At 44.8% G+C, this 72,089-nt stretch overlaps 1 protein-coding gene across 1 annotated transcript; it reads left to right on the top strand.

The window, feature by feature from the left end:
• Nucleotides 1-15,591: 15,591 nt before the first annotated feature.
• Nucleotides 15,592-58,438, top strand: LOC309362387 (uncharacterized protein; the record flags this gene model as incomplete). The annotated part of the gene is made up of 16 exons (XM_081931736.1): nucleotides 15,592-15,653; nucleotides 19,312-19,603; nucleotides 21,351-21,578; nucleotides 22,923-23,049; nucleotides 24,264-24,963; nucleotides 31,273-31,370; nucleotides 36,876-37,162; nucleotides 45,668-45,794; nucleotides 47,669-48,368; nucleotides 50,324-50,437; nucleotides 51,828-52,119; nucleotides 52,585-53,445; nucleotides 54,222-54,449; nucleotides 56,343-56,469; nucleotides 57,071-58,262; nucleotides 58,295-58,438. 15 exons carry the CDS (start codon nucleotides 15,592-15,594, stop codon nucleotides 57,970-57,972), a joined length of 5,145 nt encoding a protein of 1,714 aa, XP_081787862.1. The 3' UTR covers nucleotides 57,973-58,262; nucleotides 58,295-58,438.
• Between the last annotated feature and the right edge of the window lie 13,651 nt (nucleotides 58,439-72,089).

The raw sequence follows: 72,089 nt of genomic DNA, 5'->3' as shown, positions 1-72,089 counted from the left end.
CCACTGGAGCTTCAAACCATGGCCCCTCACAGGTTACTAAAGGAAACAACAATTGCTTCTTGTATGCAGCTGCTGGGCAGGAGGATGGTTGTATTAATTTCAGTGGGTCTACTCTGCATACAACTCCGTATATAACCCTTTATTTTTCAAAGAAAAAGAAGAAGATTGCAACACTGCTGTTTTAATTGCACAGTATTGTTTACATTGTATAGCAAGGAATATAACCCAAAATCTATGATATCACAGCATCTATGACTCTCAGATTAAATGATGGTGACTGTGAATGTGGGGATCAAGCTTTCCTGTAAAGTAAAACCATCCATCCATAGTGGGAAAGGAAATACAGAGGGAGCATGAGGATCAAGCATGAGATCAGGTGACAAACATGAGATCAAGTGATGAGAAAGCAGAAGAGGCAGAAGACAGAAGCCTCAAGTTGAGGAATAAAGCAACATAGAAGATGATGCCATGATCACAATATAAAGAGAAGAAAATGTATTTTTAACCTTTATACTTGGAAAAAGTCATATGCAAATATTTTCCGAGCATGCCATGGTTTGTGTAGTGCATAGAGAAATGTACACTATGAAGGAGAGAGTGATTTCCTTACTAAAGTTCATCTGTAAACTTTGTGTTTGGGTGGTCATGGAAATCTATTTCTTCAGAAAAATAGCCAAAACTATTAACAATTCCTCCAATGATTAGGTCCCCTCTCTGATAATACTGGTATGGAAGCTGGAAAGGATCCGTCATGGTGCATCTCTCAGAGTCTTCCTTGCACTCGGTTGGAGGCACCTGCAGCCACAGGAAGAGAAGGAGCAGCAGCAGAAATGTTCCTGCCATCTTGACCAACAGTTATGCAGAAAGACAGATTTCTCTCTCATCCACCATGAATTGCATTAGGCTTAATGGCACTGGATTATTTTGATAAAGGGGATGTGCCAAAATCTGATCTATGAAAACCTGTGTGTTCAGAATTTCTCACTGGGGCTCTGAATGACACAAGGTTTATTTTATATACACTGTGTTTATGGTCTCATAGAATGTATGTGGGATTTGGCAAGATGATGAAACCCGCATGTCGAAATAATTACTTGTTCCAAAGTGATCTCCTTAGAGTATTGTGCTCTGTTAGGGAAAACAGTAAGAGCAAAATAATCATATGCATTTGTTATTGAATGGTGCCCTGGTAATTGTGAGTGTCGCATGCAAGCATGCTGCCCCCAGCTGAGTGATCTTAGGCTGGATCTAGAAGTGTCAAAGAAGCAATTCAGTTAAATGCGCTGTAAACTCATACAGGGAAAACCGGTAGGAATGACCGCTCCCCGCTTAAAATGGGGGGCGCCCTTTGCGTGGACGCGTGCAGCCCCTAGACCTGGAGCGGCTCCAACAGCACAGGCTAGGCTATGCCTTCCCTCAGGTGGGATACCTGGAGGTCTCCGCCTACCTCAGTCAGTTGTCCAATCCCACCTGGGGGAAAGAGTTGCCAAGGAGACCAGGCCAGGTAGGGGAGGGATTACCTGCCCACACAAAGGAGGGAGGATCTTACCTGGGAATTCTCACTTGGCTCCAGAGCTTCTCCCACCCTACCCACCCTCAGTCAATGTCTTATGTTGCGGGTTAATTTTCCTCACATGTTTTGCAAGTTAATTTTCTTCACAGGTATGCGGGCGCTGCTACGTTAAGGTCGCTGTTAAAGGGCCGGAAAGGAATTTCCCTGCATTGGCAGGTTTCGCCTTTCCTGTAGCAAAACGTCACAACTTTGGCAGTATCAGGCCTTGGGCGGAATCCTTTTGTCCATCTTCCTCTTTGCAGCGGCGATACCAGGGTTCCCCGTTAAAGGGGTTTCTGAAGGGAGGCTTTGACCGTACGCCGGAAGGTCGTCATTGCTCTCCCCTGCGGCGGCGGCGTTACGGGGGCGGCTATCTCTGCTTGGACATATGTTCTCCAGAGCTGGCCCATCCCCCCCCCACACTAGATAACCCTGATGCTCCCTAGGTCCCCGGCTGGGGACTGGGGAGGGAGAACGCCCAATGCCTGAGCCAAGGTCTACCCACATTTGAAATTTAATAAAGTTGTGGCCAATTTAATCCCATAGCACGTTGTCTTGAGTCATTATTCCACATGACGGGGGGACCGCGCAGGATCTGGGGACTCCGCCTGTCCACGCAAAAGGAGGGACTCCACATGTTTTTGGTTTGGCTTTCAGCCTTTCAATTATCATTTTTTCTTAAATCAGAAGTTGGGTTGCAACTGGCAGATATATAACCTAGGGTTGCCGCATTTCAAGAAGTAAAAATCTGGACATTTGTTGAGCCCCAAAATTGTTGAGCTTCTTTTCAGCGGTTGCCCACTCCCCCCCCCACCAAACCTGAACCACCCACAGCCGTGCCAGACCCCCAAGCCCAAACCTGGACCCAAGTCACGCCTTCCTCCAAACCCAAACTTTTGGTTAAAAATGGCTGCCCAAAAGAGAGCATGTTTGGGAGGAGCTGTGCACAGCCAGAGAGCACAAATACTGGTTCGAACTGAGCAGAAACCAGGAAGAACAAAGCTTGCAAGATATTTCCCCACTGTCTGGATACTGTCAGCAGCTCTGGGCTGGTTGCCCAGGAAAGTATAAAGACAAGGAAAAGTTTCTTACAGTCTTTTTTATTTCAGACTTTAAAGAGAGAGGCTATGGAACCCATCCTCTTGGATAATGGCGTTGTCCAGAGCAAATCTCCACCCTCTGTCTCTCCCACTTCCTCACTGGTCATCATCATCATCACCTCCTCTACGGGTGCTGCTATGTGCCCTCTGTCTTTGAACTCTTTGCTCCCCTACTTTTAAAGATCATCGGGTTCTGGGAGATGGAGGGTCTGCTATGCTTTCTAGTGACAGCATGTCAGCCAGCTGCTTCTCTGGCTCTCCCATTATTTCCCAACTTTCCCCCTCATCTGCCTCTGAGCTGTGACCTCCCACAACCCCCTGTTGTAAATCTATACTGTTTCCTCTTCCTTTCTCCCTGGAACGGTCAGGATGGGCAGGCGGTCTCCACCACTTCTTTTACCCAGTCCCTGACACCCACTCATTTCCTCACCCTGGATCCTGGTTTGGTGGCCATGAAGGCCAGAACCACCGTGAAGGTTTTGGCCAAGACACAAGACACCGCAATGGAGAAGATGATGCCAAAGGCTGTTTGTCGTAAAGAGCAGCTCACTGGGTGAGGCTGGCCAATGAAGAGCAAGGAGCAGAGGAAGCAGAGCAAGAGGGCAAGGAGCAGAGTGTAGGTGAGGTCCCAGTTGTTGGCTTTGACAATGGAAGTGTCCCCGTTCTTAGAGAAGACGCCAAGGACCAAGGCTGTGACCAGAGCGAAGAAGAGAGCTTCATTGAAACTGCCTGACAACTCCTAATTATTATCAATAGTTTTTAATGTTTAATGTTTTACTGTGGTTTTATAATATGTTGGGGCTAAATAATCCTGGTAAGGAAAGCCGCAATAGATCTGGCAATGGTCAAAAGTCCCAAGCCCCCTAGACCCAATAAATCATTATAAGACACCATTCATTGCATTCCACTATTATTTCTTCTGCTCAAGTGCGCATGGCAAAGCTTGGAAGTGGAGGAGCAATAAAGAGCCATATAGCACAAAGAATGACTCTTATGAAGGAACAGCCAAGAAGAATAGAGTTGGTCAGTCTTTCCCCCACCCATTTCCTCATCCTGGATCCTGGTTTCGTGGCCATGAAAGCCAGAACCACCATTATCGTTATTGCTCTTATCCATGAAACCACCACCAAGAAGATTATTCCAAATGCAGTTTGTCCTGTTTAGTAGGTTACTATGTAAGGCCAGCCAAGGAACAGCAAGGAGCAGAGAAAGCAGAGCATCAGGGAGGAAGAGCAGAATGTAGGTGAGGTCCCAATTCTGGCTTTGACAATGGGAGCATTCCAGTGCTTAGGGAAGACTCCAGCACCAAAGCCAAACTCAAAGAAACAGGCAGAGCCAAAAAATATCAAGTGACCCCCATAGGTTCTGAGAATGAGAGAAAATTGGGTTCTTGGGAATGCATTGAACTCAATCCTTGTTTGGAAATTGATCTGGGCATTTGAAGCAATGGTCCATGTCTGAAAAAATGAAGTGATACATTAACTTCCAGATTACTTTGAATATTTATTATCCTGGGCATAATGAGGTGAATGTATTAATATTATGTCATTGAAATATTCCTTTTTTTCAGATGCATAAATCTGATCCATTAGATGAGGAGAAACTAATAGAAATATATAGTGAAATACCACAGATGTATACATGAGACCCATGAGAGCAGCAAAATAACCGTACTGTACAACTGTGATGGGATAGAATCAAGCCAAATCTTGATTGACAGCAGCAGGCAGGTTAAGGGATGGCATGGCATTGAGTCCTAGGATCAGTCCCTCATTCCACAAACATCATGTTGATGGAATGGATCCGTCGGGTTTGGACCACCCCAAACCTGTTCTATGGGGGTCAGCCAGTGTTGAACCTTCCCACGGTTCAAGCCAAGCAAATAAGGTCTCACTGGGCAACCAGGGTGCAGATTCCAACCAGGCAGATACCCCAACCCAAGTTTGGGAGTGCTGTGGTCAACCCCCCCCCCAAGCCCTTTATAGATCCCCCTTTACTCTATTGATCTCCCCCATACTATGTTGATCCATTGCCAATTCTGCCACAAGGCAGGACCTACTGTGGTCTGACTCTCGCCAACCTGCCCCCAGAACCAATCCAAAAGGCCTGAACAAAAATCTTCCAAAAAATGTCACTTTCTAACAGGTGAACTCCATATGGGTGAAACAAGTCTGCAAGCCCAACTTGATCAGGGGGTGACAGATTACCGGCCCCCATGTGCCATTACAACGCGTGCCACTGCCTTGGTGAGTCGCCATTGTCCCATATCCACCTTCTGTGAGGTCCAAGTTCCCCTCCAAAGGCATTGTTGCAACCAATATGACCATGTGACACACACTTTCATGTGGCTGTCAGACAATCGAACAACGTCTTTATAAATGACCAACTCTGAGTCAATAGTCTTCCATGTACACAGATAGAACTTGCTCAGCTGAATGACTAGCAGCTTAGCCCAAAGAGCTGGATGCAGAGCTGGTGAGACCACAGCTTCAACCCTGTGTGTCGTTCTGCCCAGTACACTACACTGTGCCCAATTCCGCTTCCACACCTGTTTAAAGCCTGAAAAAGAAGTGGAATTACTGGCAGCATGGTGCCCCTAGGGAGGGTAGGACCAAGCTTTGGAATGCACCCAATTGCCAATGGACCACAGCCACTATCTGCTCATCACTAAGCCCCCAGGAAGCAGCAGAAGTAGCAACGCCAATTTGAAAAGAGTGAGCCCCATACTCCTTAGTGGGCTGCCCCAAGACCCCCAGCGCTACTCCGAGTACCCCAGCCACCTGAAACCTGGTTAACCCTGGTCCATTCTGGTGATTGAACAGCTGGCTGCCAACAGTGGGCTGCAAGTTCAAAAACCCACGCATGTCCCAGAGAGGACATGGGCCACAACAGGACAGAGTCAGAGCAAGATGCTAGTGGCCCTGCCTCATTGATCAGTCTTTGAACATTTAGGAACCCTGATAACTCTGAGTCATATTCCGGCATTGCAGGGGGTTGGACCAGATGGCCAATGAGGCCCCTTCCAACTCTTAATTCTATGAATCTGTGAATCTGTACAGCTGACATCACGGAGGCATAAGGCTGCATCGGAAGCATCAGTTTTGAAGTGGCAGCATAGTCACTCTCCCTGAGGGTGCCAAACAAAGGCCAGTATGAATGCCAAGGTTGAGGTAAGCTCCAAACTCCTATTCCAAGCATTCCCTGATAATCTTGGGACAGTGGCCTTTGTGTGCCAAAAGTTCAAATTCTTCTTCATGGCTTCCTCCTCTTAGGAAGAAGACTCACTTGAACTTCCATCAGTGCCAGAGTCTGATGGCACAGCAGCAGCAGGGGCATAGGAAGGAGGGGGCAGTGGGGGCAGGCCACCCTGGGTGTCATCCCAGAGGGGTGTGACAAAATCCCCCCTGGCGGATCATTGCCACACCACAATTGGCCCCATGGGTAGGTCACCCTGCCCCCGGGTGTATGGTATGTGCGCCACCCCGCTGCTGCCTGGTGGAGGATGAAGACTCGATCCCACTTTCCCCACCCCTTTCCAAGGGCTCATGGGACAGCTTTTATCCCATCAGCCCATCACATGGACAAGATATTGGGCAAAGCTTTGCCCAGCATTTTACTGCAATCTATGGGTCCCAGTACCGCCAGGCAAAGGCGTCCCACACTTACTGGGTGTGGAATAAGGTTTATGGGCAACTTTGTTTTTGCAGTTCCAGTTTAGTAATAAAGTTTGGGATGCTTCCAGGCAGATTCCAACAGAGGTGCTGCCATTTTGATGACATATTTGACATGACCACCACCAGCAGTAGTTGTTGTTTATTAAATAATAATATTAATATTAATAATAATAATAATAATAATAATAATAATAATAATAATTATTATTATTATTATTATTATTATTATTATTATTATTATTATTATTATTATTATTATTTATTATTATTTGTACCCCGCCCATCTGGCTGGGTTTCCCCAGCCACTCTGGGCGGCTTCCATAGAAACCAGAAAACACTAAAATATCATACATTAAAAATTTCCCTGAACAGGGCTGCCTTAAGATGTCTTCTGAATGTCAGGTAGTTGTTTATCGTTTTGACATCTGATGGGAGGGCGTTCCACAGGGTGGGCGCCACTACCGAAAAGGCCCTCTGCCTGGTTCCCTGTAGCTTTGCTTCTCGCAATGAGGGAACCGCCAGAAGGCCCTCGGCGCTGGACCTCAGCGTCCAGGCAGAACGATGGGGGTGGAGACGCTCCTTCAGGTATACTGGGCCGAGGCCGTTTAGGGCTTTAAAGGTCAACACCAACACTTTGAATTGTGCTCGGAAACGTACTGGGAGCCAATGTAGGTCTTTCAGGACCAGTGATATGTGGTCTCGGCAGCCGCCCCCAGTCACCAGTCTAGCTGCCACATTTTGGATTAGCTGTAGTTTCCGAGTCACCTTCAAAGGTAGCCCCACGTAGAGCGCATTGCAGTAGTCCAAGCGGGAGATAACTAGAGCCTGCACCACTCTGGCGAGACAGTCTGCGGGCAGGTAGGGTCTCAGCCTGCGTACCAGGTGGAGTTGGTAGACAGCTGCCCTGGATACAGAATTGACCTGCGCCTCCATGGACAGCTGTGAGTCCAAAATGACTCCCAGGCTACGCACCTGGTCCTTCAGGGGCACAGTTACCCTATTCAGGACCAGGGAGTCCTCCACACCAGCCCGCCCCCTGTCCCCCAAAAACAGTACTTCTGTCTTGTCAGGATTCAGCTTCAATCCATTAGCTGCCATCCATCCTCCAACCGCCTCCAGGCACTCACACAGGACCTTCACCGCCTTCACTGGTTCTGATTTGAAAGAGAGGTAGAGCTGGGTATCATCTGCATATTGATGGACACCCAGTCCAAACCGCCTGATGATCTCTCCCAGCGGCTTCATATAGATGTTAAAAAGCATGGGGGAGAGGACGGAGCCCTGAGGTACCCCACAAGTGAGGGCCCAAGGGTCTGAACACTCATCCCCCACCACCACTTTCTGAACACGGCCCAGGAGGAAGGAGCGAAACCACTGTATAACAGTGCCCCCAGCTCCCAACCCCTCTAGACGGTCTAGAAGGATGTTATGGTCGATTGTATCAAAGGCTGCTGAGAGATCCAGCAGAACTAGGAAACAACTCTCACCTTTGTCCCTAGCTCGCCGGAGATCATCAACCAGTGCGACCAAGGCAATTTCAGTCCCGTGATGAGGCCTGAACCCCGATTGGAAGGGATCCAAATGGTCCGCATCCTCCAGGCGTGCCTGGAGTTGTTCAGCAACCACACGCTCAATCACCTTGCCCAAGAATGCAAGATTTGAGACTGGGCAATAGTTGGCCATACTGACCGGGTCTAAAGATGTTTTTTTAAGAAGTGGTTTAACGACCGCCTCTTTCAGCGGATCTGGGAATGTTCCCTCACAGAGGGAAGCATTCACCACCCCGCAGAGCCCATCGCCCAGCCCTTCCCGGCTTGCTTTTATTAGCCAGGATGGGCAAGGATCAAGGAGACAGGTGGTTGGTTTCACGCGTCCAAGCAGCCTGTCTATATCCTCGGGGGTAACGGATTGAAATTGATTCCATGCAACTTGACCAGACAGGGCTCTAGCACTCTCCCGCCCCAGCCCTGCTCCCACGGTGGTGTCTAGCTCCTTCCGAATATGAGCGATTTTATCTGCAAAAAACTTTGCAAAATCGTTGCAGGAGATCTTGGGGTCTTTACAAGGTAAAGGTGGTTCCGTTAAATTGCGGACCACCTGAAAATGTCTCCTGCTGCTGTTTTCTGCAGATGCAATAGAGGCGGTGAAGAAAGTCTTCTTCGCCGTCGCTATCGCCACTTGGTAGGCTAGACGTTGAGCTCTAAGCTGTGTCCGGTCAGATTCGGAGTGAGTTTTCTGCCACCGACGCTCTAGCCGTCTCAGCGATTGTTTCATCGCCCTCAGCCCCGAAGAAAACCACAGGGCTGTCCGGGCTCCATCAATCGGAGAGGGCGCTTCGGAGCCAGACAGTCAATAGCCCTGGTTAACTCCGCATTCCAGCGGGCCACCAGGGAATCAGCTGAAAGGCCATCAACATGGGATAAAGCATCCCCTACCACTCTCTGGAAACCATTTGGATCCATTAAGTGGCACAGTTTCATTATATATTGTCAGAGCACGCATTATATATTGCGCAACCACGCTTTAGCTTCCCCATGCAGATGAGTTATTATGAAGCCTACTTTCTCCTCCTCATCTCTAAAGTCTTTCCGAAGCAAATTGAGCGCGAAAACTATGTCTGCTCTGAAGTTAGGATACTGCTGCAGGTTCCCGTGGAAGTGGGCTACGATGCTGCCCCCCCTCTTCCCGAGGCCAACTCCCTCCGGCTTGGGTCCTGGCTGCCCCCCTTTGCCCAAACGTTCCCACCTGGCTTGCAGATCCTGGCAGAGCGTTACTGCTTCTTCCTCCCTCTTTCTGGATGCTGCTACTTCTGCGTAAAGCGTCGTCACTGCTTCTTGCAGCTCTTTCACCTTGTCCTCTGTAGTCATCTTTGCCGATCTTCGTGAGCTCACAAAACACCAAGTTTTGCCCCCTCGCCGCGCCAACTCATGCTGCGAGGGTTCAATTTCTTTTTTTGGAGACGGAGCTTACTGTCAGAGCTGCCCAAGGTCCCAGCTCACAAAGGACCAACGCCAGTTCGTTACTATTTACAAAAGTCTTTATTGAAGTTCAGTTTCGATTTCAAAGCCGCGGCGCACAGCTCTACATCTCAAACTCTAGACCGCTGAAGCTCCGTCTGAATCTCCTCCCCCCAGACACCAGTTTAAGACTCGAGCCTTGCTCCACCTCTTCCTTTGCTCTTTCCTCCTCTGGGTCCGCCTGTCCGCTGGGGTCTTCCCCTTTCTAGACTCTTCTGACGCTGAGGAGTCCCCTGATTCTTCCCCCTGCCTCCAGCGGGCTTTAGGACCTGGTTCCCAATCCGGGTTTTCTGCTGTCCCGCGCGCCTGTACATTTGAACTTGGCGCGCGCGCCCAGCCGGCAACCTTCCTCCTGACCGTTACACTGCTCCTGTCACTGCTTCCCCCTTCGGGGAGGCTAGCTGAACCTGACTTCCCCTCCGTTCCCTCACTCTGCGATGGAGGCGTGGCCAGCCCTGACTCATCTCCTCTCCCTGCTGGAGGAGAAACTGGCCCAGATACATGTGACTCTTCCCCCTCACTACGCTCTGGTGGAGGAGCTGGTCCTGATCTCCCGCTGCTGCTTTGGGAGTCCCCGCTGGCCCCTTGCTTCTGGTGTGTCCCCCCTGGGACCCCCCCTGCCCTGGCCATCAGCGCCCCCCTCTGGGAATTTTCTGATTCGCTGGAGAGACTCATGGAATCTCTCGGGCCACTTTCATACTCCCCTACGCTGCCCTCAGATTCTTCCCCTTCGCTCTCCATTTCCTCTCTCCCCTGTGCCTCTGCTCCTGAGCCCCTGACATATATATTTTTTCCTGACTGTATTATTAATTGTGTTTATGACCTGGGGGAAAAAATCCACTTGGGATTTGGCAATACTGATCATGAAACCTAGGAATTTGCAATGATTACAGGGCTCCAAGTGAACTCAGAGGATTATGCTATACAAGTAATCACTTGCAGCAGTTCAGCAAAACAACAGTCCGTGTTGTGTGCCATATCTCAGAATTAGTCGCTGTCATGATCTAAGTCCCAATCCAGCACTTGAGAGTGGCCCCTACCCTATCCAACCCAAGACCAACCTGCATCTGGGCCCCAAACCAAGTCAGGGGACTTGCTCAGTCTTTAATTAGTTAAACTTGCAGTCAGGAGGCTGAAAGAAGCCAGAGTCAGGCTGCCCGCCTGCGTCTTCACTCCCTCCTTGCCACCCACCTGCCAACCTCAGGGCAGCCCTAGATCTCTCTGGGTGGGCACAATATAGGGCTGCCTCAACACACTCAGGCCAAATCCCAGCTCAACACAAGTTGGCCCCATTTTGTCTAGAATATGAGATTTGACCAGAATCCATGCACAGACCTAGATTATACATCCCACAATTAACTCAGGAGAGTACTAACATGCTCCTGTGACATTCAGAGTTGTGTGCTCTGTATAAATCAGCAGGTGATGTTTTTCACAAACATTGTCACCTGTAATATTTGAAGATTCTCGAAAAGCAGAGAACATGGCACACAGGTAAAAAGATGGCAATCCTACTTGGTGATGCTGTGTAAATCTGTACTTTATGCTGAAGAGCTGTCTTGCAAGGAACACAGATGTTCAGTGATGGTGTCATAGCTAAAAGAGTGAGATTTTATGTGTACTCAAGATCACCTAATATGGAAGACTAACTTTTTAAAACTACCTTGTAATCATGGTAGTATAAGGGGGGGCGTGATTGTGCAACTAGGTTGATCTAGGAGGAGATGGTCTTTCCAAAATCCTGGTCCTATGTTGCTTAGAACATTATTATTATGGGTACTTTGAATTGTGCCTGCAAATGTACTGGCAGCCAATGAGATAGTTTGAGCAGTGGAATCCAGGAAACTGGCCCTGGTCCACAGCCCGACCACAGCATCCCAGGCTAGATGCGGCTTCCAAATACTTTTGAGAGACAGCCCCACATTAATGGACAAGTCCAAACTTAGTGTTCAAATTTTAAGCATTTCAGTGTGATGGGATACACATAGGATATTTGCCTGGCTGAGTGAGAAACTTTTTGTGTTGTTGATCAGCTCTGCCTGGGTGCTTCTGGCCCCAGTGAGATGTTGATATGACATGTCAGAGACAGCAGATGCGTCCCAGAGAGAAAAGAGCAGGTTTCTTTCTCTGCAAGAACTCAATTATCAGCTGCTTGCCAAAGTTTATTTCATAATTAGAAAGCTGGCTACCGGCTTTAATTGCGCTTTCTGCTGGCTCCCTGACAATCACAGCCTTGCCTTGCCTTGTGCTTTGGGGAGTTGCCCCTTTGGGATTTGGCACAAGGTGGAAAGTGCCGTGTCCAGATAAACACAGGTTGCCGATAATACCATGTAAAATCTAAACGCTGTTTACAATGCAGGACAGAAAATTGCACAGCAAAGTTTAAAATAAACTAACTAGTTGCAATACTGAATGTCAGTACAATGATGATCGCTGGATCTGTGACAATCGCTCCCAATTGCAACTGCACACGGCATATGTGATGACTATGAGGGCTCTCCATCAATTATCTCTAATTGCAGGGTCTTGACGTGGCTTTTGCTCTGGGGAGATGCCCCTTGGAGAGGGTGCTCCAGGTGGCAGGAGCAGCATTCAGTTAGACAGTTTGACACTAGGGCACTTGCCAAGGCAGAAAGGAACTTTGATTTAATGTAGATCAGAAAATCCTTTTATGAAGGATTGCCAACCTATATCATGGTCTCTTCTAATCCAGCTAGGCCATTCCTACAGTGACAAAAGTGCTTTATGTGTGTGCAAAAGACCAAAATCGTCTGCCCTGAAATGTGGGGTTCTCTTGCTTTAGTGCATTAGGCCAAGGCTGGGGAAGCAGCCCCAGGGACTGAACTGGACTCTATCTGGCTCTCCCCAGGCCACAGCCCTCATGGGCCCTGATCCACAGGCTATATCCAATGCTAGTTATACTCCCAGTCCCAGTCCCAAAAATGAGCATTATTTTCAGTGGGTCTAAGCAGACCTACTAGCATTAGATACAATCCTGGGTGTTTCTGGCTGGACAGTTTCAGAGCTGTCAGGGCTCATCTTGGACTGGCAGGCTCAGTTGGAGCAGACAGGGGGTGAATTGTCATAAATTGGATTAGAAGTGGAGGGGGGACCTCTCCTTCACACCCCAACATCGACTGACTTGCAGGGAGCTCAATTGTACTTGGTGACATCATGCCCCCCCCCCAATTCCTGCTGAGAACTGGCTGGCATGGCCAAACCCTGCAGAAAGCAAGATTATACTTTCAATCCTGCTTGGTTTGGGTGTGCCAATGAGTCCCACCTGGGAACTGGCTGGCTCTTCTAAATCCTGCAGAAAGTGGGACACACACACACCCCGTGCCACAGCTGATGTGAAGGAGATCAATCCCTCCTTATTCTGAGTACGTGGAGGGCTGAGTTTTCCCTTTGGGTTGCAGACTCTTGCATTGGATAGAGTGGCTGGGAATGGAAATGGGGGGGGGAGGTTGAAAAGCTAGAGTGAGGATGCAGAACACACCCTGTCGCCCTTTTATCCCTGCCCCAAATAATGATGAAGTTGATGGTGCTTCTCATTTGGGTGGTGCAGTGACGGCCAAGTAGCTCATGTGCCCTAAGTTCAGAGTATGAGAAAGTGCTGTTCTTGGGGAAGTTTCAGCACCTAACCCTGGACAGCTCCCTTAGCCTTGAGGTGCCAGTGAGTCCCCGTGGAAAATTGGCTGGTGTACCCTAACCCCACAGAATGAAGGACAGAAGTGCACATTGGCCAATGTGTGTGGGGGGGGGGAGAGTTTAATCCTGCTTTCGCAATATGTTCCCCCACCATACTGGGCTAGCATTAATTTGTGGCCTGGAGAGTCCATTTGGCAATCATGGGGCATCCTTATGATGTCAGATGATTGGCAGATGGGTGGGACCTCCCCTGGACTGCTGTTGAATGCAGGGGTAGAATGAACTGCTGCCAACCAGATGTGGCAAAGAGGCTGAATTTGAGAAAAGAGTTTGTTTTAACTGTGTGCTGAGGAAGAACTCCAGAGCAGAAGTTTAATGGCATTTGCATATGCATTCTGTGAGTTATTTATGGCTGCAGCTCGTACGCTGATCGGTAAACATTACACCATCCATATAAACACTGCAAATAATTGAACAGTGGAAGATAGTCATTAACTCTGCCCGCACAGAAGGCCTGGAACCACAATGTATATGAAGGACTAGACATACGTGAAAGGGATTCCTTTTTTATAAGATGTAACGGAGGTGCTGTTTGCAAGGTGAAAAAAGCGGCCAGCTGGAAGAATGGTTTAACAGCAAGTGAAGGGTGTCAACTGGACCTAAGTAAGAAATGATGCGGCAATGTGAGGAAATGATGGTGATCATGTTTGGAACAGGAGTGGGAAACCTGATTTTAAGAAATTGTATTAAATTAATTTGGTTTGATTTGATTTGTAATAATTAATAAAAATAATTCAGAGGGAAATAAATTATAACAGACCATGACAGGGTTAGCAGGCCAAAGTGGTGAAATGAAGTTTTGGTTTATAACATTTCAAACTCCATACAGGCTGTTTTATGCTCATCACCCATGGGATAACCCACAGATAAATTCACATATCAAGGGCACAATTCTAGACTAACTTTCCACTGGCATATTATTTTATAAATGCTGGCTTTTATTTTGTATGGCCACCTGGAAATTGGGGCATGCTCTATGTATTGCAATCTAACCTCCCAAGGTTGCAAAGACTGAGTCACCTAACCTCAATTTCTGGTTTTATTCAAAATTCTAGCCTCTTTAATATTATTATACCAGTTGACTTCCCAAACATAATTAACTGGCAGCCCACACAGCCTGTATTGCAACAGATCAGTCCTGATGTAACCAAGTCATGTCTCACCCGGACCATATTTGTATATGAAATATACAGTGGTAACTCGGGTTAAGAACTTAATTCATTCTGGAGGTCCATTTTTAAGCTGAAACTGTTCTTAACCTGAGGTACCACTTTAGCTAATGGAGCCTCCTGCTGCCGCCGTGCAATTTCTGTTCTCATCCTGAAGCAAAGTTCTTAACCCAAGGTACTATTTATGGGTTAGCGAAGTCTGTAACCTGAAGCATCTGTAACCCGAGGTACCACTGTACATGATTTTGTTTGTGACTGATTCCGCTCTTTCCTAGGCCAGAGGTAGCCTGCATCTACCAGGGCATGTCTCTTCCTCTTCAAAGGAGAAAATAACACTTGCAGGGTTGTTGTTTTTGTTAATGGACATATAAACTGTTTTGTCGCATTATTTGTTGTTGTTTAGGTGTGTCGGCCTCTTCATGACCCTATGGACCAGAGCACGCCAGGCCCTCCTGTCTTCCACTGCCTCCCACACTTTGGTCAAACTCATGTTAGTCGCTTTGAGAACACTGTCCAACCATCTTGTCCTCTGTTGTCCCCTTCTCCTTGTGCCCTCCATCTTTCCCAACATCAGGGTCTTTTCCAGGGAATCTTCTCTTCTCATGAGGTGGCCAAAGTATTGGAGCCTCAGCTTCACGATCTGTCCTTCCAGTGAGCATTCAGGGCTGATTTCCTTAAGAATGGATCGGTTTGTTCTTTTTGCAGTCCATGGGACTCTCAAGAGTCTCCTCCAGCACCAGAATTCAAAAGCATCAATTCTTCGGTGATCAGCCTTCTTAATGGTCCAGCTCTCACTTCCATACATCACTACTGGAAAAACCATAGCTTAACTATATGGACCTTTGTCGGCCAGGTGATGTCTCTCCTTTTTAAGATGCTGTCTAGATTTGTCATTGCTTTTCTCCCAAGAAGCAGCTTTCGTGCCTACTGTTACCATCTGCAGTGATCATGTAGCCCAAGAAAGTAAAATCTCTCACTGCCTCCATTTCTTCCCCTTCTATTTGCCAGGAGGTGGTGGGACCAGTGGCCATGATCTTCGTTCTTTTCATGTTGAGCTTCAGACCATATTTTGCGCTCTCCTCTTTCACCCTCATTAAAAGGTTCTTTAATTCCTCCTCACTTTCTGCCATCAGGTTGTGTCATGTGCAGAACTGAGCTTGTTGATATTTCTTCCAGCAATCTTAATTTCGGCTAGGGATTCATCCAGCCCAGCCTTTTGCATGCTGAATTCTGCATATAAAGACTCTCCTCCTGCAAAAGAGGGGAGTGGTTGTGGCCGGAACCGGTCCCCACCTTGTCATGGAACTGGTCACCTGGCTGGCGCCCATGCCCACGGGCAGGCACCCAACCAGGTGCCTTTGAGGGGGCATGGACGGCAGTGTAAATTGCTGCAGCGCCAGCCACCCGGCCTCACTCTTCGTCGTCCAGTCGTGAGTCAACAGGTTCGTCTCCTTTGCAGCTGGAAGCCAGGAAAGTATTCGCAAGCTTCGGAGTTGGGGAGGAGTGTGTGAGAGCCGATAATCCACTTCGCGTATTGGCTTGTCTTTCGTCGTTAGGTAATGGCCGCATTTAGCTTATTTTGTCCTTCAGGGTATCGGCTTTCATTATCTGTGTGTGGCAATAGTTGCTTTAGTTGCCTCTCCTTTTAAATTTGCGAGTAATAACCCCCCCTTCTCCTCCCGCACTCCTCCCCTTTTGCCGTTTATATTTTGTGATTTCCCGCGCTCTACTACATCAGCGCTAGTCATTTTTCCCTTTGTGAGTGGCGCGACCTCGTGTTCGCCACTGTTTGTGTGATCTGGGTGAGTGCGTGGCTGCTCGCGCTCAGACACGGCAGCGCTCCTAAATTCTTCGCGTTTTTCAGGGCAGTCCGACCTTGGGGACACCCTAATCTTGGGTTGCCACCTGGAGTGCGAGTTTCCTGGTTTTCGAGGTGAAGCATGCGTTGGGAGGAGCTTATGCCATTGCTGAGAGAGACAGTTGCCGCGTTTGGCCCTCCTGACATCCTTATCCTTCAACTGGGGGGGAAATGACCTTGTTAGCAGAAGAAGTGCGGACTTGTTGTGGAACATAAAAAGAGATTTGGATGAGATTGCTGCTTTGTGTCCTGGAACAACGGTGTTCTGGTCCTCCTTCCTGAAGAGAATTGTTTGGCGCGGTGCGCAGAACTGTATGGCCATAGAAAAATCCAGGAAACTCTTAAATCGTGCAATAGCCCGTTGGGTGCACTTTATGAATGGCCGAGTCATTTCCCATGACCGTATCCAGATTGGCGATCAGGCCTTGTACCGGAATGATGGGGTTCATCTTTCAGACAAAGGGAATGATATTTGGTTAAGGAGCATCGTCAGCAGCATCAGGGATTGGTTACAGCTGTGAGGGTATTGGCAGCAATCCTTTTGGGCTCGGGTGGCAGTTAGGCATTGGAATAATGTGGTGTGGTGTGTGGAAGGGCTCGGTGTGGCCATCGCCTACGCCTTCAATTTTTGGGTATTCTGTTAAAGGAATCCGGCGGTCGTGTATTCTGTCCGATGCCTGCGTGGCGGGAGGCCATGGCACGACCCTCGGTGACATCAGCGGAGAGCTTATAGTTGGATTAGCATCAACAGGCTCCACCTACTGGTGAATAAACCCCCTTTGTTTTTTAGACTCACCCCTCTCCGAGTGAGTGGAGTCAGCTGATGTAATCCAATGCCTAAGCCAATACCTTTTCACTTGCTGTAATCAATAAAGTTGTGGCCTTTTCTTGCCCATTAACCTTATATCACGTGTCCTTGTGTTTTCACTCCACCATGAGGGGATTGGGTCCTCGAACCACAAGTTAAATAAACAGGGAGACACTATACAGCCTTGTCGTACTCCTTTCCCAATTTTGAACCAATCAGTTGTTCCATATCCAGTTCTAACTGTAGCTTCTTGTCCCACATAGAGATTTCTCAGGAGACAGATGAGGTGATTAGGCACTCCCATTTCTTTAAGAACTTGCCATAGTTTGTTGTGGTTAACACAGTCAAAGGCTTTTGCATAGTCAATGAAACAGAAGTAGATGTCTTTCTGGAACTCTCTAGCTTTCTCCGTAATCCAGCACATGTTTGCAATTTGGTCTCTAGTTCCTCTGTCGCCTTATTGTGACACCTCAAAAGTTACCAATCCGCTGAGGATGTGATTATCTCACAAATCATTGTCAAAATTACTGCTTTCCTTCCTGAATCTCAGTAGATTTCCAGAGTCCACTAACAAGATCAACAATAACAGCATGTGGAAATACTATAAACTCCGCATGTTGTTCATAAATGGTGCTGGGGTTACAAAGTGCTCGGTCTTTTGCCCAGTCATTTCTCCCTTATATCTTAGGGTGGGCTTTGGCCAGCTGATTCTGCTATGATCTAAAACAAAAAGACTGCACAGTGAGCAATTATGTGCCCCATTCCTTCTTTTTTTGCAGCTAACCATCCAGTTTGGAGATAACACATCTCCAATCTAGGCACGTACACCTTAGTGCCCCGCGTGTTATTTTGGACTAGTGTTTTGTAATACTTTTCATACTGGTCATTCTTCTGCAACTTCCATATTTTGCAAGGTGGGGATTGGAACATTTTTGCCCATTTGAAAGGGTCTCGGTGTGGAGACCAGGCTTTCAATCTGTACATGTTGAGCCCTCTGCCATTCATGAAAACCTGCAACGAAACTCATGCTTCCAGAGAATGCATCAAGGGGAGAATGCAAACTATGGTCGTCTCCGTCCTGAGGACACATTTGCTCTCCAGGATCACAGCAGCAATAGTACTGCTTCTTGTAATGCTCCCTTATAGCATGTGCAAGGTGCATTCTATTAATTGCAGCATATATGACGATCCCCTTCCTATACCTCACAAATATTATCAGCCGGGTGATTTTGTCATTGGAGAGATTGTTTCTCAGGTCTTCCTCTTTCAAGACAGTCCCTCATTCACAGAAGTGCCCACGCAGATGTCCATTGGTGAACCTGTGTAAGGAACCCTTTATTTCCCCCATGTCTTCTGTTACCTTAGACTATAATGTGGTTTGATGCTTCATTAGTAAGATTCACTTTTCAGTGTGAGGAAAGCTGTATTCCAGCAGTTACGAGTGCTGAACAATTATTCTGCCTGCCTCTTATGAGAATATTTCGTGCCCAAGGCTGATGGATGTGAATGGAGCTTCTGAGATATCTCTAGAACAAGACAACAGTGAATCGTGACCTCAGTGAGTCTTTGAGGCACCAGTCAACCATTAGTTGACTTTTACCTTTAGCTTCAGCTATCTCTTCCATTCACATCAGCCCATATGGGTGTTTTTTAAAAAAGAAATGATTCATTTCATAAGATTATATTGTACAATACTGTAATATATGAGAATCATAGAATCTTACAGCTGGAAGGGACCCAATGGTCATCTATTCCAACTTCCCTGCAAGGCAGGAATCTCAGCTACTCTCAGCTAGTATTTTATAGTTTTCACCCCAGCAATGTTCCCTGAGTGCAGGTCCAGTCTCACAGAAGGGAGGCAGAAACGCTGGCCTGATATGGAAAGCAAATTCTACGTTGCAGAGCATATTCTCTACCATGGAGCTACAACCATTTTCAGACACTTATTTCCATATTTCATTAACCCTTTCCCTATCTAACCCTTATCTTCATGTCTTCATAATGTTTTAAACTTCAGCTCAATCATGAAAGTAGTTGGCGGTGTGATGCTGTAATCAAGATATGCCTTTGCCTTTCAGACAACATCCCACAGTATGCTGGGCTAGATCCTGGCACCATGATGCAGGTTAGCCACCGCTGGCCTAGATCTACTGTATTAGTTCCCCGTAATGTAGTAGGCAATGACTCTTTACTCAGAATCTTTTCATACAGAGGAAAAAGTGTTTTAAGAAATCTTCTTTTATATTTCATCTAAAAGGACCTGCTAATAGATTATATCCTGCAATAACTGCATTCTATTTCCCAGCATTTTCAGACTTTTTAAAGTTCCAGCTCAACCATGAGAGTAGTCAGAGGTGTAACAATGAAAGCAAGAAATGCCCTTTCCTTTGCCTCATGGAACAGACAGTAACTCTCATTCCAGGTCCGTTCCTAAGAACTACCAGCACATCCTGGCTTTGCTGCTTGCTGTCAAAGAGATCAATGAGAACCCCCAAATCCTACCCAACATCTCTTTGGGCTTCCACATCCTCAACAGCTACTATGTGGCAAGGAAGACATACAAAGCCAGCCTGAGCCTCCTTTCCACACAACACAGGTTTGTTCCTAACTACAAGTGTGATACTCAGAGTAAACTGATAGCTGTCATTGGCGGACTTGCTACTGAAACCTCTGCCAACATGGCTAGCATTTTTGCCACCTACAAGATGCCACAGGTGAGACATTCATTGATTTATGGGCATTTTACAACAATGGCTCATATTTTTATGCTTTTTTAATCCATACAACAAAACCCTCCTTCCTTTCAGCTCACATATGGATCATTTACCCCAGTGCAGGATGACAAAACATTGTTTTCTTCCTTATATCAGATGGTCCCAAAGGAAGCCCACCAGTACATTGGGGTAGTCAAGCTCCTTCACCATTTCAGATGGACATGGATTGGGCTCTTTGCTGTGGATGATGACAATGGGGACAGGTTTTTGCACACAGTGGTTCCATTGCTTGATCAGAATGGCATCTGCTATGCCTTCATACTGAGAACAGCAAAGAGGACATTTATGGAAGAGCTGATGAACATGGTATTAGCACAACTGGAAAAATACCCACTTCTTCAAGATAGAAAAGTCAGTGCATGTTTTGTATATGGAGAGGATCCAGCCATGCCAGTTTTGAGAATGTTGCTATTTTTTGCAACATTGTATGAATTGCCACCTGTGGGAAAAGTCTGGATTGTTACATCCCAATGGGATTTCTGTGCAACATCTATGCAAAGACTTTGGGATATTGAAAGCTTCCACGGTACCCTATCCATCACCGTTCGCTCAAGGGAGCCGCTTGGATTCCAAAGTCTTCTTGAGATCATTGAACCTTCTTGGGCAAAAGGAGATGGTTTCATTCAGAATTTCTGGGAGCAGTCATTCAGCTGCTCATTAAAAAAATATGGTGGGAATGTGGAGGGAAAGCAAGCCTGCACTGGCCGGGAGAAGTTGGAGAGTCTTCCTAGTACTTTTTTTGAAATGAGCATGTTTGGCCACAGCTACAATGTCTACAATGCTGCTTATGCTGTGGCACATGCTTTGCATGTCCTATGTGAATCCAGTCCCAAGCGTAGTCGTTTAGTGGAAGGAGGGAGGCTGACATTGCAAAGTTTGCAGCCATGGCAGGTAATTGCACATTGAAAGCAAAAGTCTATTTTTCAAAACTTTCAAGTATGCCATCACAGAGTGGGTCCATCACAGAGTGGCACCAAACATTTTGGGATTTCTGAATATCCTGAAGGTGCAGAAACAAAATCAGAAAAAGTTTATTGACCTCAAAACATGCTCATGGGTTTTGTGATGCACCCAGATGCCATTGCGGGAAGCAGGACACTGGTCTAAATGGACAGGACAGTTAAAATATATCTCCTTAGAATGGCAGTACTAAGAAACAATATACCTGTTAACATCAAGTCACAGTGTGCCATCAAATGTAACTCTATTGTTAAATCTGACGTAATATGAAGGCATTGTTTTATGTTGGATTTCATTTCTTAATTTTTTTCAGATAATGTCTTGCAAAACCAATAACAACAGCACCTCAATGATGCTTTATTTCATTTATTTTTAAGACAACTTCACAGGGCCATTTCTCCTCAAATTACTGCGTCAGTTTCACAGTTCTTTGGTTGAATCACTGCTTCTTCCTAGCCCTACATTGTGGTTACTCACTATGACTTTGGTAATATAGCACAAACTCATGATAAGCCATGGAACATGGGAAGGGGGTTTCCATACTCCATTCCTTACTGTTCCAGCGGGTGTGGAGGGGTCAGGGTGGGAGAAGAAGCCTCAGAAGACAGCACCAGATACAACCTTGGTCAAGAACAATCCAGAGTTAGGGAAGCTAGACCTTTGCCCATTTCATTGCAGAGCTTTTAACCTTTTATTCCAATTTGTTTCATTTTCTCATTCACTCAAGCTGCATAACTATATAGGGAGCATCTTGTTCAACAACAGCGTTGGCGAGAGTGTAGCTTTTGATGAAAATGGAGAACTGATTGCAGATTTTGATGTTACAAACTGGGTCACTTTCCCCAACGGCTCTTTCGTTAGAGTAAAAGTTGGAAGATTGGCTCCTCGGGATCCTTCAGGCAAAGAGTTAACAATTAATGATGAGCAAATCGAGTGGCATAGAAGTTTTAACCAGGTGAAATGAAGCTGCAGATGCTGGAATGTATGTAATAACCGGTAATCGTTCCATTTTTAGCATCTAGGTTTCGTATTGCCTTCAGGCGTTGAATTATTCTGAGTAGCATTGCATTTTTAAACTACAGTTTCTTTCCTTCTTGGTAAATCAGTGCTGTTTTTCTAGAAAAAGAGGCACTGGAACTCACCCTGAACACCCTCCCTGTTCTCTTTGAAGGGCAATGGGGTCCACCTGGGCAGTGCCAGAACTGAGTTATGGTGAGTTCTGGCTGATCAAAAGACCAGACTATAACACAGTCTCATGCAACATATATCACATTCCCAGAACAAGTCTCAGTAAACAATGCAACAATTCATCTAAGCAGTCCTGACCTCTCCAAAAATTGAGTATTTTCTTTTATGGCCAATAGCAATGCTTAGGAGGCCACTCCTGAACTGAGGCTGCTCAAAATACCTGCTATTTCATGAACTGATTATTGAAAACAAAGCAAAAAGCAAAAACAAATTCTGCTTTCTTTCTAAATAAACTTTAATAAAAAAAATTAGAAATTTTGGTCATGAAGAGAAAAATTAAAAATGCTCCTCTGCTCCTAGTGGGGGCAAATTTGCCCCCCACCCACAAACACACCCCATTCTTGTGAGAAGACACCAGCTGGTCTCTCCCCAGAGGTTGTGTGTGTGTGTGTGTGTGTGTGTGTATCTTGGTGGGCAGCTCTGTCCTCTCGATCATCTCCTGATCATTTCCAGTGCCCATCCTACCTCTCTCTCCAGGGTGGGTTTTTCTTACAGGTCTCCCTTTATGGGGGCAGAGTGGGAATTGCCAAGAGATGCTGCCACTGGCCATTGGGATCCCTCCCTTTTGCCTGCTCTACACTGTAAGGGTCTTTGATTGGCTTTTTGTGTATTTACTTTTTTGTTTTGACATTCAGGTAGGGAATTTAAGTGCTTAGTCGATAGGCACCATGAGGCAATATTTGTCTAGGGCTACTCTAGAGTCACCTTCCGCAGCCTTTGGGGGTCCCTTGGGACTACTCCCTAGTCCTGGATTGTGAATGCTGAATAGTGGGTGCTGTGTGTGTATGTAGGGTTCACAGATGTAAGACTCGCTTAGCAAGAAGGGAGATGATTCTTGTGTGGCAGAATGTGTCTGTTACATGCCTAGGGCTGGAAGGTGCTTCACTCCTAGATGGTACTTCAAAACACCTGCCTATACTTAAATAACTTGGTTATCGGTTTGCCAGCCCTTATATCTAATATAGACATTTCCACCATGGTGGAGTCTCTTGAGTCTTCTTCCAGGTGTGTTGGCAAATGATGTTGATCTCAGTTTTAATTTTTTGGACAGGTGGTGCCCCTTTCGGTGTGCAATGACTACTGCTATCCTGGCTACAGCAGGAAAAAGAAGGAAGGGGAGAAATTTTGTTGCTATGATTGCGCTTCATGTCCTGAAGGGATGATCTCTCACCAGATGGGTAAGAGAATAATGTAAAGTAACTGGGGAAACGGGCAGAAAAAATCATCTAGCCTTGTTGGGCGTCTGCTTTTAAAACACTTTGGTGTGCAGAATGAGAAAACAAAGCTTTTTATGCAACATGGGGAGTTAGATGTCTTTAGCTGCCAGTTTCTGCAAGCTGTTGTTGGTGACACAGCTAAACTGCCTCTGAAATGTTCCTTTTCTACAATGGGGAATTCTTGATTCTCCCAAGCACTTCAATGGATAGGGGCTATGAAATCAGAATTGTAACTGCTAATCTGTATGGGTAGGCATTACAAAAATTCCTTAGAGTAATGGACTGAGCAGGAGGGGTGACCATGCCATCTTCATGGATCAGGCCAAAGTCACATGAGACAAATGCATATTTTAGTTTCATCCACAACCTTTGGAATCAGAACATGAGGAACCATGGCAGCTATTATGAAATACAGAAGGGAACCCTTCAAATTCTTCATAGATTCATGAGGTAATTCTATCTATATATTTAAACTTTTAGCCATTTGGAGGAGCAAACAGGCTCTTTGCTGTTTTCTTTGATTTATTCTGATTTTAATTATTTATTATTTATATCCCTCCTCTTTCCCAGATCAAAACTAAAGGCAGTTTACACAAATGAAAATAAGACAGATAAAATGCAAAGAGCTAAAAACATATTTTAAAAAATCATTGCAAATAATTGAACTGCAATTCTATTAAAATACAGATAATAAAAACAAAACAGCACAGCACCATTAAAAGCAATTTGTTAAAAAGAAAAAAAAACACCCTGTCATTTCCCAAAGGCTTGTAAGAATAGAAAAGTATTCACCCCCCAGCAGAGCAATTAGGAGGGAGCCATTCTAACTTCTCTAGGAAGGAACCATCAAAGTCTGGGAGCAACTATTAATATAAATTTTGCAGGACCATCCCCTGCTGGGGAAGAAGTAGCTTTCAAATAGAAACAACAACAAAGCTTCCTCCTTTTTGTGATTGTGTTACTGCTTCTATTTCTGCTTATCAGAATTTTATTCTTCCCATATCAGATGGGGAGAATCTTAGGCAATGTCTTGTCAAATCTGGTCTGGAACATTCATGGATGTATTCTGAATAATTTAGTCTCAGTCCTACATGTGACCATTTTCCTGTGTTCAAATTCAGTTAATAAACAAGTCTAAGTCTTAAAATGTTTTAATAGCTCTTTCTTCTTGTCAGACATGGCTGCCTGTGTCAAATGTCCGGAAGAGGAATACCCAAATAATGACCAAAATCAGTGCATTCCCAAGGTGTCCAGCTACCTCTCCTATAAAGAACCTCTAGGAATCGCTCTGGCCATCTTGGTTGTTTCTTTCTCTTTGATTACAACCTCAGTACTTGGGATTTTCATGAAGCACAGGGACACTCCCATAGTCAAAGCCAACAACCGGACCCTCACCTACGTTCTCCTCATTTCCCTCCTGCTTTGCTTCCTCTGCTCCTTCCTCTTCATTGGACGGCCTGGAAAGGCAACCTGCCTTCTCCGACAAACGGCTTTTGGCATGATCTTCTCTCTGTCCCTTTCCTCTGTTTTGGCAAAAACCATCACAGTGGTCCTGGCATTCATGGCCACAAAACCAGGATCCAGAATGAGACAATGGGTGGGGAAAGGACTGGCCAATTCTATTGTCCTCTCTGGTTTATTTATTCAAGCAAACATTTGCATGGTTTGGCTGATTACTTCTCCTCCGTTCCCAGATGAGGACATGAACTCACTCAAAGAGGAAATCATCGTGCAATGTAATGAGGGATCAGCCTCCATGTTTTACTGTGTCTTGGGATACATGGGCTTCCTGGGCATTGCCAGTTTCACAGTGGCTTACTTTGCCAGGAAGTTGCCTGACAGTTTCAATGAAGCCAAGTTCATCACTTTCAGCATGTTGGTGTTTTGCAGTGTGTGGTTGTCCTTTATTCCAACGTACCTGAGCACCAAAGGGAAATACATGGTGGCTGTGGAGATCTTCTCCATCTTATGCTCCAGTGCTGGATTGCTGGGTTGCATTTTTTCCCCAAAATGCTACATCATTATCTTAAGACCTGATATGAATAACAAGGAACATTTGACAAGGAGAGAAAAGTAAAGAATTTAAGCTTATAAATTATTGCTGCTTCATGTGAAGCTTGTGGTCCACCAAGAGGCCTAGATCCTTTTCTCATGTACTGCTAGTAAGCCAGGCGTTCCCCATCCTATATTTGTGCATCTGGTTCTTCCTGCCTAAGTGCAGAACCTGGCATTTGTCAATATTGAAATTCATCTTGTTAGCTTGTGCTGAGTTCTCCAATCTGTTCAGATCATTTTGAATTCTGATTCTGTCCTCTGCGGCATTAGCTACCCCTCCCAGCTTGGTGTCATCTGCAAATTTGATGAGCTGCCCTTCAATTCCTTCATCCAAGTCATTTATAAAGAAGTTGAACAACAACGGGCCCAGGACAGAACCCTGTAGCAACCCACTTATCACTATTTTTCTAGGCTGACGAGGAACCATTAATGAGTTGGGTTTGGGTTCAGTCAGTCAACCAGCTACAAATCCACCTAACAGTTACCTCGTTCAACCCACATTTGACCAGCTTCCTCTCGAGAATATCATGGGGGACTTCGTCAAGAGCCTTACTGAAATCAAGATGCACTACGTCCACAGCAGTTCCCTGATTCACCAAGTTTCTAATTCCTTCAATAAAGAAATGAGATTGGTCTGGCATGACTTATTATGTGGGGTCTGAGGAATCACAGCATCCTTTTCTAAATGCTCACAGACTGTTGAATTACCTGTTCCAGGACCTTCCCTGGCATCAATGTCAAGCTCACCAGTCAGTAGTTACCTGGGTCTTCCTTTCCCCCCTTTTTTCATATGTTTTCATATATGAAATAAAGCTTTATCCCTTTAACTGTGCAAGTGAAAACTCTTTCCACTTGTGGTGCTCCCTTGCTGAACTGAGATAGCAATGGGCTTTGCTGATTTCCATATTTAGTTTGATTTAGCTCAAGTGAAAAGAAAAAGGAGAGTCTCTTCCCATCAAAAACTGGCTCTCTGTGCCTGAACCTCTCATCCCTGACACTTGCCTCTCTTCATTCCATTTAATCTACATTAAAATAGTTGGGATTTCCTCAACAAGGTTCTCAATGGATCCCCCTATGCCCACACATGCAGCCACACCCACAGCCTTCGTTCACGTCAACAGTCTGAGCATTAACCACTGAAACATGTAACATGTAAATACAATGCAATACAATAAAATAGTATGTCATGGGAGGGGGTGGGGAGAAGGGCCTTATGGGCTTGTTTTTGTTCTTGGTTTTATTGTGCATTCTGTGTTTCTTATCTTGCATTTTTATGTTGCGAACTGCCCTGAGAGCTACGAATGAAAGGTGGTATACAAATTTTAATGATGATGGTGATCATGATAATTACTTACCTACCAAAGACTTGGCCAAATACAGTGGTGCCTCGCAAGACGAAATAAATTCGTTCCGCAAGTTTTTTTCTTCTTGCGAGTTTTTTGTCTTGCGAAGCACGGTTTCCCATAGGAATGCATTGAAAATCAATCAATGCGTTCCTATGGAGACCGTCCGGGGACAGAGGGGAAGCGTCGCGCGCCTTCCCCTCTCTCCCCGGACCCCTTTTGAACCAAGGGGCGGCAACGGGGAGAAGCAATTCTCCCCGCTGCCCCTTCCCTTGCTTTAAAACAGGTCCGGGGCAGGCAACGGGTTGCTTCTCCCCGTTGCCTGCTCCGCAATCTCCGGGGACAGAGGGGAAGGCACACGCGCCTTCCCCTCTGTCCCCTCTTTTGAAGCAAGGGGCGGAGGGGAGAAGATCGCCTCTCCCCGTTGCCGCCCCTTGGTTCAAAAGGGGTCCGGGGACAGACGGGAAGGCACGCATGCCTTCCCCTCTGTCCCCGGAGATTGCGGGGCTGGCAACGGGAGAAGCGATCTTCTCCCCACCGCCCCTTGCTTCAAAAGAGGTCCGGGGCAGCGGGGAAGACGCGCTGCGCTTCCCCGCTATCCCCAGAGCTTGCGGGGCAAGCTTTGTTTTGCGAAGCAAGCCCATAGGGAAATGCGTCTTGCGAAGCGGCTAAGAAAACGAAAAACTCCTTCGTCTAGCGAGTTTTTCGTCTTCCGAGGTGTTCGTCTTGCGGGGTGCCACTGTCGATAAATCACAGCAAGCTTAAGAGAAACCAAAGTGGTGTGCTTGAGTGGTACATCTCTCACACCCCCTGCCACCAATATGAACTATATTTATAAAAATTGCCAACATACCCAAGAAAACCTGAGACAAGAAGGATGGGTTCCAGGTTGCATTGACTAAAACATAACAACTATAGAATGTGCAATCAGAATCATTCAACCAAATCAACCAAAGTCAAAGAGAATCCCAACTCTCCCATCTCCTGCGCCAGCTGTGATCCTGCAGCAAGGCCTGAGGAAACTCCTCCCCCCACTGTGCGCTCCTGGGGTGGATGAACCTGACATGTGCACCGTGGCCCCATTGGGGAACATTCACCCCGATGTCCCTGACAGGCCCAAACACCAGTCAGGGCAGCCTGATGTTAGATATTTCCCAAATATCCAAAACTCACCCACCTGGACCAAACACCACAGGAGGCGATCAGCTTCTGCTTGTTCTCCTCCACCCACAAAGATACAAAAGCTCAAAAAGAGCTCTTTGCAGAGCCTCCAGAAAAATAATGTTATCCTCTGCAGACAGGTGAACAACATAATATAACCCCAAACTTAATGCAGCTTTGGGGAATGTATGCACTCCCATCTCCTGGAACACAAGTTTTAATCGTATGTATGATCTTCCTTCCCTCAGCCTTATTAGGGCGATGGGGCCCCTGTCAGACCCACTTTTCCAACAGCTCTGACCTAAAAAGCAATCATTTGATGCTTTCACTTGCTGGAAGCTGCCCAGAGTGGCTGGAGAAACCCAGTCAGATGGGTGACATATAAATAATAATAATAATAATAATAATAATAATAATAATAATAATAATCACTACTACTACTTCAAGGACAGGGAACCACAACTGCATTCCAAACTCAGACATGGAAGCTTGCTTGTGGGCCCAAAACAAAACTAAATGGCCAAAGAATAGGATAATGGCAAGGTTCAGCAGCCCCAGCAGATCAGCTGAAGTGAAGAAAACCGTTAAGAGCCATAGAACATATAAGCAAGTATAACTCTTGAAGGCTGCTGACTGCCAAAGGCAATGGCTTGAATACCTTGGCCAGAAAACCTGGCCTAAGCTGCAACTGTTGCTGCCCCAATTCAGAATGAGTGCCTGCTGTAAGATCTTGGGTTGCTGTCCATGGCCAACCAGGCCCTCCTAAGTACAGACAAGGCAGTACTGTGTAAGTGGGGACCAATCCATATGAATTAAGAAGGGGCCATTGCCCGCGGGCTGAGTCAACATATCCCTTAATGGTCACCACCAAAGAAAGACAGGGATGTAGGCAACTGGCCAACTCAACAGTAGCTCCCAAGCCCCTTTGGGTGGCCTCAGTCTGCCTCCAATGCAATTGCACCCCTGTGGAGTGATCACCACACCTCCAAAAAGCAGCGCTCTGCAAGAGACGTCTTGCGGATTGGCATCAATTCACTGGAGGGAAAGGCTCCATAAAATGCCAATTAGGCTGCCATAGAAAACAACAAATTTTCATAACTAGATGAAGAGAAGTTAAAAATGATAATAATAAATGTGTCATTGGCTATGTCTGAAGCAAGAGGAAGAACAAGCAAGTGGAGAGAACAAGTCTCTGGGTGGAGAAGATGAAGAAATTCTATTGGGTGACAGAGTGGAGGCAGAACTGCTTGACATTTACTTTGTCTCTGTCTTCACCCAAAAGGAAAGCAGTGCCCAACCTCATGATAACATAATTTAATGTATTTTTAATCTTTGTTGGAAGCCACCCAGAGTAGCTGGGGAAACCCAGCCAGATGGGCAGGGTACAAATAATAAATTATTATTATTATTACCACTATTATTGATATAAGGAGGGAGCTCCAGGCCAAGGCAGAAAAAGAGGTGGTAAAGGAACAGCTAGCTACTTCAAGACAAAAGAAGCCGCTTTACATAAAAACAGAGCTAGAGATAGAATGCTGAGTCCTCCCTCCAAAGCTGCTCTTGACTCTGGTCTCTTTTTTTTTTTTTTAATATAATTTTTATTGAATTTTCAAATTTTAATACAAAACAAAGAGGAAAAAAAGAAGAAAGGAAAAAAAGGAAAAGGAAAAGGAAAAAAATAAACACAAATAGATTCTTTCATAACCCTCTTTCATTGACTTCCCCCCACCCCCACCCATGCATCCCAATTATCAAACTTAATTCAGCAAGTTCTTGTTTCATTCCTTAAACCTCTTCTTATTATATTTGAACTTAATTCCCTTTGTTAGGCCCAACTTATTTATCCCATTTTCTTATATAAATTCTTTTTCTAAGATCGATCAAGGTTCTTATACCATAAATTTCCCCATTTTCATATTAAAATATAAGTCAAAATTATAAAACCCAAAAGTCATAAAATAGTTTTAGAACTTTCTATTTTTCCCCCTCCCTCCTTGTCCGGATATCTGTCCCTTCCTAGATATCTGCCCTCTTATATAACTCCTAGCCCGGATTCCTCACATCTGAGGCTTCTAACACCATTTGAGTCTCTCTCTGCCTGTTTTGTTGATAATCCTTCTTATTAATCTTCAGCTCTCGAGGGATGTCTAGTGCGGTCTCTTCACCTTCTCTCCAATCAATCCTAGTTGAAAAGACTTGCTGCAGGGGTTCTGCCAGATGTTCCCTTAAATCACATTCACCAGTGCCAGAAAAGAGGAGGAAGTCCCAGTTATATTTCTTCATTATTTCAGCTTCCCATCTATAGTGTCCAAAAACTTCCTCCTTTACTTTTCTCTTTTCAAAATCCATAGTCCAAAAAACTTCTCTGTCCCCTTGCTGCATGAAGTCCTGTTCCTGTACTTTTTGCCCTCCAGACTCCTTGTCCCCCAACTTCAAAGAAACTTTTTCCAGTTCAGCTGCAGAATCTTTCAAGGTCAAATCCTCAGTTCCATCAATAGAGTTGCTTGTTTTTGAAATCAAAGTCGTGAGCTGTTTGTCCATAGCTATCTCTTGCTCTTGTAGAATTCCCACGAGTAAAAGGGCTCTTTCTATTTCTGCTTGTAATTTTCCTTCTGCAGCCATTGTAATGTCTCTGGTTTCCCCTAGGGGGATTACCATTTTTTCCCCTTTACCAACAGTCTATTACTTTGTTGTTACTTGTTGTTACTTAATTTCCAGCCACTTCTGGTTAAATGTAACACCTTTAGATCAGAGAGATATAAAGATACAGTTCTTGTCTTGATTCTGCTGTTTGACAGCTCAGATGACAGCTGTCAAACTCCCTTTCTTTCAGGCTAGGCTAATGCGGGACACTCCCGGATCCCGAGTGGGGGTTCCCAAAAATTTTCCAGATACACCTCTTCCTCCAGCACAACTTAAAAAGACAGAAAAAAGCTTGTTTTCCCAAATTGATGGAATCTTTTATCAGTCCCAAAAGACAAAAAGAAGATCTTTTAAATCCGATCTTAGGCTTTCGCTCCTTGCTTCAGATCGTACATGCAGGGGGGGGGTGCGGACTTCCTTTTGACACAGCCCCCCCGTTCGCCAAATTATAAGGATTAATTTCTTTTAAAATCCAAATTTCGTTTTACTCACGAGGGTATTTGTTTCAGTCCAAATGTCAGGAAGAAAGTTGACGCTCTCCGGCAATGGCTTGCGGCTTCGCTCCACCGAGGTAGCGGTCGACTCTCAGCGCCACGCCGCTCCTCAGACCTTCTCCGCAGCCTTTAAAAAGGCTCTTCGACTGTCGAGGAGGGCGCTTAAGGTGCCCACCGAGTCACCAGGTCCACAGGTATCAGCACCTGTGGTTTCTAAGGGTCCCCGCGTCGCCGGCGCGGCAAGACCCGTCCTCGATGGAGCCGATTCCCTCCGGAGCTCGGAGGGAATCCGCCATTAAACCGATCGCGTCAACCCGGAAGTCTTGACTCTGGTCTCACTCAGGAAGTGGGGGGCCCTTCTAGCTCTCATCTGGGAGCTTTCATTTTCCCAGTCCTTCACCTTGGGAGGTTTTCCCTTCCCTGCCTCTCACTCAGTATCCTCCCACCAACCATTTGTCCCCCATGTGTGCACAATCCCCCAACAACAGCCCAGAGCAAAGGAAACCCAAAGAAAGGAAAAGAAAGGGGGAAAGGAGAGGGAGGAGAGGAATTTCACTGCCTGCCGTAACTGATTCTTTCAGGAGATGTAGGTCATCATCATGATATTTGTAATTGTTCTAGCTCTCTGTTTATTTATTACAAGCAGGCCCTTTCCAACTTCTAAACAATTAAACTTGTGATATACTGCACAGAGATTTTAGACACCCAACCGCTTTATACATTACACATCCAAGCTTACAGACTATTTCCCCTTTTAAAATTATCCTTTTTGTTGCTCTTTGCAAGTGTTTAATCCATGTCTACTGATGTCCCAATTTATTTACAACCACTAGCTCCTAAATAAAAACCATTTCCCTGATTGTGATTCTACCTTAAAATTTGGACTTTCACATTATAGCAAAAATGAAAAATTTCAGGGAAATGTCCAATATCAGGAATATGTAGATAAAGTTACTCTAACTTGAGCAGAGGCAGCTTGGACCTGCTGAGCTACGTGTCACATATTCCTAACTACTCTTCAAAAGAGAAAATATGAGTTGTAGGACTCCAGGGAGGCGAAGTGGGTGGACTCCTCACAGGTTCAATAAAAATGCAGCTTCAAAAACAAGGGGCACCCTGGGGAATAGATAGTCACCCCTATCATTACCAGAATTGCTGGTTTCCATCCGACTGACAACAAAAAGTGCTTCCAGGGATCTTTAGCACATCAACCATCAGTTTCTGAAAGAAGTTACAAAAGCCTCATATTTTTTAGAACAAGAGATAGGCAAGATTCTGTATCATTCGTTAATCATCATTCCCGCTTCATATGTTGATGTATTTCTCTTTGGCTGCTGTATCTTCCACTTCCCAGATTTTATTTGAAATCCTGTTTTGGCATTATTTCTGTTCCTTTGCACAAACTGATTTTCAAAGTTTCACCCTTTCTGCCTGCTTTCACATCAGGGCGTTGATAACTTTAGCTGTGTATGAAGTATTTTCCCTTTTTTAAGTAACTACCACTCACCCCTAAAGAATAAAGTCAACAGAAAAATGATTTGATCCAGATTATTTTCATGAAAGCTAGCTCCTGCTGAAGTCAATCCTGATCAGAACCACATGCAATTCTGCAGGGAAACATGGGAGGCTGCTTTTCGTGGGAAGACCCTTTTCACAGAAGAATCCTGCTGGTTGTGATGTTGCTGCTTGTGCTGCTGTGTCATAGTGTTTGCCAGGCATATTCCATGAATTGCAGCATACGTGACGATCCTCTCCCTATTCCTCATGAGTTTTACCTGCCGGGAGACCTGGTCATCAGTGAAATTGTTTCTCAGGTCTTCTTGCTCTACAATCTCCTCTCTTTCATGGAACAGCCGACACAGATTGTGATTGATGAGCCCATGTATGTCTCTCTCTCTCTCTCTCTCTCTCTCTCTCTCTCTCTCTCTCTCTCTCTCTCTCTCTCTCTCTCATAAACACACACACACACACAAACACTTGTTGCAACGTATGTTCAGAATATAATTACTGGGAATCTGTCTTTAAGGAAAAGGGTTCATTTTGGGAGTGAGAAAAGTGTCGTGTCAGAAGCTTGTTCATATCTACTTAGACTTCCACATTATACTGTTAGCACAAAGCATTAGTAAGTTTTCTCACACAAGTGTCATTGAAGTGTAAGGATCTTCAATACTTCCATTGGGCTTTTGCAGATTCTAGGTGGAGGAATTTGCATGTATTTGTTTTTCTCCACACTACTTCTTCTTACTCTTTGTTCCCTACCATCCTTGGCCTTCATCTGTATCCCATCCCATTGTCTTTCAGTCACTTGGTCTTTTAAACTTTCATTTCATATTATTTTGGTCCAGGCATACCACCCTATTCCATCCTTCCTCTTGATTTCATCCTGCCCTTCCTTCAGCCTACTCCAGATTACATATGACCAATTCCACTCGATTGCTGCAACTGTAAATACATTGGACCCACAATCAAATCTGATGAGAGTATGCGTATGAGAGGAGCATTTGGAAATCATAGAATCATAGAATCATAGAGTTGGAAGAGACCACAAGGGCCATCGAGTCCAACCCCCTGCCAAGCAGGAAACACCATCAGAGCACTCCTGACATATGGTTGTCAAGCCTCTGCTTAAAGAAGGAGAGTCCACCACACTCCTTGGCAGCAAATTCCACTATCGAACAGCTCTTACTGTCAGGAAGTTCTTCCTAATGTTTAGGTGGAATCTTCTTTCTTGTAGTTTGGATCCATTGCTCCGTGTCTGATTCTCTGGGGCAGCAGAAAACAATCCTTCTCCCTCCTCTATGTGACATCCTTTTATATATTTGAACATGGCTATCATATCACCCCTTAACCTCCTCTTCTCCAGGCTAAACATGCCCAGCTCCCTTAGCCGTTCCTCATAAGGCATCGTTTCCAGGCCTTTGACCATTTTGGTTGCCCTCCTCTGGACACGTTCCAATTTGTCAGTGTCCTTCTTGAACTGTGGTGCCCAGAACTGGACACAGTACTCCGGGTGAGGTCTGACCAGAGCAGAATACAGTGGCACTATTACTTCCCTTGATCTAGATGCTATACTCCTATTGATGCAGCCCAGAATTGCATTGGCTTTTTTAGCTGCCGCGTCACACTGTTGGCTCATGTCAAGTTTGTGGTCAACCAAGACTCCTAGATCCTTTTCACATGTACTGCTCTCAAGCCAGGTGTCACCCATCTTGTATTTCTGCCTCTCATTTTTTTTTTGCCCAAGTGCAATACTTTACATTTCTCCCTGTTAAAATTCATCTTGTTTGTTTTGGCCCAGTTCTCTAATCTGTCAAGGTTGTTTTGAAGTGTGATCCTGTCCTCTGGGGTGTTAGCCACCCCTCCCAGTTTGGTGTCATCTGCAAATTTGATCAGGATGCCCTTGAGTCCATCATCCAAGTCGTTGATAAAGATGTTGAATAAGACTGGGCCCAAGACAGAACCCTGTGGCACCCCACTAGTCACTCTGCTCCAGGATGAAGAGGAACCATTGATGAGCACCCTTTGGGTTCGGTCAGTCAGCCAGTTACAAATCCACTGAGTGGTAGCATAGTCAAGACCGCATTTTACCAGCTTCTTTACAAGAATATCATGGGGCACCTTGTCAAATGCCTTGCTGAAATCAAGGTAGGCTACATCCACTGCGTTCCCTTCATCTACCAGGCTTGTAATTCTGTAAAAAAAAATGAGATCAGGTTAGTCTGACATGACTCATTTTTCAGAAATCCATGCTGACTATTGGTGATCACAGCATTCCTTTCTCGGTGCTCACAGACTGTTTGCTTAATGATCTGCTCCAGAATCTTCCCTGGTATTGATGTCAGACTGACTGGGCGGTAATTATTTGGGTCCTCTCTTTTCCCCTTTTTGAAAATAGGGACAACATTTGCCCTCCTCCAGTCTGCCGGGACTTCGCCTGTTCTCCAGGAATTCTCAAAGATGACTGCCAGTGGTTCTGAGATCACATCTGCCAGTTCTTTTAATACTCTTGGATGCAGTTCATCTGGCCCTGGAGACTTGAATACATCTAAACTAGCCAAGTATTCTTGTACTATCTCCTTAGTTATTCTGGGCTGTGTTTCCTCTGCTGAATCATTTGCTCCAAATTCTTCAGGTCGGGCATTGTTTTCTTTATCGGAGAATGAGGCAAAGAAGGCGTTGAGGAGTTCAAACCTTTCTGTGTCCCCTGTTTGCATTTCACCATCTTCTCCTCTGAGTGACCCCACTGTTTCTTTGTTCTTCCTTTTGCTACAAACATACCCATAAAAGCCTTTTTTGTTGCTTTTAACCTCTCTAGCAAGCCTGAGTTCATTCTGTGCTTTAGCTTTTCTGACTTTGTGTCTACACGTGCTGGCTATTTGTTTGAATTCCTCTTTGGTGGTTTCCGCCCTTTTCCATTTTTTGTACGCATCCTTTTTTAATCTTAAGTCAGTTAAAAGTTCTTTAGATAGCCACCCTGGCTTCTTTAGGCACCTTCCATGTTTCCATCTCATTGGTATTGCCTGAAGTTGTGCTTTTACTATCTCCCTCTTAACAAACTCCCAGCCATCATGAACTCCCTTTGCTTTTACTGTCCATGGGATCTCATCCAGCACTTCCCTAAGTTTTATGAAGTCGGCTTTCTTAAAGTCAAGAAATTGAGTCCTAGTATGCTTGGCTGCTCCTTTCCACTGTATAGTAAACTTCAGAAGAGCATGATCACTCACGCCTAATGATCCTTCCACTTCTACCCCACTAACCAGGTCATCAGCATTGGTTAGGACCAGATCTAAAATGGCTGTTCCTCTTGTTGCTTCTCCCACTTTCTGGACAATGAAGTTGTCTGCAAGGCCAGTGAGGAATCTGTTTGACCTTATGCTCTTGGCTGAGTTTGACATCCAACAAATATCCGGGTAATTGAAGTCCCCCATTACTACTATCTCCCTTCCTTTTGCATGCTTGGCCATCTGTTCCAGGAAGGCATCATCTATGTCCTCCGTTTGGCTTGGGGATCTGTAGTAAACTCCCACAATGAGGTCACTGTTATTCTTCTCTCCCTTAATTTTGACCCAAATGCTCTCACTTTGGCTTTGAGGTTCTAAATCTTGGATCTCTTCACAGGTATACACATCCCTGACATATAACGCCACTCCTCCTCCTTTCTTGTCTGGTCTGTTTCTCTGAAATAGATTGTATCCATCCATTATTACATTCCAATCGTGGGACTTATCCCACCAGGTTTCAGTGATGCCTATTATGTCATATTTAGTTTGCTGTACCAAGAGCTCAAGCTCATCTTGTTTATTTCCCATGCTTTGCGCATTAGTGTACAGACATTGAAGTCCATTAATCATTCCCCCGTGTCTCTTATTTAAGGATTTTTTCCTCCCACCACTAGGTCTGCGTGCTGTTTGCTCCATTCGGTCTATGACATTTGGATGATCATCTTCATCAATTGATAGACTCCTACCTTCAGGAGCACTGTCTCCCTCCCCCACATTAGTCAATTTAAAGCCCTCCTGATGAGGTTTCTGAGATTTTTGGCAAAAACATTCCTCCCAACCATTGTGAGGTGCAGCCCATCACTTGCCAGAAGTCCATCTTCAAGAAACTGCAGTCCGTGATCTAAGAATCCAAACCGTTCCTGTTTACACCATCTGCGAAGCCAGCTGTTCACTTCCACTATTTTTCCCTCCCTCCCTGGGCCACGTCTTTCATTCTCTTGATATGCCTCTTCTGGTACATTTAGATGGGTAGAGGTAATTTATTATGGGGGGATGCGTGTAATTTTAAAATTGGTCATAAGACATATTGTATTGCACTGTTTGCAAATATATATAGACTAAGAAGAGGCTTCCAGTTGTACCTCTCACTTGCCGTCTTCTCTGATTTCATCACTAAGTGGGAGACGCTCCTCAGTTACCTTGCTATTTCCAGATAATAAACAATCCCTTCTTACTTACTTGATGCAATTTCATCTTATTTATTGTTTGATTGTAATAACTGAAAGATGAGCTGAGAGATGAAGAGGACACACATATTTTTCTTGCTTCTCTCAGTATTTGTGTCATCTACTACTTTTATTACAGCTCAGTGCCAAAGAACTACCAGCACATCCTGGCCTTAGCATTTGCTGTCAAAGAGATAAATGAAAATCCCAACATTTTATCGAATCTCTCGCTGGGATTTCACACCCTCAATAGCTACTACACTGCAAAGACAACCTATAAGGCCACCCTCAGCCTGTTTTCTGCACAGCGTCGCTTTGTCCCCAACTTCAAGTGTCACAACCACAACAACCTGATAGCTCTCATTGGAGGATGCATCTCTGAAATCTCTGCCAACGTGGCCGTCATTTCAGCCATCTACAAGACTCCACAGGTAAGCTGTGTGCATGCAAGTACAGATAGTTCAGAGCTGTGGCACAATATCATGATTTCAAAAACATGGCCTGCAATATTTTGGATAGCCAACTGGTTAAATACAGTCCAAGTGATAATCCTATCAGGTTTATTCACAGCTCATTGGAAATGGTGCTGATCATGAAGGTAAATCAGACTTCAGATAAGTTTACAGTTAAGTGACTCAGGGCTTTGTCACTCCCCAGATACGGTTCAACCTTTTTTATCCATGATTTACTCCAGAGCTGGGAACTCTCAGAATGCTGTGGGACACAGAGGCTGGAGAGAACTCTTCTGCGGGAAATATGTGGGGCTCTGTAGAGAAACCCAGGACAACCAAATATCTGGAGGAATCAGCAATGGTCCTCAGGCCACCTCATGTCCCTCTTCACATCAATGACTCACTTGGCCCACTAATCGCCTTCTTCCCAATATTAAAGCCTTGTCTTATTCCCTGATTTCCCCCTTTGTCTCATGGACCTAAAGTTGGATAGTGGCAGCTAGAGATGGAAAATTTCTTAAAATCAATCAGAAGAAGGAGGTTTGAGGAAGTTGCACACTTTTTTTGCAGAAGCCGATCTCATGCCTCACAGGCAAGAGCTTGTGAACAGTCTTCAATACTGATCTTTCAATAAACTTCTCACTCCAGCGTTCTCTTCAGGTTTTTCAGTCTTTGACGTGAACCTCATAGCTCTGCTCAGCTCACTCTCTCCGTGTTTGCAGTTCCCATCCTATCTAAGATGATTGTTGTATATTGGAACTATCTGTGCCCTTTCTAGCATATTTAAGTGATGGGTTTTTATTATTATTATTCTGTTCCCTGCACTGGCATTAAAAAACAAAGTTAGAGAATAACTTTTAATACTTAAAAAAAATCTTATTTATTTAAGAATTATTCTCAATAATCAACAAAACTACCCCCAAAATAACTTTGTATCACAATGTTACATAAGTAAATGTAAGTATAATATTTATTCAGAGAAAAATTAAAAATGTACTTGAAGTTGTTTTTGCATGAGATAATTATTTCCATGGCAATTTTGTATAGAGGGCCTCCAGTTTTCCCAGCATCTATTTCTATATTAATTGCCACTTTTGAGATTAAATAAAATGTAATTTTGGGGGCATTCTTATCAAATCCCAAAACTTCACCAAACCATTCTTTCCAGGAAATAAGAAAAGTAACTTTCCTTTTTAAAGCCCATACCACCCTTGCAGCTATGGTAGGTGACATATAGCTCAACAACATCCATGGCCATCGTACCCACTAAGGGCCAAGCTGAAGTATCTACATGAACCAAACCAGCATAATGAAAACCGTGGGCACTAAATGAGCAGAGACATAGCAGGGAGCCCTATTCCTACTGTAGCCAAGTCTGTGGAAAGCCAAATCGTCTTGCTACCAGAAGGCAGTATCAAGCGAGGAAGGCAGGGAAGTGTCTACCCTGGAGCATGACAAAAATCCAGATGCCAAAAAAGTGTTTCAGGAGATGGTGGGTGGGGACTTTGCTCTTATTGGAGACGTAATCTTCTCTGTCTCCTCTGGACACTACCTAAGTTAACAGCTCTGTACTGAGATCTTTCCTTTCCAACCCTCTGGCTCAGCTCACCAATTCCCTGTTTCAGCTCTGACTGCCAGAGACGGGTCTGCTCATGCTCTGGAACATTTGTTCTATTGTATATAAACTTCTGGGGGTGACATGGCAGTGGCTAAATGGTTTGGTGGCCAAACAGAGAAGACCACATGAAGAATACTTGTGCATTTTATTTCAGCTCACTTATGGATCATTTTTGCCAATACAACATGCCAACACTTTATTCCCCTTTTTGTACCAGATGGTCCCAAATGAAGCCCAACAGCACATCGGGGTTGTGCAGTTACTCAAACATTTTGGATGGACATGGATTGGACTATTGGCTGTGGATGATGACAAAGGGGACCAGTTTTTGCAGACAATGGCCCCAATGCTTGATGAAAACGGCATCTGTTATGCCTTCATCATGAGAATACCAAAATGGAATTATGTGGATGAGATGATAGAATATGTTTCACAACGCATAGAACACTATGTAACTGTTTTCAAGGAGAAAGCCAATGTGTTTTTTGTATATGGAGAACCTCCATCCTTTCAGGTTTTGAGAATGTTGTTCTTTGTAGCACCATTCATGGAACTGCCACCTCTTGGAAAAGTCTGGATTGTTACATCTCACTGGGATTTTGCATCACACTCTATTCAAAAGATTTGGGATTTACAAACCTTCCATGGTACCATATCTTTCACAGTTCACTCAAATCAGCCTGAGGGTTTCCAAAAGTTCCTTCAGATGGTAAGACCTTCGTGGTTCAAAAGAGATGGCTTTATTCAAGACTTCTGGGAACAGGCTTTTGGCTGTTTGCTAACAATGTCCAAGGAGTGGGAAGGAGAGGAGAATAAAACCTGCACTGGGGAAGAGAATCTGGAGAGTCTTCCTGGAGGTTTGTTTGAAATGAAAATGACTGGCCACAGCTACAATGTCTACAATGCTATCTATGCTGTGGCACATGCTTTGAATGCTATATTCAAATTCAAATCCATGCATAGAAGATTGGAAGTAGGACGAAAAACGGCATTTCAGAATGTGGAACCATGGCAGGTAATTATAAACCAGATAATTTTTTTAGGTAACCATGTTCCCACCCCATGGCTGCCTCCCTACAGTCAGGATAAGAGAAGACTGAGAGGAGATGTGATAGCCATTTTCAGGTATCTTAAGAGCTGCCTAATGGAAGAAGAAGAGGAGGAGGAGAAGTTTGAATTTGATATCCCACTTTATCACTACCCTCAGGAGTCTCAAAGCGGCTAACATTCTCCTTTCCCTTCCTCCCCCACAACAAACACTCTGTGAGGTGAGAGGGGCTGAGGGACTTCAGAGAAGTGTGACTAGCCCAAAGTCACCCAGCAGCTGCATGTGGAGGAGCGGAGACGCGAACCCGGTTCCCCAGATTACAAATCTACCGTTCTTAACCACTACATCACACTGGCTCCACACTGGAAGATGGAGCAAGTTTGTGTTCTCCTGCTCTGGATTGTAGGATCCAAACCAAAGGGGTCAAGTTCAAGAAAGTATATTTTTGTAAGAAAGGAGGAGAGGAGAGAGGTGCAGTGGTGGAGAGGAGGAATGGAGGGAAGAGAGCTGAGCTACAGATTTGGCTTTTTGAAATTCCTGCCAGCAGATGGTGCAATGCGTGCAGAGGAGGGATACCAAGCCATATGAGGAACACTTGGGAGAGATGGGAGAGACTGAGAGGGAATGAGATAACTATCTTCAAGTATCCATAGGCTGTCCCATGGAAGATGGAGCAAGATATCATGAATGAAGGAAGAACTTTCCTACATGAAGAGCTGTCATGGATGCTTGAGCTGAGATCCTTGCATCGCAGGGGGAACTCTCTTGCCATCTATCTAGAGGACAAAACAGAAACAAAGGGAATAAGATTTTAAGGAATAATGATGTGTCCTTTGAGGTCAGCTAGGATGTTTATCATTACCAACAGTTGCAGTTTTTCTATTTGCCTTTTTTGTACTAGATAGCCCATAGATAGATTAGATAGATAGATAGATAGATGATAGATGATAGATAGATAGATAGATAGATAGATAGATAGATAGATAGATAGATATAGATAGATAGATGATAAATGACAGATAGATAGATAGATTAGATAGATAGATGATAGATAGATAGATATAGATAGATATAGATTAGATAGATAGATGATTGATAGATAGATAGATAGATAGATAGATAGATAGATGATAGATAGATGATAGATAGATGATAGATAGATAGATAGATAGATAGATAGATAGATAGATAGATGATAGATATAGATAGATGATAGATGATAGATAGATAGATAGATAGATACATAGATAGATAGATAGATAGATAGATAGATGATAGATATAGATAGATAGATGATAGATAGAGATATGATAGACAGATAGATACATAGATAGAGAAAAGAAAGAAAGACAGACAGACAAATTGAATTCATAATTATCTTTGAATATGTTTAAGTTTTTTGCTGTTAACCATACCCCTAAATATTTAACCTTCTTTTCTATCAATCATTCTGTGGTGATGATGATGATGATGATGATGATGATGATAATAATAATAATAATAATAATAATAATAATAATAATAATAATTTATTTATACCCCACCCATCTGGCTGGATTTCCCCAGCCACTCTGGGTGGCTTCCAACTGAATATTAAAAACAATACAGCATCAGACATTAAAAACTTCCCTAAAGAGGGCTGCCTTCAGTTGTCTTTTAAAAGTAAAATAGTTGTTTATTGCCTTGACATCTGCTGGGAGGGCATTCCACAGGGCAGGTGCCACTACCAAGAAGGCCCTCTGCCTGGTTCCCTGTAACCTTACTTCTCGCAATGAGGGAACCGCCAGAAGGCCCTCTGCGCTGGATCTCAGTGTCCGGGCTGAACGATGGGGGTGGAGACGCTCCTTCAGGTATACAGGACCGAGACCGTTTAGGGCTTTAAAGGTCAGCACCAACACTTTGAATTTTGCTCAGAAACGTACTGGGAGCCAATACAGATCTCTCAGAACCGGTGTTATGTGGTCCCGGCGGCCACTCCCAGTCACCAGTCTAGCTGCCGCATTCTGGATTAATTGCAGTTTCCGGGTCACCTTCAAAGGTAGCCCCACGTAGAGCGTGTTGCAATACTCCAAGCGGGAGATAACCAGAGCATGCACCACTCTGGTGAGACAGTCCACGGGCAGGTAGGGTCTCAGTCTGCGTACCAGATGGAGCTGGTAGACAGCTGCCCTGGACACAGAATTGACCTGCACCTCCATGGACAGCAGTGAGTCCAAAATGACTCCCAGGCTGTGCACCTGGTCCTTCAGGGGCACAGTTACCCCATTCAGGACTAGGGAATCCCCCACACCAGCCCGCCCCCTGTCCCCCCAAAACAGTACTTCTGTCTTGCCAGGATTCAACCTCAATCTGTTAGCCGCCATCCATCCTCAAACCACCTCCAGGCACTCACACAGGACCTTCACCGCCTTCACTGGTTCTGATTTATAGGAGAGGTAGAGCTGGGTGTCATCTGCATACTGATGAACACCCAGCCCAAACCCCCTGATGATCTCTCCCAGCGGCTTCATATTGATATTAAAAAGCATGAGGGAGAGAATGGAACCCTGAGGCACCCCACATGTGAGAGCCCAGGGGTCTGAACACTTACTCCCCACCACCACTTTCTGGACACGGCCCAGGAGAAAGGAGTGGAACCACCAAATAACAGTGCCCCCCAGCTCCCAGCCCCTCTAGACAGTCCAGAAGGATGTTATGGTCAACAAAGATCTGTTGTAATGATTCTTTAGATTGTTCTGTCATATTTTTCACCAACATTTTAGTTTTTATTTAGCTTAATACCGGCTACTTGCCGAAATTCCTGAATCTTATCTAACAGCCTTGGTATGTTATCACAAGGTTGTCTGCAAAAGCTTTCAGTTTATATGCTTTACTCCCCACCGTAACTCCTTTTATTCCTTCATCTGCTCTTATATTTCTCGCCAGGATCTCTTAGACTATTATAAGCAGTAATGGTGACATGGGACAAATCTGTCTTGTTCCCTTTGTAATTCCACATTTTTCAGTTACTACATTATTCACAATCAGCATGGTTTTCTGCTCAGAATAGAGTCAATTCCTCTAAGGAATGGCTCTCCAAATTCCATCATTTCTATTGTCTTGTTTCATAAAAGTCCAAGAAACATTATCAAAGGCCTTCTCTGCATCCATAAACATCAAATCCGCTTGCTTTTCATTCCTGGCCTCCAGATACTCTTTTCTGTCTATTATATTCCTTATATTATCTTTCTTCTGGCAGCCAGGTATAAAGCCAGCTTGATCTTGGTGGATTGTTTCTTTTAACGCTGTTTTCAAACAGTTTGCCAAAATATTGGCAAATAATTTGTAGTCATTATTCAATAGTGAGATCGGCCTGTAATTTTTAACTGAAAGTAAATCTGAATGCTGTTTTGGAATTAATGTAATATAAGCAAGAATCTGGCAATTGACTCGAATTCATTATCCTATTCATTACATCTTTCAATGGTTGTGCCAACTGATCTTGCAGTTTTTTGTAATATTTAGCTGAAAGTCCATCTGGTTGTGGCAATTTCTCTGTTTTAGCTTGTCCTGTTGCTTGTTGCAGTTCCATCATCGTTATTGGTGCATTAAAAAGATTTATCTTTTCTTTTGGAATCTTTTGTAGGTCATTCTGCTTTAAATATGGATCAATTTTATCTTCATTTTCCCATCCAACTTCCTTGCTTTTTTAAAAAAAAACTGCCATGCTAGCAATTTTCCTGGTTTGTTTGCAAACTCAAAATTTGTCTGTTTTATCAATTTTATTTTCCATTCAATTTCTTGATTTACCAACATTGAAAATTAGGTTTGTAACATCTTTATATTCTGTTTTGTTGATTCGTTTCCTGGTTTTTTAATTATTTGTTTTTCGTGTTTAATCAGTTCATCGAGTAACTCTTTCTTTTTCTTCTCTCTTTTTTGCAGAGTATTTTGTTGTATAAAAAACCCCTCTCATTACTGCTTAAATTGTGCCCCAAACCACATTTATATCCATACATTGCTTCAAATTTTACCTCATTTTTTGCTCTATAAGACTCACTTTTTCCCCTCCTAAAAAGTAAGGGGAAATGTGTGTGCGTCTTATGGAGCGAATGCAGGCTGCACAGCTATCACAGAAGCCAGAACAGCAAGAGGGATTGCTGCTTTCACTGCGCAGTGATCCCTCTTGCTGTTCTGGCTTCTGAGATTCAGATTTTTTTTTTCTTGTTTTCCTCCTCCAAAAACTAGATTCATCTTGTGGTCTGGTGCGTCTTATAGAGTGAAAAATACAGTAGTTCAAAATAATCTCTCAGGGTTTTTTTCCTGCTTTCTGCAAGGTAATTTTTATTGTCTAATAAGCCTTGATTTAGTCTCCATCTGAAAGGTGAGTTTTCTTCTCTTCTTAATTCCAACAGTGATGAATTATGATCCAAGAGTGTCCTAGGTTGTGTTTCCACTTTTTTAGTTCTTAATGTTAGTTCATTAGCTACCCATACTGAGTTGATTCTTCCTGCAGATCAATTTGGCTCTGAGAAAAAAGTAAATTCGCTATCCAGTGGGTTTTTGAATCTCCAAATATCAGTTAATTTAAGATTTTCTACCATAGACTGTTCTTTCTTCAATCCAGGTCCATGAATTTCTACAGAGCATCATATTCAACAACAGTGCTGGAGATATTGTATACTTTAATGAAAATGCAGAATTAGTTGTAGGTTTCGATGTTACAAACTGGAGGATTTACCCCAATGGTTCAGTGATTAGAGCCAAAGTTGGAAAACTGAACCCTCAGGCTCCTTTTGGCAAAAAGTTAACCATTTATGATGATCAGATTGTGTGGCATAAAAGCTTTAATCAGGTGAGATGTAGCAGTGTGAAACCAGAGCTGGATGTACACTGACCTTTTTAATGTCATTAGAATGATTTTAACTATATCATTCCAAAACATAATTGCTTAAAAAAGCGTTCATTACTTACAAAACAGCTGTTCCCCTCAATGCCTGGTTCCTGGTTGCTCTGCAGCACCCTCTGGTGTCCCATTTTAATAATGCATTATCAACGTTCTAAGCTAAACGTAATATGGCTCTTACATCTTGAAAATCTTTCCTTAACCCTTTCTTAATCTTATAAACCATGAGTGTAGAGTCATCCCAGATATTGTAAAAAAACAAAAAACAACAACGCTGGGTCCAATAATGTTGTTGGACTACGACTCCCATCACCATCAGGCAGGATAGCCAATGATCAAGGATGATGGGAGGTGTAGTATAATCTGCCAACATCTGGAGAATGGAGATTGCCTGACAGCGAGGCAAACAAATTTCAACACTTTTGAATGTTTCTTCCTTTTTCCAGAATTTGTTTTGGTCAAATCCCGCATTATCTCTTTTCTTGTTTAATTACTTTATCTCTGCTTCATATTTCTGGAGAATGGAGATTGCCTGACAGCGAGGCAAACAAATTTCAACACTTTTGAATGTTTCTTCCTTTTTCCAGAATTTGTTTTGGTCAAATCCCGTATTATCTCTTTTCTTGTTTAATTACTTTATCTCTGCTTCATATTTCCATATTCTGGGCATGATGACAATAATTCACTCCACGTTAGGCAGAGTAAATAATTCACACAACTGAAACCTGGCCCCCTAGTCTCTTGTCTTGGCCCCCTATTTATGCGGTTTTCACCTGTGGCCCCTTTGGAATATCCTGGGGGCCTCAAGGGGTTATATGGCCCCTGGTTGAGAAACGCTGATTTAGAGTCCACAGACCCAGCTGGCCATGCACGCTCTCCTCATCATGAGGGTTCATATATTCCTACTAAGCTCCTGTGCGTGTTTCTGTGCAGGGGCTGCCAGTTTCTGTGTGCAATGACAACTGCTATCCCGGCTCCAGCAGGAAAAAGAAGGAGGGAGAGAAATTCTGCTGCTATGATTGTTTTCCATGTCCAGAAGGGACGATCTCTAATCAGAAGGGTAAGAGGCATCATGGACAGAGATATCAAGACACTCACTTAGCATAATATGCTTGCTCCTCCTTTCTTTGGGAAATGTATGTCCCCTTGAATGCATTCTGCAATATATATGTTAAAGAAAACTAAACAAGCAACTTCATTTTTAAAATTATGTTTCAAACAAGCAAGGACATTTTGACCTTATGCCAGTCACTATCTTACCAAACAGGAGGGGTGGAAAATGTCCAGTAGCACCTCTGAGACCAACTAAGTTTGTTCTTGATATGAGCTTTGTTTGCATGCAAACATCTTCAGATACACTGAAACAGAAGTCACCAGACCTTTATATTGTGAAGATCTAATGTGGGGAGTGATATATGCTGCATTGAGATAATTGGAAGAAAGATAGGATAAAATAACAATATATTTTCCATTGAAATACAAACTATTAAGGGGTCATTAAATCACACGCATCAGCAATGTGATCAATGAGATGAATATTTTAAAAATGTGAAAGCGGGATCCATTCTCAGGGAATCCCATACCTAAAGAAAAGCTCTTTACTTTGTCACTCTCTGTATTCAGAGACCTCAGGTCACAAATAGATTCAGGTGGCTAGGCGTGTAGCTGGGTTCAGTGTAGCTGGGATCCCACGAAGCAAGACACAATGGTAACAGCAAGAAACTTTATTGAATTAACAGAACTGACCAACAGGGGCATAGCAACTGCTTTTATACATTTCTGAAGGGCTAGGCCACTCCCACTCTCAATGTGATTGGCTGTCTAAACTCCCAAGCTACGCATCATAACTTTGAGTTTAAGGGCCAATGGCAGTAGCCCAAATCCTGAAATGTTCTGTGATTGGATATCATGTATTGAATCAGAACACAGGGGCTCAGAAGCCTTAGTCCAGACTTGGAGGAGGAGGAGGAGAAATTGGTTATGGTATGGTGGGCCCAAGATATTGGACACAATATATATACACGAACGAATGGGAAAGGCTGTGGAAGGAGGACATCAGGTTCAATGCATGTTACAATCTTAGAGAAAATGTGATGAAGATGTTATACAGATGGTGCCTAACCCCAGCCCAATTGGCCAAGATGTATAAGAATAGTTCAAATGCTTGTTGGAGGTGTAAAAATGGGGTAGGTACCTTTATGCACATGTGGTAGGAGTGTAATAGGATAAGAGAATTTTGGGATGTTAAATATTATGAACTCAAAAAGATTTTCAAATTCTCAATTTCAAAAAAACCTGAAGCCTTCCAGTTATGTATCATGTCCATGGAGATTAAGAAAAATCTTAGACCTCTTTTTATGTATGCAACCACAGTGGCTGGAAATTGGATAACAAGGAACTGGAAAGGTGATAACATCCCCACAAAAACGGATTGGCAAGAGAAAATAATAGAATATTTACAACTTGCCCAAATGACAGGGAGAATAAGAGGAAACTCAACAGAGAAAGTTAATAAAGATTGGATAATATTTAAAGAATATCTTAAAAACTACTGTGATGATGTTAATCTCCTGACAGACTTAGAATGAATCTTGAATTATAGAGAAAGTACATAGTAATTTTTTCTTGATAATAAATGGGAAAGTAAAACAATAACAATGAAATGTGTATAGACTAACAAAATGTAAAATAGCACAATGAGAGGAATCAGAAGTTAGTGTCTATGCTGTGTCTATGTTGTGGTGTGTATTGTATGTATTGTCTAAGTTATATGTAAATTTACATATAATAAAGGTTATTTAGAATCCAGATTCAAGCTCTGGCAAACCAGACCACTTTCACTGCCTGCCATAACCGATTCTTTCAGGTAGATGTACGGTAGGTCATTATCGTGACATTTTTAATTGTTCCTTCTTCTTCCCCTCCACCCTCCAGATATGGATGCCTGTGTCAAGTGCGCAGAAGAAAACTACCCAAACCAGGACCAAACAGGGTGTATTCCAAGGGGGCTGAGCTACCTCTCCTACCGAGAAAAGTTAGGGCTCAGCTTAGCTGTCTCCGCTCTGGCTTTCTCCCTAATCACCACCTTCGTGCTGGCGACTTTTGTGAAGCACAAGGACACTCCCATCGTCAAAGCCAACAACCGCAGCCTCACCTACCTCCTCCTCATCTCCCTCCTTCTCTGCTTCCTCTGTTCCTTACTCTTCATTGGTCAGCCTGGAAAAGGGACCTGCCTCTTCCGACAAATGACTTTCAGCATCGTCTTCTCGGTGGCCCTTTCCAGTATTCTGGCCAAAACCATCACCGTGGTTCTAGCATTCATGGCAACCAAGCCAGGATCCAGAATGAGGAGATGGGTGGGGAAGGGGCTGGCCAATTGCGTGGTCTTTTCCTGCTCTTTCCTTCAAGCTGGCATTTGCACCCTTTGGCTAAGTGCTTCCCCTCCATTCCCAGATACAGACATGCACTCACTGAAGAGTGAGATCATCCTGGAATGCAATGAGGGTTCAGCTGCCATGTTTTATTGTGCTTTGGGCTATATGGGTTTTCTGGCCGTTGTGAGTTTCCTTGTGGCTTTCCTGGCTAGAAAGTTACCTGACAGTTTCAACGAGGCCAAATTCATCACGTTTAGCATGTTGGTTTTCTGCAGTGTTTGGCTGACCTTTGTTCCAACCTACCTGAGCACCAAAGGGAAATACATGGTAGCCGTGGAAGTCTTCTCCATCTTGTCCTCCAGTGCTGGGCTACTGGGTTGCATCTTTTTCCCTAAATGCTACATCATTGTGCTGAGGTCTGACCTGAACAACAAGGAAAGCCTAATAAGGGGAAGAAAATAGTGTGTGTGTGTGTGTGTGTGTGTGTGTCTATATCTTAGAGCTTGAGGAGTCCTGGGATATCATTCACTCAGACCTCTGATCTTGATCTTTGAATAAATTTGTGTCTCATCAGTTTCCTCTGTGTTTTTTCTTATTCTTGACCAGCTCCAGACTAGAGAACTCTATTTTCTGGACCATGATTATGATCTGGGTGTGGATGCAGTGCAGGGCAAATCAGGTTTGGGTTAGTTTGGACCCTATAGAGTCTGATCCAGATTTATAAATCAGGGCCAGAAACTGTGCATAACTGCCAAAAACATAGATTGATCAAAAAATATTTGAGGGGTCCAGGCCCCCTCAGGTCAATGGGCACTGTCATTAAAATGCTGTGAGTGCGCCACTTCTTGTGACCAAGTATGTGGGGTGGGGCTTACCTGTCCCCCCATATTTTATTCAAGTTGGCACCCCTGGAATTTAGGGTGTGATGCAGCGAACAAATTTAGCAATAACTACAACCTCTCCTTAGGACAGAAGCGGCCTTCAACTTCCTCATCAAGTGCCACTGACTACATATATCTCAAAGAAGAAAATAATTGTTGTAGAGTTCAAAACAGAAAAGGAAGGAAAACTTTTGCCATTCATTATGCAACTTCAAATGTCATGAGCACACAAGGGAAATTATAATAACACCTATCCATGCCAAAATGGCTAGTTTAGATATTCTTGTGCATTTTGCAAACAAATGTCATAAACCATCAGAATTGGAAAAACAATATCCCTTATGGGCTCCATGGGAGGCACTGATGACACCCTGGGTGTCAGCAGCCACCACTTGGGTGCCCATTGCTTTAAGCCCAGACTTTTGACAGTGTGTGTGTACAACTCACCTGGGAACTTTATGGAGAAGGCTGGGTAAAGATGATGATGATGTTGGTGTATGCCAAGTGTGTGTGAGCCATGTGTGATAATTTATCTCTAGTCAGGGAGAAAGCAGCCTTCCTAGCTAAGTGCAACCAACTGCATTTCATTCAAGGAAGAAAAAATAGTAATAGTTGTAGAGTTCAGATAGACAAAACCCCTACTACTTCAATCACTCATGATGCAATTTCAAGAAACATCAACAGTCAGGGGAAATTATCATCACACCTCTCATTGTCAAAATTACTGGTTTCCATCCTCGTACACAATGTATGTCATTGGCAAGACAATCAGTCAGAATCTGAACAAGAAAGAAAGATATAAAACCCTTGTGTTGTTGACCAGTGGATCTGGACACAGGTAGGGCTCTGTCATTCACCTGCACCATCATTTTCCCTGTGCATGTTAGGGTCTGCTTCCCACCAGATGATTCTGCCGTGATTTTAACCCCCAAAATATACGCTGTTCTTCATCAATTTTTACATACCTGGCACTCACCAGGTTTTTGGTGGGAGGGGGAATGAAGGGAGAAATAGAACACCCTCTTCAGGAACACTGATGATCACTGAGCCATTACTAAATAGAAAGACCAGGCTATAGTCCATGCAGTCCCTAAAATGCCAGGCTCTGGTGTAAATCAGTGTAGCACCACCATTTGGCACCATTCAAGGGAGTTTGTAGCAAAACAGCTAAGAAGGTTGAGGCGAAACATGGCAGTCTATGTTGGGAGGCAAAGTTTTTTCCACAGGATTGTGTTGGCTATGGTGTTTCTGCTGTTATTGCTTTGTCATACTGTGTGCAAGACACATTCTATTAACTGCAGCATCTTTGATGATCCTCTTCCTATTCCTCATAGTTTTTACCAGCCGGGCGACCTGGTCATTGGGGGAATTGTTTCTCAGGTCTTTTTCCTCTACAATAACCTCTCTTTCATAGAACAGCCTACACAGATAATGATTGATGAACCCATGTAAGGCATTATTTCATTTATTTTATTCTTCTCCTATAAAATGTTCAGGCCATAGTAATGGAGCACACATTATAAAGCAACACTGTGCTTCAGTAAGAATTTGTTTATTGTCTGTTCTGGGCACTTAGAAAAGGATGCTGTGATTATTAACAGCCAGCATGGGTTTCTCAAAACTAAGACCTTCCGGGTGAATCTTATTTACCTTTTTTTATTAACATTACAAGCTTGATAGATCAGCAGGAATACTGTGGATGTAGCATATCTTGATTTCAATAAGGCTTTTGACAATGTCTTCCATGACATTCTTGCGGAGAAACTGGTGAAAGTGGGCTAGACAACATTAGGTAGATTGCTACCTGGTTGTTTACCATTCCCAAAGAGTGCTCACTGATGGTTCCTCATCCTTCTGGAAAAAGTGACCAGTGTGATGTTGCAGGGTGGTGTCCTGGGCCCAGTGTTGCTTAACATCTTTATGAATGACTTGGATGAAGGAATAGAGGGGATGCTAATCAAATTTGCAGATGACACCAAACTAGGGGGGTAGCTAGTATGTCAGCAGAAAAAATTGCTACTCAAGGTTACATTGACAGATTGCAGAACTGTACCAAAACTAACAAAATGAATTTCAGTAAGAACAAATGTAAGGTTCTACACTTAGGCAGGAATAAACAGCAACACAAATATAGGATGGTTTGACTGAAGGGGTCTGCTCTGTCCCGCAGGTCCAAATACAGACCAGGGAGAAACATTGACTGATGCTCTGAAGGAGCCATTTGCAGGGGTTGCAAAGAAAAATGCAAAAAATTCCAAAGCGATCAGTTCTAGTGCTTTATTACACAGATATATCAGGAAACTTATATACAGCAATACATTGCAGGATTCCATGCTGCTACACCTCAGGATGGACACGGAAGTGGCAAGCAGCCTGGCTTTGTCCATCAGCACGATATGGCCTGGGATACAGGAGTCATCCTAATCCAATGCACACCCACCCACCCCAAGCTGTATCCATTGTTAGACTTGTTGAAATTAATAAACCTAATTAATCATGGCTGTTGTTCTGAAAGCATTTAATCTGAGTATGTTAATGTTTGATATAACCCTAACACACATTTTCACGTATACCATGGACTGATCATTGGTGTTGGATGTAAGAAAAAGACAAAAACAATTTCAGGGAGGAATCTTTGAGCATGAGAATGATCCCAATTTATTTAGACCATTTCGTTCTTAATGGGAAGAATGTCTATGTCATTAACTTTTAGGGTTTAAGGTAAGCCTCAGTCTTGAAAACACTCAGCTGAACAATGACAATGAGTACAAAGCATTTTGTTGTTGTTGTTGGTACAAATATTGCTTTTTTTATTAAGTAGTTGTAATCCTTTCCTAGTTCAGTGCCTAAGAACTACCAGCACATCCTGGCCTTAACATTTGCTGTCAAAGAGATCAATGAGAATCCTGCAATCTTGTCAAATATCTCTCTGGGCTTCCGCATCCTGGACAGCTACTATACTGCACGAACGACTTATAAGGCCACACTCAGTCTGCTTTCCACACAACAGATGTTTATCCCCAACTACAGATGTCACAACCAGAACATCTTGATAACTCTCATTGGAGGATGCATTTCTGAGATCTCTGCCAATGTGGCCATCGTTTCAGCAAGCAAGAAAACTCCACAGGTAAGCTGTGTGCATGATGTACAGTGGTACCTTGGGTTAAGAACTGAATTCATTCCGGAGGTCCGTCCTTAACCTGAAACTGTTCTTAACCTGAAGCACCACTTTAGCTAATAGGGCCTCCTGCTGCCGCCGCGCAATTTCCGTTCTCATCCTGAAGCAAAGTACTTAACCCGAGGTATTATTTCTGGGTTAGCAGAGTCTGTAACCTGAAGCATCTGTAACCCGAGGTACCACTGTATAAATTTTTCACACTTTCGTCATAACTTCTTGATTTTAGAAGTGCTTTTGACCAAGTTACTCCTGCTACGTTGATATGCAAATTGGATAAATGCAGGCTTAATGGTGGGTTGGGAAATTGTGAATTTCTAGCATCAAACACAGTGCTGGGTTACATGAGTGGCTGAGCCCATTGCAATTCTGTAATTCCAAAATAAAGTGTCTTAATCAGCAAAATTTTCATTTCAGCTCACTTATGGGTCATTTTTACCATCACGTGATGAGAGAACACATTTCCCTTTTTTGTACCATATGGTCCCAAATGAAGCCAAACAATACATGGGAGCTGTGCAGTTATTTCAGCATTTCAAATGGACATGGGTTGGGCTCTTTGCTGTGGATAATGACAAAGGGGACCAGTTTTTGCAGACCATGGTGCCAATGCTTGATGAAAATGGCATCTGTTATGCCTTCACCATAAGAATACCAAAATGGAATTATGTGGATGAGCTGATACGTTTGCTTGTACAACACTGGGAGACCTACGTAACTATCATCCAGAGAAATGCCAACGTGTTATTTGTATATGGAGAGCCTCCATCCTTTCAAGTATTGAGAGTATTACTCTTTCTAGCACCCTTTATGGCACTGCCTCCTCTGGGGAAAGTGTGGGTTGTTACATCCCACTGGGATTTTGAATCACTGTCTGTTCAGAAGATTTGGGAAATGCAGACTTTCCATGGTTCCATATCCTTCACAGTTCACTCAAATCAGCCATTAGGATTCCAAGAGTTCATTCAAAAGATCAGACCTTCCTGGAACAAAAGGGATGGTTTTATTCAGGACTTCTGGGAACAGGCATACAGCTGTTCATTAAAAATGTCTAAGGAGGTAGAAAAAAAGGAGGAGAAAACCTGCACTGGGGAGGAGAAGCTGGAGAACATTCCTGGAATCTTATTTGAAATGGAAATGACAGGCCACAGCTACAGTGTTTACAATGCGGTCCATGCTGTGGCCCATGCTTTGCATGCCATATATGAATCCCGTTCCAAGCATAGAAAAATGGCAGAAGGCAGGAGATTGAAATTTCAGAATGTGCAGCCATGGCAGGTAATATATATATATATATATATATATATATATATATATATATATATATATATATATATATATTTGCTTTCGTAGATTTTCACGGGTACAGGAATGCAGGTTTTGGTGTCCTCGGGTGTCTTCCCGTGTAAAAGTTGGGGTGTCTAGGCGACGTTTCGACGAGGTCTCACTCGTCATCTTCAGGCTGGTGCTTTCGGCTTCTTGTTACTGGAACAGAGCAGGATCTCAGTGTTTGAGTTCCTATAAATACTGTTGAGGGGGTGTGGTGTATAGCCTTGGAGGCTATACACCACACCCCCTCAACAGTATTTATAGGAACTCAAACACTGAGATCCTGCTCTGTTCCAGTAACAAGAAGCCGAAAGCACCAGCCTGAAGATGACGAGTGAGACCTCGTCGAAACGTCGCCTAGACACCCCAACTTTTACACGGGAAGACACCCGAGGACACCAAAACCTGCATATATATATATATATATATATATATATATATATATATATATATATATATATCATTCATTTAAAAGTATGGCAGGTTTCCATGCAGAGGTGAAAATGATATCTAAAATTCTATAAAACAATTCCATACCAAAAAAATCTTTTTGTGGTGCTGTTCTTTTCAAATTTGCTTAGGTAAGTAATAACCACATAATGATATAGTGGGTTTTAAAAATTATTCAGAATCAGAAACAATCAGAATCAAAGACAAATGGAGTGGAATCACAGCTTTAAAAGGGGATGTTATCATGTCTACTTTTCCCTTCTCTTTGAATCCAGGTCCATCACTTTCTAAGGCGTATTATATTCAATAACAGCGTTGGAGACACTGTGTGCTTCAATGACAATGGAGAATTAGTTATAGGCTTTGATGTTACAAACTGGAAAATGTTCCCTAATGGATCGGTGGTCAGAGTCAAAATTGGAAGACTGGAACCACGGGCTCCTCCAGGCAAACAGTTAACCATTTATGATGGCCAAATTGTCTGGCATCAAAGATTTAATCAGGTGAGATATCATTGCAGATCCTTAATTCTTCTTTAAAACAAAACATAAGAATATCTGCCTCCAGAGTAACATCATTTGGAGTATCTTGAGTCAAAACTTATCTTGAGAATAGAAACTTACGTGTCAGCTAGAAACTTACAGTTTGCACCCATTTCTTTCACACAGAGAAGCTTCCAGAACCCTCTTGAATTAATTAGAATAGGAAATGTCTCTACATATCAGATCAGTACTTTCTGTACCAAGAAATGCAAACTGACATGAATATCCCCACTGGAAAGGAAGGCCTTCAATAGAGAAGAGAGATGCCAAAGGGTGGGTGCCAACAGAAATGGACCTGTCCAGAAATGGGATCTGCAGGAGACCCTCTCCTCCCGAGTGCAGCGATCAGCTGGGTATCTAAGGGATGAGACCATCTTTGAAATCTCCTGGTTCCAAAACATTTGGGCTTTGTGCCTCCCACCAAACGCCTTGAATTGTAGAACATCTAATGTGGAGAGGTTTTATTTTGCCCCATGGCAGCAATCCTATGGGGGTTCCCTGAGCTCGTCTTGGTCCTCTGTGTTATTCATGGAAGACCAAACGAATGAACTTTAAGAAGGGAAGATGGAGTACTGTTTAGGCAGGATTCCCATTCCCTTGGACAGGGTTTCACTACTCTGAGACTGAGCTTAGGAATCAGCCTAAGTCCTGCCTGCCTGGTCCTACCCCCCCCCCATTGCCCCCAGAATGCCCTTTCAGGGGACAACACTTCCTTGGACTCAGTCAGCTTCAGTTCTCTGAGCCTTGGCTAAGAATGCTACTTGTATTTGGCTGAGGGTTTGGGGACTGAGCATCGTCTGAGGCCAAGACCTGCTTCATCCTACGTTGCCCTTACTGGAAGATCTTGCCTTAGTGGGGGAGAAATTTTCTGGCATCGCTATTCTCAACATCCTCTCTTAGGACTCGACTACATTGGCAAAGAAAAAGAGCTTTGTTGTTGTTGTTTAGTTGTTTAGTCGTGTCCGACTCTTCGTGACCCCATGGACCAGAGCACACCAGGCCCTCCTGTCTTCCACTGCCTCCCGCAGTTTGGTCAAACTCATGCTGGTAGCTTCGCGAACACTATCCAACCATCTTGTCCTCTGTCGTCCCCTTCTCCTTGTGCCCTCCATCTTCCCCAACATCAGGGTCTTTTCCAGGGAGTCTTCCCTTCTCATGAGGTGGCCAAAGTATTGGAGCCTCAGCTTCACGATCTGTCCTTCCAGTGAGCACTCAGGGCTGATTTCCTTAAAAATGGATCGGTTTGATCTTCTTGCAGTCCGTGGGACTCTCAAGAGTCTCCTCCAGCACCATAATTCAAAAGCATCAATTCTTCGGCGATCAGCCTTCTTTATGGTCCAGCTCTCACTTCCATACATCACTACTGGGAAAACTATAGCTTTAACTATACGGACCTTTGTTGGCAAGGTGATGTCTCTGCTTTTTAAGATGCTGTCTAGGTTTGTCATTGCTTTTCTCCCAAGAAGCAGGCGTCTTTTAATTTCGTGGCTGCTGTCACCATCTGCAGTGATCATGGAGCCCAAGAAAGTAAAATTTCTCACTGCCTCCATTTCTTCCCCTTCTATTTGCCAGAAGGTGATGGGACCAGTGGCCATGATCTTTGTTTTTTTGATGTTGAGCTTCAGACCATATTTTGCGCTCTCATATTTTGCGCTTGAAGAGCACAAAAAGAGCTTTATATGCTTTTTAATGCATTCTAAAACTGTGGCACCAGATGGCGCTGTGGAGTTCCATTTTTGCTAACCCAATTTCTCATACAAAGTTTGCAACATGTTTAACTGAAATGCTTCTTGGATGTGTCAAGATCCAGCCTTATTCTCTTATTGTTAATCTCTCTTTTACTATTTCATGCAGGTGCTGCCTCTTTCTGTGTGCAATGACAACTGCTATCCTGGCTACAGCAGGAAAAAGAAGGAGGGAGAGAAGTTTTGCTGCTATGATTGTGCTCCATGTCCAGAAGGGATGATTTCTGACAAAAAGGGTAGGGAGCATGATGTTAAAGATATAAGCTTAATATGCATAGGATGCAATGATTGTATGCATTGAAGTTTAAAACATATGTAAAGGTTTGCAAGTGAATGTGGCAATAAGAGGCTGTTTGAGTGTTTAAGGCTAATGGGACTTTCAAATGGTCAGGTTACTAGAACTATCAAGATACGGACTTCTGTAGCTTCAGCAAGATGAAAGTTCTTTTTGTTTATTTTATTTAACAAAAAAACACCTTAATTGTTTAAACCAGGCCTGAACCAAGACTGGAATGTTTGCAACCACCTTGTGTGCATTCAGATCAAGGTTCTTCAAAACAAATCAAATGGAAACAGTCTGAATTATAATGATATTCATCACATTGCATTTAAGAAAACTACTATTTAAACAGAAAGCATAAACCATGATTTAATCAGGAATTTCCTGGTGTAGAGAATCAATCAGTCACTCCAGTCCACCAGCTCAAGTTAAAAACACCAAGAAGTTTTTAAAGAGTATTTTTTAAGACACTCTTTCATTGGCTGCTACAACAGATTCCATTTGATGGATGTTTGTCAATATCTTGAAGTATTAAAATTGTTTTCTCTCTTTTTCAGATGTGGATGTTTGTGCCAATTGTCCTGATGACAAGTATGCAAACAAGGGCCAAACTCAGTGCATTCCCAGGGTTCCAAGTTTCCTCTCTTACAAAGAAACTTTAGGATTCGTTTTAGCTATCTTTGCCATTTCTTTCTCTTTAATCACTCTTTTAGTACTTGGAACTTTTGTGAAGCACAAGGACACTCCCATCGTCAAAGCCAACAACCGCAGCCTCACCTACCTCCTCCTCATCTCCCTCCTTCTCTGCTTCCTCTGCTCCTTGCTCTTCATTGGTCAGCCCAGAAAGGTGGTCTGCCTTCTCCGACAAGCAGCCTTTGGCATCATTTTCTCGGTGGCCCTTTCCAGCATTTTGGCCAAAACCATCACTGTGGTTCTAGCATTCATGGCAATGGAACCAGGATCCAGAATGAGGAGATGGGTAGGGAAAGGGCCGGCCAATGCTCTTGTCCTTTCCTGCACCTCCATTCAAACCGGAATTTGTGCTCTGTGGTTAAGCACTTCCCCTCCATTCCCAGATAGGGACACACATTCATTGAAAGGGAAAATCATACTGGAATGCAATGAGGGTTCAGTTACCATGTTTTACTGTGTCTTGGGCTATATGAGCTGGCTAGCCTTTGTCAGTTTCTTTGTGGCTTTTCTAGCCAGGAGGTTGCCAGATAGTTTCAATGAAGCCAAGTTCATCACCTTCAGCATGTTGGCATTTTGCAGTGTTTGGTCATCATTTGTCCCAACTTACCTAAGCACTAAAGGGAAATACATGGTGGCTGTGGAGATCTTCTCCATCTTATCATCCGGTGCTGGATTACTGGGTTGCATCTTTTCTCCGAAATGCTACATCATTCTGCTGAGGCCTGAGCTGAACGACAGGGAGCAGCTCATAAGAAAAGCAAAATGAAAGAGTATGGCCATCTCTTCATTGTGCATCTAGACAAATGCTGATGATGGAGATCTCGAGAGAATTTGGCTATGCGTATTTGCTTAGGGAAACTCCTATCAGCATGGTTCTTGACTCAGTCAATGTGCCACAAATACCCCCATTCCTACTTCTATTTTGGCGGTTTCCAGACAGATTGGAATAGGACCCAAAGCTGATTCATCTATTCAGGGTTTTTCTCATCCTCATATAGCTCAATTCATGTTGGCAATAAATTAGGAATGAAAGGCATCTCAAATCCTGATGGCAGCGTCAGAGGCCAGGCCTGCATTCTGTTACTCAGGCTTTCTCAACTCAAACCAACCATGCATCCTGCCATAAAACTATAAAATCTTAAGACATAAAGACATAAAGCCCTGGTTTCACGAACATCAATTACATGCAGTAAAACCACAGTCACAGTGAAGTCATTAACTACTCATATTCTGAATTGTCAGTTGAAGTTATTTTTGCTAATTCAGTGGAAATCAGCTCGGATGCCATTTCGCTGCCCAATTCCTGGATGAGTGTGGGGAAACCCAGATGTATGGCAGCCCTAAGTAGTGGACAATGCTTCAGTACACAGTGCAGGGTTCTAAATACAGTGGTGCCCCGCAAGACGAAAAACCCGCTAGACGAAAGGGTTTTTCGCTTTTGCATTGCTTCGCTAGACGAATTTCCCTAGGGGCTTGCTTCGCAAGATGAAAACGTCTTGCGCTTTTTTCTTAAAGCCGCTTGAAGAGGCGCAGCTGCGACGGACCGTGCTTCGCAAGAGCACGAGGGCCCGGGAAGTGGCACCCAGGCAAGGCTCCGACCCGCCACGCCATGCCGATGCCACGAGCGAGCGAGCCCAGGCCGCCCACGTGGGACGCCACTGGGCGCAACAGGGGCGCCAGCCGGGGTACGAGCGGCGGACCCACGCCCGGCCCTAACCCGCGCGGGCGGGAAGGGTGGGCAGCGGGCCGGTGATCGAGCGATTGAGCGGCGTGGCCCGTCGGCGGTCGGGGACGGTGGCCTGCCGCCCTCCCTCTCTCCGCAGAGGGCAGGGCGCGGGCGACCCCTCCGGCCGGCGGTGGTGTCCTCCCGTCGACGGCTGGGAGCCCCTCCGGGCGCGCGCGCGGGTGGCCGGCCGGGGCCGCCCGGCAGGCAGCAGCAGGCGTCTGGGCCGGTGAGCGGGAAGAGGGATGTGCTGTCGCTCGCGTCGCCGCCGGGTCTTTCTCCTCTGGCGTCCCGTCACCGGGCAGACGGGCGACGGGCAGGGGGGAATTCTTCAGCCGACGCGCAGTGGGCGGCACCGCCACCCTCTCCCCGTCTCGACCGCGCGAGGCGCTCCGCTCGCTGCCCCTGCCGCTGGCGCCCCCTCGGACCTCTCCGGGCGTGGGCCCGTCTGCCGTACGAGGCCCCCTCGGGCATGCCAGCCGACTGGAGGGAAACTCCGGAGGCCCGCAGGGGGCAGGGCGGCGGAGGCGCAGGGGTCTTCCTCGACACGTCCCTTCCGCCGCGTGGGGTGCGCGGCGGCCGGCCAAAGCTGGGGCCGGCCACGCGTCGTCTCCCTGCGGTCGGGGGGTCGTGCAGTCCATGTTTCCCTCCGACCGGGGTCCGGGTACCTGGCGCCCTCCGGGGCGGCGGTTCAAAGACTCGAGCGGCCTTGTCGCGCAGGGGACGAGGCTGGGGAAGCGGGGGCTCCGCATTAGCCCCCGTGCCCCGTGGTCGCGAGGCTCCCCGCTGGCGGGGCCTCGGGCCGGGCTGAGCAGCCGGACGGTGAAAACCCCCCCCCCCCCAAAAAAAAGAACACAAAAAAAGGCACAGCTGTGACGGACCTTGCTTCGCAAGACGAAAAACATCGCAAGATGAAAAGACTCGCGGAACAAATTAATTTCGTCTTGCGAGGCACCACTGTAAGTCAAACTGAGGTTGTAGCTGTGGTTGGCTAAATCGGACAGTGGATCATGATGTCAGAGAGATATTTGCAGGATCTGGAGTTCTTACACTTTTTATATACGGAGCAAGAGTCCCTCTGATTGATAAATGTAAAATGAAGTCAGCTGGTATAGAATACAAATTTCCTGGTCTCCAGATTTATCACTTTCTATGCTTTCCTGGACAAAATGGAGATTTAGAATCAAGGTACTTAGGCACCCTCAAAAGAAAAGCACACACACAAAAATAAATGTTAGAAAGAGACCAGATTAAATGCGGATGAACAAAACATTTTTGTTATTAAAAAAAAACACCATGACTCCTTGTGCTCCCCTCTGCTCCCCTTCCCCTTTCTCCCCACCCAGGGGAGTCCTGCCCTCCGCCTGCCATCAAAGTCAGTGCATCTTGCGGGGTTGGCCTGGGCAGCGACAGCCTCTCCTACCCACCTGCTCCCCAGCAGCTGCTATGAGCTGCCCAGGGAGGAGGCCAGCAGCGGCAGCCATGGAGACGCAAGAGGAGGCTTCCTGGTCACCTCCACTGTTGCCACCACTCAGGGCAAGCCCTGGCTCATCCTCTTCCCTGAGTTGGTGCTGACAGAACTGGCTTGGGAAATAGGGACAATCCAGGATCAAATCAGAAGCCATGATGGCTCTTTTGGAATTATGGAACTGTCCCTGGAAAATCAGGAGACTTGGAGGGTATACTATTCCTCTTTTAACCTTCTTGCCAGATACTGCCCTTTCTTTGCTTTCAAGGGTGATGGGAACTGATGCGCTAATGGAGCTTGGATTCACGTCATGTGAACCCCAGAAACAATTCCAGTGCTCAGGTGAAATAAGACTGTTTGAAGATATAACAAAAATCCAAGAAGCAGGAAATAGGTGGAAAAAAGTTTGAGTGTGCAGTCATTAAACAGGAAAATTATTATGAAGTATACTGCAGGTTCAACTGCTTAATTTAGTGCATATTGGGCAACGAGGCCTTTCTCTTCATCATCATCTTTCCTAGCCAGGAAGTTATACTGCTGCTTCAATGAAGTCAAATTTATTACAATAGCAGCACAGGGTTTTGATTTTGTTTCCTTTTTGGAAACAGTTATTCTTTGCTCCAACCTACTTGAGCACCATTGGATAAAGTTGCTAATTATAAAATGTATAGGATAAATCTAGTACTGTTAACTGCCCCTGCATTTGAAGCCTACAATCCCCAGAGTTACCCATAAAGAGAGTTTGATTGCTAAACCATCCTAGGAACTGAAGCTCTGGCAGAGGAATAGGGATCTCCTAACAATTCTGTTATGATTTGTGGGTGAACATAATTTCACTTCTTGGCAGAGCTAACCTGGAATTACTGGGATATATCCTCTAGCTATTTTATTATCCCTCAGAATTGTAGGAATTACATGTGTGTGTTGACTCTTAACAGTTTTTTCATGTGTGAGGCAAATTCAGAAGTCAAAAACACACTAGGAAAATTACAACCCCTATCATTATGAAAATTACTGGTTTCTCTTATACAGTGTACACCTTGAGCCTGTTAGTGCCATGAATTATCAGCATATGATTAAAAATATATGTAATCTTCATGATGTTGAGAACCCTATTTAGACATATACACTGCAGGCATTCTTTTGTGTGAATTTTTCTTTATATAGTTAATTTTGCCACAATCTTTATCTAAAGACTGACTATCTCTCATTCTCAATCTTTCTACTCTGCAGTTAATCTTCTGCACCAAAGATTCTTAATGTGAAAACTTAGAGCTTGCTGAATAGTGATTATTAGCACACACATGGACCCAACCATGCCCTTTTGTGCCTGATGTGCTTTTGGAGAGGTGTTAGAGATCTCACAAGATTGTGTCCCCCCCCCCTTTCAGACAGAGAAAAAGTTAATACCTTGAAATGAGTGGATTTCATGCTCTTTATTCAGCTCATAGTAGTAAGAAATGAAAGTTCCCCCAAAATATCTGCTTTAGATACATTATTTACACAATGCGCTGCAAGTGATTGGCTAATTCTGGGATTCTCCTTTAGGCCAATCAGGCTGCGGATTCACTTCCACTTTGAGCTGGATTGGGTGGCTCCTGCTGCATTGTTCTAGGACCAATCAGACTGCTGCATTCTGAATCCTATTGTTCTAGGACCAATCAGACTGCTGCCTTTTGGATCCTATTCAACTCTGCACATAACATACCTGTAGCTGAACAGCTTTGTGTGAAGATGTTAAGAATAAAATATATAAAATTCTCCCTCACCCTTTGAGATAAATCAAGAACAAGGAAATGGGCTGGTCAGAGCCATTTAGCAACACCGTTAAATCAGTGTAGTAACGCTAATCAATAGAGGCAATAGAAAAACTGATAGCCAGAAATAATACTGTAGTTTGAAACATGGGAAAGCAAGGTTTTGTCAACAGGGCCATACATCTGCTGATGTTGCATCTCATACTGCTAGATCATGCTGCATGCAAGACACATTCCATTAATTGCAGCATATATGATGATCCCCTCCCCATCCCTCATCAATATTACCAGCCAGGAGACCTGGTCATTGGCGAGATTGTTTCTCAAATTGTCTTCATGCACGATACACTAAATTTGAAGAAACAGCCAACACAGAACTTGATTGTTTTTTTTTATAATAATTTTTATTAAGTTTTACAAAAAATTAACAACCGACAAAAATCAACAAAAATCACATAAACAACCAACAACAAACATCAGAAATACAAACAGAAAAAACAGAAAAAAGGAAAACATAAATAAGAAAATTTAACATAAAAAAAAACTCTCTTTCAAATTAATAACCTTCAAAACCTTATTTTCCTTACTTCCACCCGCCTTCCTTTCTTGTATTCCATTTTAAAAATTAGTTCAGCAAGATCATTCATTATTCATTTTCATCCTTTATCCCTCCCTTTATACTCTTATTTATCTTAATCACTAGAACCCCTTAATTTCATTTTCAGTGCCCTCAGCATTCATAAATTTTACAATGTTTTTGTAGATAAACTTTAAACTTCTTCCAATCCTCTTCCACCTGCTCTTCTCCTTGATCTCGGATTCTGCCGGTCATTTCTGCCAGTTCCATATAGTCTATTACTTGCATCTGCCATTCTTCCAAGGTGGGTAGATCTTGCGTCTTCCAGTGCTTTGCGATGAGTATTCTTGCTGCTGCTGTGGCATACATAAAAAAGGTTCTGTCCTTCTTTGGCACCAATTGGCCGACCATGCCCAGGAGAAAGGCCTCTGGTTTCTTCCGGAAAGTATACTTAAATACCTTTTTCAATTCATTATAGATCATTTCCCAGAACGCCTTAATCCTTGGGCATGTCCACCAAAGGTGAAAGAATGTTCCTTCAGTTTCTTTACATTTCCAACATTTATTATCGGGCAAATGGTAGATTTTTGCAAGCTTGACTGGGGTCATGTACCACCTGTAAATCATTTTCATAATATTCTCTCTTAAGGCATTACATGCCGTGAATTTCATACCGGTGGAACACAGAACTTGATTGATGAACCTGTCATTATTCTTTATCCCTCTCATTCTAAAAGATGTACAGTCCATAATTACTAAGGACACATCACTAAGAAATGGCATTCTTTATTTACTTTTTGGGAGTGAAGAAACAAGCATTTTGGATTGATAATACCTATAGTGTCTTCTCCATTACAATGTGGGCACAAACAACTACAAATTTTCCTTCACCAAAGCCCATTAAAATCCATGGATCCTGTGTATTTTTAGGACCTCTTCAGAATAACTGTAGAAGACTGCTTAGGGGGTTACTGCAACCATGGTGTGGGGGTGGGGAGCAGGTAAATAAACTAATACCAGTAAGTAAATAAATAAGTAAATAGGTACTGCTGTGGTGGGAAGGTAAACAGTGTTTCTGTGCACTCTGGTTGCTGTCATGGTGTCCCATTGCGCCAGAAGCAGTTGAGTTTTGCTGCCCACATGACCCGGAAAGCTGTCTGTGGACAAACGCTGATTCCCTTGGCCCGAAAAGCAAGATGAGCACCACAACCCCATAGTTGCCTTGACTGAACGTAACCTCCCAGGGGTCCTTTACTTTTACATTTTTTTAGGAGGGTATATGACAATGTGGTGGATTTTGCCCTTTTTAACACCCCTCCCAATTGTTCTGCTCTTTCCACATTTTGGAATCCTTGTCCTCCTTCTCGCTCCTCCAAATTTTCCAGTTTTATTGTCTTTTCAATATTCCATTTTATCACATATAGAGGATACTACCTATATTTATAGGAAGAATGAATCGAAATAATTTGGATTTGAATAACCCTTGGCTTTTTTTTCCTACCAGAATTTTGGAGTTCAGACAAAAGTTTAGGAAAAGTTGTGTTAGATGCTGTCAGAGCTGCCCAAGGTCCCAGCTCACAAAGGACCAACGCCAGTCCGTTACTATTTACAAAAGTCTTTATTGAAGTTCAGTTTCGATTTCAAAGCCACGGCGCGCAGCTCTACGTCTCAAACTCTAGACCGCTGAAGCTCCTTCTGAATCTCCTCCCCCCAGACACCAGTTTAAGACTCGAGCCTTGCTCCACCTCTTCCTTTGCTCTTTCCTCCTTTGGGTCCGCCTGTCCGCTGGGTTCTCGCCTCTTCTAGACTCTTCTGACGCTGAGGAGTCCCCTGAGTCTTCCCCCTCTCTCCGGCGGGCTTTAGGACCTGGTTCCCAATCCGGGTTTCCTGCTGTGCCTGTACATTTGAACTTGGCGTGCGCGCCCAGCCGGCCACCTTCCAATAAAGACTTTTGTAAATAGCAACGCACTGGCGTTGGTCCTTTGTGAGCTGGGACCTCGGGCAGCTCTGACATATGAACTCCCTGAGTTCTTGCAGTTCGTCTTCAGACATGGAATACAGTTTTCCAGTCGGCAGCGTCGCCCCCGGCAGGAGGTCAATCTTGCAGTCGTAGGGCCTGTGGGGAGGCAGCTTGTCCGCTTCCTTCTCGCAGAAGACCTCCAAAAACTCCTTGTACTTGTTGGGTACCGCTTGCACCATGCCGAAGTGCAGCTGTGGTTCATCCTCTTGCCCCTCATCTTCCTGGCTGGTCAGGATGCAGTGTTCTGCGCAGTAGGAGGAGCAGGAGGTCAATTGACGCTGGTACCATGCTAATGCCGGGCTGTGCCTATCTAGCCAACTCATGCCCAATACTATGGGCGTGTCCGACAGGTGGGTGACGTTGAAGCTGATGACTTCGCGGTGATTTCCAATTTGCATGACCATTGGCGGTGTTTGCTGTACCACCTGTCCTCCCAGTAGCTCTCTGCCATCGACCGTGACGACGTTTAGGGGCATCGTAGCTGGTAGGAGCGCTATGCGATGTTGCTTGATGAAATCCACTCCTACAAAGTCTGCATTACTACCACAGTCAATGGTAATAGGGACTTCCAAGGTTAGTCCATTGGGCATCTGGAGCGATGCGGTGAGTTGCACCACTGGTTTGGGCGGGAGGGGGTCTGTGGGCTGTAAAATCTCTGGGGTCTGCTTCACTGACTCGCCTGGCTGGGCCCCAGTGCCTCTGCCTCCAACCAGTTTTCGTCATTTCCCTGCAGCTGTTCCCCCTGCTGAACTGCTCCCCTTACTGTTGCAGAGGCTGCAGTGTGCCTCAGGAGCCTCTGGGGACACTCTTTGGCCATGTGCTGTGCACTGTCGCAGATGTAGCACTTCCTGCTCCCTCTAGGAGCCTTCGCCTTGACTGCTCCTGGTGTTTGGGCTCTGGTTGCTGTCTGAGCCCTGGCACCACCTATCTCCATCGGCTCTTCTCCCCCCCCCCCCAGTGGAGGCGTGGATTGCGCACGCGCTGTCTCTCTCGGTAGGAAGGGAGTTGTTCTGGCTGGTGTGTGTCCCATACGTCCCTCATCCCTGCCCCAAAAGCGTTCTTCCAGGCGCACCCCAATCGACAGCGCTTTCTGGACGACTTCTGTGGTGCTGTTGGGTCTCTCCCCCCTCGCCAGCTCATCTTTCACGGGCCCATTTAGCCCCTCCCAGAACAGATCCCTGACGACAATGGAGTCCTTCTCCCAGCCCAGCACATTTACTAACGCAAAAAAGCGGGAGTGATATTGTCTCACAGTGGCTTTGCCCTGCTTCAGTCCATGCATTTCCCTCCTGGCCACATCCACATCTACTGTTGATTTAAAACAATCGTCCATAGCCTTGATAAAGGCGTTTGAATCTTGGAGGGCGGGATCATTTTCGCGCCATAAATTGCGCAGCCACGCTTTAGCTTCCCCATGCAGATGAGTTATTATGAAGCCTACTTTCTCCTCCTCATCTCTAAAATCTTTCCGAAGCAAATTGAGCGCGAAAACTATGTCTGCTCTGAAGTTAGGATACTGCTGCAGGTTCCCGTCGAAGTGGGCTACGATGCTGCCCCCCTCTTCCCGAGGCCAACTCCCTCCAGCTTGGGTCCTGGCTGCCCCCCTTTGCCCAAACGATCCCACCTGGCTTGCAGATCCCGGCAGAGGGTTACTGCTTCTTCCTCCCTCTTTCTGGATGCTGCTACTTCTGCGTAAAGCGTTGTCAGGGGCTCAGGAGCAGAGGCAAAGGAAAGGGAGGAAATGGAGAGTGAGGGGGAGGAATCCAAAGGAAGCGTAAGCGATGACAGTGGTCCGAGGTCTCTGAGTCTTTCCAGCGAATCGGAAGATTCACAGAAAGGGGCTCCCAAAGGACCAACGCCAGTCCGTTACTATTTACAAAAGTCTTTATTGAAGTTCAGTTTCGATTTCAAAGCCGCGGCGCGCACCTCTACGTCTCAAACTCTAGACCGCTGAAGCTCCGTCTGAATCTCCTCCCCCCAGACACCAGTTTAAGACTCGAGCCTTGCTCCACCTCTTCCTTTGCTCTTTCCTCCTCTGGGTCCGCCTGTCCGCTGGGGTCTTCCCCTTTCTAGACTCTTCTGACGCTGAATCCCCTGATTCTTCCCCCTGCCTCCGACGGGCTTTAGGACCTGGTTCCCAATCCGAGCTTTCTGCTGTCCCGCGCGCCTGTACATTTGAACTTGGCGCGCGCGCCCAGCCGGCAACCTCCCTCCTGACCGTCACACTGCTCCTGTCACTGCTTCCCCCTTCGGGGAGGCTAGCTGAACCTGACTTCCCCTCTGTTCCCTCACTCTGCGATGGAGGCGTGGCCTGCCCTGACTCATCTTCTCTCCCTGCTGGAGGAGAAACTGGCCCAGATACATGTGACTCTTCCCCCTCACTACGCTCTGGTGGCGGAGCTGGTCCTGATCTCCCACTGCTGCTTTGGGAGTCCCCGCTGGTCCCTTGCTTCTGGTGTGTCCCCCCTGGGACCTCCCCTGCCCTGGCCATCGGCGCCCCCCTCTGGGAATCTTCTGATTCGCTGGAGAGACTCATGGAATCTCTCGGGTCACTTTCATACTCCCCTACGCTGCCCTCAGATTCTTCCCCTTCGCTCTCCATTTCCTCTCTCCCCTGTGCCTCTGCTCCTGAGCCCCTGACAGATGCAATAATATATATTCAGTTTTATATTTGGATTTTTTTAAAAAAAGTATTGTATATGTGATTGATTCCTGCATTCACTTTGAATATTGTGACTCACACAGGTACAATTTGTGGTGATGAGTGGAAGATAAATGCTGCACACACATTTGCCAATACTTATCAGGTCCACACTCAACGCCCTCCCCCCCCCCCCCGCAAGAAAAATATATCACAGTTTGATCTTCTTCTTTTAAGAATGTATATAGGTCCTTGAGCACCAGGCTCATCTCAGAAGAATGGCTTTAAAAGCAGGCAGGTTTGTGGGAACTTCTGAGCATCCCCTTTGCACTTCCACAAATCATCTCTAATTTCATGAACTTATGGAAGTTGTCTTTATATTTGTATTATGGTATCTCAGATTTCAGATTTTAAAATGACATTTTAACTTTAAAAGGTTTTAAATAAGAATGTACTGAGTAAAATGACAAGAATTTCCATCTGTTCATTTGGGTTCATTCTGCAAAGATCCAGCAGATTTTGTCAGGGCCAACCCAGGGTGTTTGGCCACTTGAGGAAAACAGAAAATGCCACCCTCCTGCCACCACCTCTTCTCTGCTGCCACCCCCAGTTGTGAAGGTTGTGGGGTAGGAAAAGTGTCAGAATCTCCGCTGTGACCAAGCTGATAAAGCTCATCGTCCGGAATCGCCCTCCGACATGATTAACGACCTGAGCTTTTGATGAGGCTCCAGGCACATTCCCATTCAGCAGAGAATCAAAGCAGTATGCGGAAGTGATGAGATTTATGGCTACATTGCAAAGAGTTTTATTTTCCTAACTACACAGACAGAAAAGAAATCATCCTCTCTCTGTGAGCGCAGAGAGCAACTGAACAACAAAGGAATAGGAAACCAGTAACATCATATCTGTATAGTTAAAGCCATGGTTTTCCCAGTAGTGATGTATGGAAGTGAGAGCTGGACCATAAAGAAGGCTGATCGCCGAAGAATTGATGCTTTTGAATTATGGTGCTGGAGAAGACTCTTGAGAGTCCCATGGACTGCAAGAAGATCAAACGCATCTGTCAGGGGTTCAGGCTCTGACAGCATCCATTCTTAAGGAAATCAGCCCTGAGTGCTCACTGGAAGGACAGATCGTGAGGCTGAGGCTCCAGTACTTTGGCCACCTCATGAGAAGAGAAGACTCCCTGGAGAAGACCCTGATGTTGGGAAAGATGGAGGGCACAAGGAGAAGGGGGCGACAGAGGATGAGATGGTTGGATAGTGTTTTCGAGGTTACCAGCATGAGTTTGACCAAACTGCGGGAGGTAGTGGAGGACAGAGGTGCCTGGCGTGCTCTGGTCCATGGGGTCACGAAGAGTCGGACATGACTAAACGACTAAACAACAAACAACAACATCATATCCATCTCCCGTCTCCTGTGAGACATCCAACAGCCTGGAATGTCTCTGGAATGTAAACAGAGTCTTGTAACTCTAAGCAGCTGCACAGTGGCAAACAGAAACTAACATCCTCCCCCTTTCTGTGAACACCCCTGGGCAGTGTGTCAGTACAAGCCCAGTTTCTGTACATAGGTACTGTGTTGATCCTTCGGAACAACCTTGGACAATAAATCAGCAGGAATTTCATTACCTGGCATGTAGGACACCGTTACAAGTCCTTTCTGAACACATTCTCTAGCATGTTGCAGCTTCAATTGCAAGTGATTTGTGCTTTGCTTACAACCTTCAGAAGTCAGCAAAGCCAAACATGCTTTGTTGTCCTGATAAACCTGGATTGGACACTTTACAGGAATTCTCATGTCTTTACACAATTGTAACAACCATTCACAATCCAAAAATGAATAAGACAGTGCATTAAGTTCAGCTTCACATGAACTTAAGCTTACTGTTGTTTGCTTCTTGCACGACCGATCAAATAGACCCTGTTGTACATATAGCAAACTCCAGACGTGTTTTTCCTGTCTGTAGTGTCACTTCCAAAACTCGCATCAGCAAATATCTCAAGACCGCCAGACTTCTGATTGTTAAATCTCAGTCTGTAGTGCATAGTGCCTTTCAAATAGGAGGCTACGGCAGGTAGGCCTGGGCGAGGCTGCAGCTGCCGCCTGATGCCACTGCCTCATCCTACCACATGGGTGGGCCAGCCCATAGTTTTCTACTTACCCTCATTTAATTCCATTGTTTAAGCCAAAGGTGGTAATTCCATTAACTGCTTGGAATAGTTTATGAAGCAACTGGAATGATCCAAAAAATGTTTCTTTCATGTATTACAATTATTGTAGTTCAATCTATCATATTACATAGTTTTAAGTTACTCCTCCATCCAGGTAACTAAGGATGAAATCTACAAATATGTTTTTATTGATGATGATGATGATGATGATGATGTTGTTTCTTCAGTAAAACAGGCTGTACCTTTTTCAGTTCAATGCCGAAGAATTACCAGCATGTTCTGGCCTTAGCATTGGCTGTCAAAGAGATCAATGAGAATCCCAACATCTTATCAAATATCTCTCTTGGTTTCAAAATCCTCAACAGCTACTACACTGCCAGGATGACCTATAAGGCCACCCTCAGCCTGCTTTCTGCACAACGGAGCTTTGTCCCCAAATTCAAGTGTCACAACCACAACAATCTGATAGCTCTCACTGGAGGATGCATCTCTGAAATCTCTGCCAATGTGGCCGTCATTTCAGCCATCTACAAGACTCCACAGATAAGCTGTGTGCGTGAGTGTGTGGAGATTTCACAATTGTGACACACAATCTAGATGCCCACAAAGCTTTGAAAATGTTCCCTGATATATTTTCTTTAATGAACAGTTTAAATGTGAACTAAGTGTTAGCTTATCTAGAGAATACATAGCTCTTTAGAAAACAGTACTCACTGGAATCACCAGCTGCACCGGTATAAGATGGGGGACACCTAGCTTACTAGCAGTAAATGTGAAAAGGATCTAGGGGTCCCATCTCAAGGACTGTCACATAGAAGATGGAGCAAGCTTGTTTTCTGCTGCTCCAGAGCATAGGACCTGAACGCTGCAATTCTGAGTCTAAGCAGGATGTTAGACATGACAACCTGCAGGATTCTCTGCAACTTTATAATTAAAATTATCTTGTAATTCTTCTCAAAGATGGCCCACAGCTCCCCTGCAACTCTGCGATCTCCATCTGAAAAAATATTCATGCATTTTATTTCAGCTTACTTATGGATCATTTCTGCCAGTACAAGGTGCCAAAAGGCTATTCCCGTTTTTGTACCAGATGGTCCCAAATGAAGCCCACCAGCACAAGGGAGTGGTGTTGTTACTTCAGCATTTCAAATGGACATGGATTGGGCTCTTGGCTGTGGATGATGACAAAGGGGACACGTTTTCACAGACAATTGTACCAATGCTTTCGCAGAATCATATTTGTTATGACTTCATAGTCAGAATGGAAATTATGTGGATGAAATGCTAGAATTGGGCATTGAAAGTCTGAGAAACTATGTAAATGCCTTTCAGAGAAAAGCATGTGCTTGTGTGCAGGGGAGACAGACAGGGACAGAGGGATGGACACAAAATATCCCTTCAACGTGCACACAGGCACACCCAAGAAACCATCCCCACCCCCCATGTGCTTGCGGGTGGGGGAGAGAGACAGACCCAAAATAGATGATGGAGAAAGAGGGAGGCGGGCAGGCAGGCAGGCACACACACTGTCAGGGGCTCAGGAGCAGAGGCACAGGAGAGGGAGGAAATGGAGAGCGAGGGGGAGGAATCCGAGGGGAGCGTAGGCAATGACAGTGGTCCGAGGGATTCCCTGAGTCTCTCCAGCGAATCGGAAGATTCACAGAAGGGGGCGCCCATGGCCAGGGCAAGGGGGTGCCAAGGGGGATACCCCAGAAGGAAGGGGCCAGCGGGGACTCCGAGAGCAGCAGTTGGAAATCAGGACCAGCTTCCCCACCAGAGCGCAGTGGGGGGGAGGAGTCCCAGGTATCGGGACCAGTGTGCTCACCACCAGCGAGAGGAGATGAGTCAGGATTGACCACGCCTCCATCGGAGAGCGCGGAAACGGTCAAGAGGAAGGTTGCCGGCTGGGCGCGCGCACCAAGTTCAAAAGTACAGGCGAGCGGCACAGCAGGTAGCCCGGATAGGGAGCCAGGTCCTAAAGCCCGCCGGAAGGAGGGACAAGAGTCAGGGGGGTCAGCGTCAGAAGAGTCCAGAAAGGAGGAAACCCCGGGGGGCAGACGGACCCAGAGGAGGAAAGAACAACGGAAGAGGTGGAGTAAGGCTAGAGTCTTAAACTGGTGTATAGGGGGCGGGGACTCAGACGGAGCTTCGCCGGTCTAGGTTCTAAGACGTAGAGCTGCACGCTGCGGCTTGGAAATGGAAACTGAACTTCAATAAAGACTTTTGTACATTACCACAGACTAGCGTTGGTCCTCTGTGAGCTGGGACCTAGAGGCAGCTCTGACACACACACACGCACCCCACATTTCGACCGCATGCACGCACTCACTCACTCACGCACGATTATGACACCAAAAGGGATACGACAAAGAAGAAGAAGAAGAACAGAACAGCTGCCCTGTCCTTATCATGCTGGCCACACAGGGGTGCTCCTAAAGCAAGGAACCGGCGCCTAGCCGGTCTACCTGGGAGAAGGCAGGCAAGGAATGGCCGCCCGGCCTGTGCCGGCCACACGGGGGCGCT

Source organism: Podarcis melisellensis (assembly GCF_964234715.1).
Source record: "Podarcis melisellensis genome assembly, contig: HAP1_SCAFFOLD_74, whole genome shotgun sequence".
Lineage (NCBI taxonomy): Eukaryota > Metazoa > Chordata > Lepidosauria > Squamata > Lacertidae > Podarcis > Podarcis melisellensis.
This window is presented reverse-complemented; position numbering and strand designations above follow the sequence as displayed.